Raw genomic sequence first — 72,089 nt, forward strand, 5'->3', positions numbered from 1 at the left:
CCATATAGATGGCAGCCCACCAGGCTCCCTCATCCCTGGGATTCTCTAGGCAAGAACACTGGAGTGGGTTGCCATTTCCCTCCCCAATGCATGAAAGTGAAAAGTGAAAGTGAAGTCGCTCAGTCGTGTCCGCCTCTTATCGACCCCATGGACTGCTGCCTACCAGGCTCCTCCGTCCATGGGATTTTCCAGGCAAGAGTACTGGAGTGGGGTGCCATTGCCTTCTCTGGGGTACATGTTAAGTAATAGCTAATGTTCACATTACCCACTCCAGTGTTCTTGCCTGGAGACTCCTAGGGATGGGGAAGCCTGGTGAGCTGCCGTCTATGGGGTCGCACAGTGTCAGACACAATTGTAGCGACTTAGCAGCAGCAGTAGCAACGTTCCTGTTATTCTACAGGTGAAGACAGATCAGATCAGATCAGATCAGATCAGTCGCTCAGTCATGTCCAACTCTTTGCAACCCCGTGAATCTCAGCATGCCAGGCCTCCCTGTCCATCACCAACTCCCGGAGTTCACTCAGATTCATGTCCATTGAGTCAGTGATGCCATCCAGCCATCTCATCCTGTCGTCCCCTTCTCCCCTTGCCCCCAATCCCTCCCAGCATCAGAGTCTTTTCCAGTGAGTCAACACTTCGCATGAGGTGGCCAAAGTACTGGAGTTTCAGCTTTAGCATCATTCCTTCCAAAGAAATCCCAGGGCTGATCTCCTTCAGAATGGACTGGTTGGATCTCCTTGCAGTCCAAGGGACTCCCAAGAATCTTCTCCAACACCACAGTTCAAAAGCATCAATTCTTCGGCACTCAGCCTTCTTCACAGTCCAACTCTCACATCCATACATGACCACAGGAAAAACCATAGCCTTGACTAGACGAACCTTTGTTGGCAAAGTAAGGTCTCTACTTTTGAATGTGCTATCTAGGTTGGTCATAACTTTCCTTCCAAGGAGTAAGCGTCTTTTAATTTCATGGCTGCACTCACCATCTGCCATGATTTTGGAGCCCAGAAAAATAAAGTCTGACACTGTTCCCACTGTTTCCCCATCTATTTCCCATGAAGTGATGGACCAGATGCCATGATCTTCTCAAAATGAAAGTGGGTCAAAAATATTTATTATGCAGAACATAATGTTTTTGTCTCCAGTTTTGGGAAATATTTAATTCATTTTTTTTATGTTAAATTTTGTGGGGTTTTATCTACAGCTATTGGTGTTATCTGCCTCATTAGCAACAAATTTTCCAATGTTCAAATTCCCTCATCTTCAAATTCGATGCAATCTGAAAGTTTAAATGGCTTGGTACTATGATTATTTTTCTATCAAAGAAATCCATTTTTGTATTTATAAATTTGCTTTTTAGTGAATATAGTACAAGTATTTGATGGTAAATAAAGCCAAATGAAATATAGTTTGCCTATTATAAGATTTACTCTATAATTTGGCATTGTATGAGGGAGAATATTTGTTGAAAACTAAATGGTAGTGTATTTATCCATTTTATCATTATTTAATGATTGTTCAAATCTAGATTTCTCAAATTACAAAGTAACTAAATGGCGAAATATTAAGACATTTAAAAAACCCAAGTATCAATCCTAACCTACTCACTTTCTGCCGTAAGGGTGGTATCATCTGCATATCTGAGGTTATTGATATTTCTCTCGGCACTCTTCATTCCAGCATGTGCTTCTTCCAGCCCAGCGTTTCTCATGATGTACTCTGCATATAAGTTAAATAAGCTGGGTGACAATATACAGCCTTGACATACTCCTTTTCCTGTTTGGAACCAGTCTGTTGTTCCATGTCCAGTTCTAACTGTTGCTTCCTGACCTGCATACAGGTTTCTCAAGAGACAGGTCAGGTGGCCTGGTATGACCATCTCTTGAAGAATTTTCCACAGTTTACTGTGATCCACACAGTCAAAGGCTTTGGCATAGTTAATAAAACAGAAATAGATGTTTTTTCTGGAACTTTCTTGCCTTTTTTCATGATCCATCAGATGTTGGCAATTAGATCTCTGGTTCCTCTGTTTTTTCTAAAACCAGCTTGAACATCTGGAAGATCATGGTTCCTGTATTGCTGAAGCCTGGCTTGGAGAATTTTGAGCATTACTTCACTACCATGTGAGATGAGTGCAATTGTGCGGTAGTTTGAACATTCTTTGGCATTGCCTTTCTTTGGGATTGGAATGAAAACTGACCTTTTCCAGTCCCGTGGCCACTGCTGAGTTTTCCAAATTTGCTGGCATATTGAGTCAGCACTTTCACAGAATCACCTTCCAGAATTTGAAATAGCTCAACTGGAATTCCATCACCTCCACTAGCTTTGTTCATAGTGATGCTTTCTAAGGCCCACTTGACTTCACATTCCAGGATGTCTGGTTCTAGGTGAGTGATCATACCATCCTGATTATCTTGGTCATGAAGTTCTTTTTTGTACAGTTTTATGTGTATTCTTGCCACCTCTTATTAATATCTTCTGCTTCTGTTAGGTCCATACCATTTCTGTCCTTTATTGAGCCCATCTTTACATGATATGTTCCCTTGGTATCTCTAATTTTCTTGAAGCGATCTCTAGTCTTTCCCATTCTGTTGTTTTCCTCTATTTCTTTGCACTGATCACTGAGGAAGGCTTTCTTATCTCTTCTTGCTATTCTTTGGAACTCTGCATTCAGATGCTTATATCTTTCATTTTCTCCTTTGCTTTTCATTTCTCTTCTTTTCACAACTATTTGTAAGGCCTCCCCAGACAGCCATTTTGCTTTTTTGAATTTCTTTAAGAGCAGAGTGAAAAAGTTGGCTTAAAGCTCAACATTCAGAAAACGAAGACCATGGAATCTGGTCTCATCATTTCATGGGAAATAGAGGGGGAAACAGTAGAAACAGTGTCAGACTTTATTTTTTGGACTCCAAAATCACTGCAGATGGTGACTGCAGCCATGAAATTAAAAGACCCTTACTCCTGGAAGGAAAGTTATGACCAACCTAGATAGCATATTCAAAAGCAGAGACATTACTTTGCCAACAAAGGTCCGTCTAGTCAAGGCTCTGGTTTTTCCAGTGGTCATATATGGATGTGAGTTTGGACTGTGAAGAAAGCTGACTGCTGAAAAATTGATGCTTTTGAACTGTGATGTTGGAGAAGACTCTTGAGAGTCCCTTGGACTGCAAGGAGTTCCAACCAGTCCATTCTGAAGGAGATCAGTCCTGGGTGTTCTTTGGAAGGAATGATGCTAAAGCTGAAATTCCAATACTTTGACCACCTCAGGCGAAGATTGACTCACTGGAAAAGACTCCGATGCTGGGAAGGATTAGGGGCAGGAGGAGAAGGGGAAGACAGAGGATGAGATGGCTGCATGGCATCACCGACTTGATGGACATGAATTTGAGTGACCTCTGGGAGTTGGTGATGGACAGTGAGGCCTGGTGTGCTGCAATTCATGGGGTTGCAAAGAGTCGGACACGACCGAGCGACTGAAATGAACTGAACTGAACTGATGAGGAACAAAGTTCTGGCAATGTTTACAGGTCATAAAAATATTTTTCAGGAAAAAGATGTGTTTTTATTTCTTTATTTACTACTACTTTAAATTTTCTCGGTAATGTATTTTGTATTAGACATCTACAAACTCATCTAAAATTTATAAAATATTTCTGTGTTGAGACTATGTGGTTCACTGACATCAATTCGGTATTCATTTATTTAAAATATTTTCATAGGTCAGGAATTCATATACATTCATAGTATTACATGTGAAATATAGAGGAGTATCACTGACTCCAATTCTTCACTGAATATTGACTGTGCACTTTGAAGTCTACTATGTGATGAAAAGGCATTGAGAGGCAAACAGGCCCTTGCTTCATGAACGTATATGTGGAAAGACGTGTTTTGTTTTGTTTTAGCAGCAAAAGCAAATATTTAAGAAACACAAATGAATAAGGAAGACACATATATTTTTTTCTTTAAAAATTTTTATTGGATTCTAGCTGTTTTATAATGTGTGATAGTTTCAGGTGTACAGCAGAGTGATTCAGTTATACACATAGCTGTATCTACTCTGTTTTTAGATTCTTTTTCTATATAGGCCATTACAGAGTATTGAGTAGAGTTCCCTGTGCTGCACAGCAGGTTCTCTTTTATATACAGTAATGTGTAGATGTCAATGCTGATCTCCCAGTGTTTCCCTGCCCTCCCCATCACCTGTTGGTTTTCAGTTGTTCAGTCATGTCCGACTCTTTGCAATCCCATGGACTGAAGCATACCAGGCAACCCTGTCCATCACCATCTCCCAGAGCTTGCTCAAACTCATGTCCTTTGAATCAGTGATGCCATCCATCCATCTCATCCTCTGTCATCCTCTTCTCCTGCCTTAAATCTTTCCCAGCTTCAGGGTCTTTTCAAATGAGTCAGTTCTTTGCATCAGGTGGCCAAAATATTAGAGCCTCAGCTTCAGCATCAGTCCTTCCAATGAATATTAAGACTTGATTTTCCTTAGGACTGAATGGTTTGATCTCCTTGTAGTCCAAGGGAATCTCGGGAGTCTTACTCAGCACCACTGTTCAAAAGCATAAATTCTTCAATGCTCAGCCTTCTTTATAGTCCAGTTCTCACATCCATACACGACTACTGGAAAAGCCATAGCTTTAACTATAGGGACCTTTGTTGGCAATGTAATATCTCTGCTTTTTAATTTGCTGTCTAGTTGGTAACCATAAATTTATTTACTACATCTGTTGACTCTACTTCTCTATCATAAAATGTCATATAGATTGGAAAGAGAAACAGAACTGTTTATTTGTGAAATGACATAATTGTCTGCACAAATTCCAAAGTATCTCCAAAATCCTCCTAAAACTAACCAGTAAGTAGAGTCCCTGGACTGCAAGGATATCCAACCAGTCAATCCTAAAGGAAATCAATCCTGAATATTCATTGGAAGGACTGAGGCTGAAGCTGAAAGTCCAATACTTTGGCCACTTGATGCAAAGAACTGACTCATTGGAAAAGACCCTGATGCTGGGAAAGATTGAAGGCAGGTGGAGAAGGGGACGACAGAAGATGAGATGGTTGGATAGCATCACTGACTTGATGGACATGAGTTTGAGTGTTTCGTGAGTTGGTGATGGACAGGGAAGCCTGGCGTGCTGCAGACCATGGGGTCGTAGAGAGTCGGACACAACTGAGCGACTGAACTGAGCTGAACCGAAACATGGTTTCAGATAGAACAGAATATTAAAATCAGTTATGCTGCTGCTGCTGCTGCTTCAGGCGTGTCCAACTCTGTGCGACCCATAGAGGGCAGCCCAACCGGCTCTCCTGTCCCTGGGATTCTCCAGGCTAGAATACTGGAGTGGGTTGCCATTTCCTTCTCCAATGCATGAAAGTGAGAAGTGAAAGTGAAGGCACTCAGTCGTGTCCAACTCTTAGCGACCCCATGGACTGCAGCCTACCAGGCTCCTCCATCCATGGGATTTTCCAGGCAAGAGTACTGGAGTGGGGTGCCATTGTCTTCTCCCAAAATCAGTTATATTTCTATATAAATTGTTAGAAATTGAGAAAAACAAAAAGTATCATTTATAATGGACTTCCTTGGTAGCCTGGATGGTAAAGTGTCTGCCTACAATGTGGGAGACCCAGGTTCAATCCCTGGGTTTGGAAGATCTCCTGGAGAAGGAAATGGCAACCCATTCCAGTATTCTTGCCTGGAAAATCTCATGGATGGAGGAACCTGGTAGGCTACAATTCATGGGGTCAAAAGCTTTAAGTTGATAGTATAAATGTACCAAATATTTGCACCATTTGTAAGATGAATTATAAAATACTAGTGAGAAAGGCTGAAAAAGACAAATTGATAAATAAACTATAGTCTTAAACTGGAAGTCTAAACATTATGATGATTCCTTTTCTCCCTTAATTGCTCTATAAATTTCAGTCAGTCATAATCAGAAACACACAGTCTGGTTCTCTGTGACAACCTACAGGATCTGGATGGAGTGGAAGAAAGGTTCATGTGGGAGGGGATATATGTATACTTATGGCAGACTCACATTGTTGTGTAATAGAATTCAGCACAACATTGTAAAGCAATTTTCCTCCAATTAAAAAAAAAGGTTAAAAAATAAGAAACATTTTAAGCTTTTATTTTGTAGAAAGTTGCATATTAATTTTAATTTTTTAAAATGAATTTTGTTTTTTAGAACAATATACATTTACAGAAAAGGTTTGAAGATAGTATAGAATTCCATATATTCTGAAATCAGTTCCTCTTTAATTCATTTTATATTATATTGCACTTTTGTTGTAATTAATAAACCAACATCAGTGTATTTTTAGTAACTAAAATCCATAATTTATTCATGCTTCTTTAACTACTTTTACCTATGTCCTTTTTCTATTTCAGAATCCCATCCAGGTTACCACATGACATTTAGATGTCATGTCTCTTTAGGCTTCCCTTGGCTATTACAGACTTTCCTTGTGTTTGATGATCTTGATAGTTTTGAAAACTGCTACATAGGTATATTTTAGAATATCCTTCATTGAGATATGTCTGACATTTTTCTCATCAGGAGATTGGAGTTGTAAATTTGGGGAGGATGACAGAGTGTAAATTTTATTACATCATATCAAGGGAACAAACTGTGAACATGACCTCACTGTTGATGTTACCTTTGCTCACTGAGGTGGTGTTTGTCAGGTTTTCCACTCAAAGGTTACTCTTATTTTCCCTCTTCCATATGACTCTGTAATAATTTCTTTGGAAGGAAATCATTATGTGCAGTAAGTACTTAAGGAGTAAGGAGTCCCATCCCTTTTAGGCAAGAGCATCTACATTATTTATTTAGAATTTTTCTGCACAGGAGATTGTTTCATCTCCCTCATTTGCTAAAGTATTCAATCATTTTATACTACTCTGGACTCATGGATATTTTATATTGGGGTTATAATTAATACTATTTCTTTTCTGTGACTTTTGCTGTTTAAATTGTTCCAGCTTTGGCCATTGGTAATTCCTTTACCTAGATGACATACCTCTACAGTTTTAAGCACTTCTCCATTTTCTAGAACTACAAAAATCTCCAGGCTCTTCTTATGTATTTCCTACCCCTATTTTAGAATCAGCCATTTTTTTCAAGTAGCTAAGATTTTATTTACTAGTAATGGAATTATAATAAAAAATGGCTGCTAAGTAAGTTTTTTATTCTTTGCAAAAAAAAGTTAAAACAATTTTGAAAAAGACAATGCAGGAGAACTCACATCACTTCACAACTTCCTATAAATTCACAATAATCAAATTATTGGTGAAAGAAGGCAGATATTCAGATCAATGAAATAGGATAGAGTTTAGAAATAGATACAAGTATAAGTGGTGAATTGATTTTTGACAAAAGTGCCATGATAATTGAACAGAAGAGTACAATTTTCAAAAAATGGTGCTGAAATAACTAGACATCTTTTTGCAAAACATTAAAAAAAAATCAATCCATACATTGCACTATATACAAAATTAATGCAATGAAATATAGATATCAATGTAAACAGAGCTTCTAGAAGAAGGCATAGGAGAAAATTTTTTAAGTTCAGGTTAATTAAGATTTCTTAATTAAAAACTTCTTAAATATACAAACATATGTTTAAAAATTATTTATTTCACTTCTTAAAGTTAAACTTCTGCTCATCTAAACTTCTAAAAAGAATGTTAAGGGAATACAAGGTATACTGGAAGGCAGTATTTATGAAACAAATGTCTGAAAAAATATTAACATCCAAAACATATAAAGAGAGAACTCTCAGCTCAATAATAAGAAAATGAACAACCCAATAAAAATAGGCAAAATATTTAATCAATCTTTACCATAGGAGATCTATGAAAGGATGGTGCACATCATTTATTGGTTCAGTTCAGTCAGTCATTCAGTGGTGTCTGACTCTTTGCGATCCCATGAATTGCAGCACACCAGGCCTCCCTGACCATCACCAACTTCTGCAGTTTACTCAAACTCATGTCCATCAAGTCGGTGATGCCATCCAGCCATCTCATCCTCTGTCATCCCCTTCTTCTCCTGCCCCCAATCCCTCCCAGTATCAGAGTCTTTTCCAATGAGTCAACTGTTGGCATGAGGTGGCCAAAGTATTGGAGTTTCAGCTTTAGCATCAGTCCTTCCAATGAACACCCAGGACTGATCTCCTTTAGAATGGACTGGTTGGATCTCCTTGCAGTCCAAGGGACTAACAAGAGTCTTCTCCAACACAGTTCAAAAGCATCAATTCCTCAGTGCTCAGCTTTCTTCACAGTCCAACTCTCACATTCATACATGACTACTGGAAAAACCATAGCTTTGACTAGATGGACCTTTGTTGGCAAAGTAAGGTCTCTGCTTTTGAATGTGCTATCTAGGTTGGTCATAACTTTTCTTCCAAGGAGTAAGCGTCTTTGAATTTCATGGCTGCAGTCACCATCTGCAGTGATTTTGGAGCCCAGAAAAATAAAGTCTGACACTGTTTCCACTGTTTCCCCATCTATTTCCAATGATGTGATGGGACCAGAGGCCATGATCTTCGTTTTCTGAATGTTGAGCTTTAAACCAACTTTTTCAGTCTCCACTTTCACTTTCACAAGAGGCTTTTTAGTTCCTCTTCACTTTTTGCCATAAGGTGGTGTCATCTGCATATCTGAGGTTATTGATGTTTCTCCCGGCAACATTCATTAGAGATATACAAATATACCTTTATTATACCACACCTTTATTAAGAAATTTTTCATGTTTTCAATATAAAGTTAGTAGGACACTAGCAAATGGAATTCTCATACACTGCTAATAGAATGCAAAACGGTACAGCCACTTTGCAATATGGAATCATATACAGAAGTCTGGACTTGCCAGCGAGCATTCAGGCTATTAGTTGTGGTATAGGTCACAAACACAGATCTATTTGTTTTCTTCCTGTTACTATACTGTCTTTCTGCTAAAAAGTAAGAAATCAAACAAATGCATATACAATTGATACAGAATAATGACGTCGCTTACTCTTGGCATTAAATCCCAAGTAAAATATACATGGCTGTGACAACAGGTTGCAAGATTACTTACTAAATCTGTGTGAGTTGCAGAAATTGACTACACAGTCCTAAGGTTCATGAGAAGCACTGATAGTTTCTCACTCTGCCAAACTGTGCTCATAACTGGTGTGATCTGGGATTTATGTTTGAAAGAGGCAGAAGTGGAGGGTCCACAATGTATCTCTACCAAGCTAAAATATAGGTGCAGCCCATAACAAAGCATTCTGAAATGAGAGATATACAGACTGGACTTCCAAGGGTCTGAGTTTTTATAAGGCAATGTTGTTGCATGTGTCTTTGGTTGTTGTTTCATTAGGTAGCAAGACAAGCTACCTACTTCTCACAAATGAAGCGCCTGAATCTGGAACAGTCAGAAGCAGACATCTTTGTTGCTTTAATATATGCACAGTTTCCTTCGTTTGACTCTTTCCAATCACTTAAAATAAAATAAAGCATATAAATAATGTATCTGAATGCAAACAGAAGAAATATTGGTTCAAAGTTAAGGTATATATATTTTTTCTTTCCTTACAAGAAACTATCCCTTGGTGCCCTAGCCTTTCCTAAAGCATACTTTATAAGGATTATAGCAACAAGTTGCAAAGCCTCCCTCTCTATATATACTCATTTTCTGAACTTAAATTCTTTGTATGTGTGTGTCTGTATGTACATGCAATGCTCATGTGTGTGCTAGTCGCTAAGTTATGTCCTATTCTTTACAACCCCATGGACAGTAGCCTGCCAGCTTCCTCTGTTCATGGGATTTCCCAGGCAAGAATATTGCAGTGCGTTGCCATTCTCCAGGGGATCTTCCTGATCCAGGGATCAAACCTGTGTCTCCTGCATTACCAATGGATTCTTTACCACTGAGCCACATGTATATGCCCATATATGTATGTATATTTGTCTATATATTAAAGTGTGCATTTCCCTATATACTTTTCAAAATGTAAACTAGAATATGGAACTTTTTATTTACTATCTATTCTTGAGACTTACAATTTTAGAAAAGGCAATGACTTATCTTCCCATGTCCATTGATTTCTGGTTCCTTTACGAGATAATCCAATCCAATAGAAATAGGATAGTCTGCTTTGAATGAAGTTCTGCAATAAAAAGAGATATATTCTATGAGAAAAATGTCTTTTCATAGTTCTTAAATGAAATAATAATCTTTTTAATATTTTATTATTTTGAGCAACAGTTTCAAGATCAATTTCATCCTGATTCTGTTCAAATGATAAAATAATAGTCTTAGTTATATTTATTAAATATATTGACAAAAATGAGACATAAAATAACACTGTCTTAGCTTACCTATCTCTTTTTTTAAAGATTTTTTGAATGTAGATCATTTTTAAAGCTTTTATTGAATGTGTTGTAATATTGCTTCTGTTTTATGTTTTGGATTTTTAGCCGAGAGGCATGTGGGCTCTTAGCTGCATGACGAGGGATCACATCTGTACCTTGTGGGTTGAAAGGTAAAGTCTTAACCATTGGACCACTAGGGAAGTCCTGTACCTATCTTATTTAATCTTCAGACTAAAATATCTTAATTTACTTTCAAAACTGACACTTGTAGCTCAAGAAAAAATTCTGAGCAAAATTGGTTGGTATTTTGAGGTCCAGGTGTGACAGATATGAGGTTTTTACGAATGTCATTTAAATTATTTTTCAAAAGTACTGTGCTTATTTTTTGTGAAGTGAGCATCTTGAAGAAGTGGTCATTCTACCAGATGAGATGTTTACATGGGTATCTGGAAATTACTTGATAAGTACACATGTAACTGATGTTCATCTTGTAACTTAATTTTTACCACATTTATGCACATATATTGGGATTTCCTTGATGGCTCAGTGGTAAAGAACCTGCCTGCTAATGAAGGTGATACGGGTTTGATCTCTGGTTCTGGAGGATTCCCTGGAGAAGGAAATGGTCACCCACCCAAGTACTTTTGCCTAGGAAATCCCATGGACAGAGGAGACTGGCAGGCTACAGTCCATGGGGTCACAAAAGAGTCGACATGACTTAGCAACTAAACAACAACAAACAACAGCAATGTTCATATATTATCTCATGTGATCTTCCTAACATATGTTGGAAAGAAAATATAACCAGTTTTATTACAAGCAAAGTAATGTGTGAAAGGGAACTAAAGATAGAGTTCCTGACTATAAATTCTGTATTTCTTTATTCTGCTTTAGTTTTTACCCTTAGTTTGTTTTTATTTTCCTTTGCTTCTTTCACCATAGAGAATATGGCAAAAACTTAGTCTCTCTACCCAGAAAAAAATGACGTACATACCATCTACTCATAAGATTTGACATTCAATTTCATGGTTTTCATAGATGATCTTATTTCTTGATGAAGATATCCTACATAAAAGATTAGGGCTTCTAGACTCTAAAGCTAATTTTTGAGCCCACCAGGCTCTCCTGTCTATGGAATCCTCCAGGCAAGAATACTGGAGTGGGTTGACATTCCCTTCTTCAGGGGATCCAACCCAGATCTTCTGCATTGCAGGCAGATTCTTTATTGTCTGAGCCACCAGGGAAGCCCCTTGGAATAAAAAGGAAGTTAATTCAGATCTGCAAAGGTCTTCTTTTCGGGTTCAGATTTGCTCTGTTTTCTTGATGGTTTTCAAGTTCATATTTTTATAACTATTTATGAATTGTTAAAAGCCAAAGATATGGGTGATTGTACTCTTACAGATAATTGAGTTAGTCTCAGTGTCTGTGAAAGAATAATAAAGATTCTCCTTAACTTGGAATGTAAGAATATATTTCTTGAAAGAATAATAGTAAATTATTTCTCTATTCAAATCAAGGATATTGATAAGGATTATGAAATATTTAGTTCAATTTTCTTGGAAGTTAGTATGAGTTAAAATTTAATATGAGTTTGAATTAATTGATCTTCAATTTTAAATTCATACTAAGTCTTCCTTTTACCCTAAACTCAGTGGTATTGTACTTCTTGATTTGTTGGAGGTAAAATGACTTTTTTTTTCAGAGAGAAGCTACATTTCCATGAAATTATTAGTATGAAAATATAATTATCTCTGATAAAATGAAATACTTTAAGCATAATTTTTTCCTAATTGTTTCATGTTTCCCTTTACATTTGCTCTACTGGAAAAGTTCTAACTGTGGGTGAGTTAGATGAATTAAAGGAAATTCTAATTTCATTTCTACTTGTATTTCTGACCTTAAGATGAGAACTGTCTAGATCTGAATCAACTTACAACTGTAAACTATGGACACTCAAATATTATCAAGCATTCAGATTTAGCTAACAGGACTTCCCCGTGGTCAAGTTGTTAAGAATCTGTCAGGCAACGCAGGGGACACAGCTTGGATCCCCAGTCCAGTAAGATTCCACATGCAACAGACAGCTAAACCTGCGCACTACAACTACTGAGCCTGAGCTTTCGAGCCCATACTCCACAACAAGGGAAGTCACCTCCACAAGAAGCCCTGTCACCGCAGTTAGAGAAAGCCCACGGGTAGCGAGGAAGACCCAGCACAGCTTAAAAAAGAAAAAAATGATTTAGGCAACACCTAACGGGCCAGATGGCCAGATGAATAAGATGAACACAGGGTGAGATGGAAAAAGAAATACGTCACCAGTTCTTCCTTATCTTCTATCTTAAGAAGTGTGGAGTCCATTTCCTTGCAGCTTTTTTTACTTTCTTCAAAGTTCTTCAATTCATCCGAAATATAGTAACATTTCTGTCCACAACACGACCATTTACTTTTACATTCCTTTCCTTCAAAACAAAAGATATTCCCCGGAGACCATTCAGTGTGTATCTTGAAAGGAATGCTCTGGAACTTAGCTACTGAGGAATCCTTTCTACTCCTTGTAAAACCATTGATTTCGTGAGATGGATGGACTTCGTTTCTACATTCCTGGCCTTAGGGAGATGACTTACATCCCTCCAAATCTATGCATAAGACTATTAAAATTCTCTAGGATATATATCTTAGAAAATTGATGTTTTTTCTCACAATCTCTACAGATAGGAGTTCACAGGAGAAAACAACTTCTTTGTATTCTCTGAAAGAAAGAAAGTGAAAGTCACTCAGTCATGTCTGACTCTTTGTGACCTGTGAACTATACAGTCCATGGAATTCTCCAGGCCAGCATATTGGAGTGCGTAGCCTTTCCCTTCTCCAGGGGATTTCCTCAACCCAGGGATCTAACCCAGGTCTCCCGCATTGCAGGCGGATTCTTTACCAGGTGAGCCACAAGGGAAGCATTCTCTAGACTAAGTAAAATCTATAGGTACAGAGCCGATCTTAACTTAGCATTGATACATTGTACCTGTTTATGTATATCAGGTACATAAACCTAGTACTTGATCTACATATCCACAAGAGAGCATATAATAATGATTAGAGAATGTGCTAAAGGAGAGTTAAGACTATTTGTTAGAAAAAGTATTATTTTGTGAAACAGTGATTTAAAAGAATGTACCATGGATACAGAAGAATCTAACCACTGGGAAAGACTAAGTTTTTTTTTCCCAATGAAATGAAATGAAAGTTGGACTCCACAATTGTCTGATTCTAAAATAAAATCCAATTTGAGCAGGTTATCAAGTGATTGAGAGAAGCAGAGAAGAAACTTGTTGGTCTCAGTCTTTATGTCTACATACCTGTGTAAAGTGGTTTCTCTTTGAAAGTTATGTTTTTAGATGCGGAATTTTCTTGTGTTCCATTGTCCAGTGGAAGCTCTGGTAAGCGACCCTGGAAAACTTTACGTACATCATTAGTTCTAGGAAAGCATAACATGGGGCAGACTAATAGGCATAATTTAAATTTTAATATGTCAGTTAATGTTCAGGAGTTTTATTCCTGTGCTTTTTAGAGAGCTAAGACTATACAAGAAGACAAAAAATTACAGCATAAAAAAGCCTTTGGGAATGCTGCTGCTCAGTCGCGTCAGTCGTGTCCGACTCTGTGACCCCATAGATGGCAGCCTACCAGGCTCTGCCATCCCTGAGATTCTCCAGGTAAGAACACTGGAGTGGGTTGCCATTTCCTTCTCCAATGCATGAAAGTGAAAAGTGAAAGTGAAGTCGTTCAGTCATGTCCAACTCTTCGCGACCCCATGGACTGCAGCCTACCAGGCTCTCTGTCCATGGGATTTTCCAGGCAAGAGTACTGGAGTGGATTGCCATTGTCTTCAAGGTAAAGCTTGTGATCTCAACACTAGCAATGGCTAATCTGAAAACAACGTTAAGAAAAATGTTCTATTTATCATAGCATCAAAAATAATAAAATATTCAGGAATACATTTAACAAAGATGTGTAAAACATGTACTTTAAAAAGAAAATTGTTAAAAATTAAAGACCTAAATAAATGGAAAAAAATACCTCATATTCACCTTATATCACATGAAAATTAACTCAAAATGGATCAAACACACACATGAAGAAGTTAAAATTATGACATTAGATAACATAGGTGAAAGCTGTGATCCTGGATTAGGCAATGGTTTCTTAGATATGATATCCAAAACACAAGTGATCAAAGTAAGAGTATACTGGGCTTCATCAAAATTAAAAGCTTTTACACATGAAAAGTCACTACAAGAGAGTGAAAAGCAATACAAATAATGGGGAAAATATTTACAAATTATTTCTGATACAAGATTAATATATAGATTAATTATATCCATACAGTGGAATATTTTTTGGCTATTAGAGGGAATGCCATGTTGATATATCCTATCATGAATGACCCTTGGAAGCATCATGTTAAGTGAAAGAAGCCAGTCACAAAAGACCATGTATTATATGATTCCACGTTTAAGAAATGTCCAGAACAGGAAAATCTAGAGAGACATAAAATAGATAATTGGTTGCTTTAGGCTAGCAAATTTTCAGAGAAATGGGAAGCAATAGCTAATGAGTGTGAGATTTCTTTTTGGAGTAAGGAAAATGCTCTAATATTGATAAAAGTTAGGCTTCCCTGGTGGCTCAGATGGTAAAGAATTTGCCTGCAATGCAGGAGACCCAGGTTTGATCCTTGGGTCTGGAATATCCCCTGGAGAAGGAAACGGCACCCCTCTCCAGTATTCTTGTCTGGGGAATCCTATGGACAGAAGAGCCTGGTTGCCCACAGCTCATGGGGTCACAAAGCATTGGACACAATTGAATGATGAACAGTCTGTTTCATGGTTGTGCACCTCTGAATATACTTGAAGTCACTGAATTTTACTCAGTAAAAGTGAGAATATATGGCCAGAGAATTGTATGTTAATAAAAGTAATATATATCTGTTATATACATGATTATATGTATACACACAGGCATACAATTCAAAAAGTTTGGCTTATCAATAAATGCTGCAGAGGATGTGGAGAAACAGGAACCCTCTTGCACTATTGGTGGGAATGTAGATTGATACAGTCTCTATGGAGAACAGTATGGAGAGTCCTTAAAAAAACTAGGAATAAAACTATCATATGAAACGGCAATCCCACTACTGGGCATATACCTTGAGTAAACCATAATTCAAAAAGACACATGTACCCTAATGTTCATTGCAGCATTATTTGCAACATTCAGGACATGGAAGCAACGTAGATGTCCACTGACAGATGAGTGCATAAAGAAGTTGTGGTACATATAAACAAGAATATTACTTAGCCATAAAAAGGAATGAATTTGAGTCAATTAAACTGAGGTGGACAAACGTAGAGCCTGTTACGCAGAGTGAAGTAAGTCAAAAAGAGAAAAGCAAATATCGCATATTAATGCATATATATGGAATCTAAAAAAATGGTACTGATGAACCTATTTGTAGGAATAGAGACGCAGAGGTAGAGAACGGACATGTGGACATGGAGGGGAAGGAGAGAGAGGGACAAATTGGGAGATTAGAATTGACATATATACACTACCATGTATAAAATGAGCATAGCAAGCTTAGCCTGGTGCTCTGTGATGACCTAGATGGGTGGGATGGAGGTCCAAGAGGGAGGGGATATATCTATACATATAGCTGATTCACTTCATTGTATAGCAGAACCTAAAGCAACATTGTAAAGCAATTATACTCCAATAGAAAGTAATAATAAAAAGTCACAAAATGGGTTTTAGACAGAGAGAATTGACATCAAGTTAGGGAGTTAGAAAATACATCATGGATGATTTAGAAAAGTCATCCATGTCCTATGAAATGGGCCTTGAGAGATGTCTAAAATGTTCATAGGCAGAGGCAGGCTACATGAGGAAGGCTGTCCAGATGAAGAGAATAGCATAAACAAACGTACTGTGGCAGAGAGACTTAGAGAACCTTGCAGGGACCAGCAAATGATCTAAAATTATCTGAAGCCAATCTGTACATAGGGAGGAAAGCTAAAAATCATTTGGTTGAAATAAAACTGATTCACAAAGGCAAATACAAGTAGGGGAATTTTAACATAATAAATACAGGATGAGACAGTTTCTTGGCATTGTGATGACATGATCATAGATATACTCGGAGAAGTTTATCTGGCAATTGCAATAGGATTTTGAAAGTCTCTTGATTTTAGGAGGTGACTGTAATAATATAGGAGAAAAAGCATTGTTGGGTTGTATTAGGTGTTTGTGACAATAAACAATTTTAAAAAGTAAGTTTGAACTGCAGAATGGAGATTGCAGGAAGATTGGACCATTTATGAAAAGGCATCAGAGAATACAGAGAAATTAATGTTCACAAAGTATGATCAGTCATCAATAAAATCTGAAATATAGTCTTTCCTGGAAGTATCCGGAATATGATCCAGGCTGTGTCAGTAAAGAAGACATTAGAAACTTTTGAGGAACTTGATAACTGTCCAAGTGATTACATTAGTGGTGATGGTGGAAAGGTTTCTTGGGTAGCACTGGAGATCATAGTTTTGGAACTACTAGGAAAAGAAGACTGGTAAAAATAGTAATTCCCAAGGGAGGAGACATTTGGTTCAGGGCACTGGTCTTGTTTAACTTACCCATAAATCCTAAGATTCCTGTGGTTAAAAGGAGAAGGAAACAGAAGATTCCAAGAATCACTACGGTGAAAAACCAAGGAAATGGAACTGAAGACCCTATCCAGAGGGAAAAAAAAAAAAAAGAGGCTGAGATCAACAGAGTAAAGATTAAGTTACAGAGCAGGGTTTAGAGGCAGATTGTTCCATAAATTCAAAACCCTAACTCTTGAATGTCTTCAAACTTGGAATTATAAATTGAAATGGATAATGAACAATTTGAAAGAAATGAGAGTTATTCTGTTCTGTTAATATAGATCTCTTAGGAAAGTCACTTACTCTAACTTTATCAAAATAATCCTCTGATTCATCTCTATGATTTATGAATACAAAGTAAATATCAAATACAGGTATTTGGTTTTTGGAGTGCAAACATACTTCTAAATCATATCTGTATGAGTCAATTTTATTGACCCATGATCAGAGTATATTTATAATTTTGTAAATATTGTGTGCTTCCATGCATACAAAGTGTATATATATATATATATATATATATATATATAAATACCCATCATTTCCTTATTGGAACTTTGCTATAGTTTCAGCAGTAGAAGAAATTATAACTCCAAATATGTATCAAATAATATTAATCATGCATTATTTCTTGAAACTTCATAGAACAAGTGGATAATGACATCAGGAGAGTCACAATTATTTCCAAACAAGTTGAAAAGAATGAATTTTGCCACTTGATTGCTCAGTTACGAATTTATGTATATAGCACCCAGACTACAATAATTATCTGCAATATGATAAATATGGACATTTCATTTGCAATACTACATTTTTTGTTTAGGTTATAGGATATAGTTTAAGCAACCCCGTGAAACTGGGCAGGCTTAGTAATTTGGTACCATGGTAAACTGAGCAATTGGAGAAGATGTAAGTTAGGTCTGGCTCCCCTGGTGGGTCGGTGGTAAAGAATCAACCTGCCAAGCAGGAGATGCAGTTTTGATTCCTGGATTAGGACGGTTTCCTAGAGAAGGAAACGGCAGCCCACTCTACTACTCTTGCCTGGGAAATCCCATGGACAGGGGAACTTGGTGGGCTACAGTCCATGGGCTCGCAAAAGAGTCTTACATGACTTAGTCACTAAACAACAACAAGCTAGGCCTCTACATAAACTTTACCTTTTTCTTCAGGTGATTTAGTTCTTGTTATCTTTGTCTGGTTGGACTGTGAAGTGACTGTTTTCACTTCTGTGTAAATTAGCTGCTCTTTTGTCTCTGGAGATTAAAATAGAAACTTTTTAATAGTCACATTATTTCTCATAAAGCATGTAGGTTATAAATATGTTTGAACAGAGTTGACAAAGTTTTTTTTTTTTTTCCCCAAATAAAGGAGATTTACGTAATTTGTTTCTTCTTACTATGTAAAGTCCACTAGGTAAATCTTTTAAATGACAAAATCTTGAGAATGAGTTAGACATAATGTGTCATATGCTAAATTAAAATTAAATTCCTTATAAAAATTATTTACCAAGGGAACGAATAATATCACAATTCAGTAGAGATTGGGAGAAAAAAACACTCACTTTCTTTTCGCGCTGGCTTTTTGGAAGGAATGTGTTTCACCGTTGCATGTGTTGCATGTTTTCCACTCATCTCTAAAAAATTGTAATAGCAATTCTAAGACATATAAATCTAAGTTTTCAGGTTTTATCTTTCTGGGTTCTTTGTGTATTACTGACATCATTATTTCATGCCATTTAATTACTGATGCATGATTTTACTTTTGCAATTTTCTTTTAAGAAAGATTTTTGTCTCAGGTTATTTTCTTTCCCATTCTTAAAATTATCAGTTAACATCTCTTTAGATATCATTTCACCTTTTACCTGGAGTTCTCTAAATGTGATATATACTTTAAAAGGGTAACAGTGCTATGATAGATGAAATATTCATACTATACTTAAAAACTCTATCCAGAAAAATGCCAATATAATTTTTATGAGTCATTTTGTATTGTAAAGATAGTGTTACATAATGTATTCTAAAATTTCTCTGTCTTTAGTTCTTCTGATATTTTTCTATCTTTTTATCTTCATTCTTTTTTCATGATTAAAGATAGTTTACCTCCCATTATCTCTGAAAGATCCTCTTCCAACAAGTTGTTAAAAATGAAAGCCCTACAAAAGTGATCCAAATTGGTTTATTTGTAATTAAATAATACTGTAGGGTGTCTGGCATTATGTCCATAATATTTGAACATATAGGTTAAAAGCAATTTACTTCAAATAGTTTAAATATAATTTTGATAATAACAATATTCTATATAATAGAATTCTGATAAACAAATTGAAAATTCTTATGTTCACTAGTTTGCCAGCATGTCACCAAATAAAATACTTTTCATATATTTTCATTTCCTCAGAGAAGTACGCTCCATTGTTATTTTTTATAATATGATTAAAATATATAGACCTCTGTGTTCATAATATTCACTTATAGCATTTAAAGTTTCCTAAAGATAACTTCTCATAAGACAACACAATTGTACAGAAATAGATTTCTAATGCTTTTAAAAATTCTTTACCAGATTTGGAATATATGAGGAATATGGAAGCTATATCACATATATAAGAAAATTCTGGATGTAGGTATGAAATAGAGATACACAGTGTTATATAGACAAGAACAATTAATCACTGATTAAATAATTATTTTATTGCTCACATCCTGCCTTCATTGATGTGATCATTTGGTCTGTCCACTCAGTTAATCCAAGAGATATATTGAAATATTGACTAACAACACTATTGGTTGTATTCAATGGTAAACCATGAAAAAATATAAGGTAATTTACCTTGTAAAGTAATTTTAAAATCTGAATGATTTAGCTCTTTTTCTTACAATATTAAATTTACTTAATTACTTTTTAAAATCTCTATTCTTTGTGCTCCGTATATACAATCAAGTGGCACTGGTTATAATGATATATGCTGAGAGCAACAGCTATAGGTATAGTTGGTGATACCTGTGTTAGTTTGGCGATTTCTGCTGAAGACTAGTCCAAAGAGAAAAGGTAAACCCCAGTGGGCGAATGGCACAGATGCGTGAGCTGGACTCAGGATGGCTCTTCTGTCTGATTTACTTCACTCGGTATGAGTTTCTAGGTCCAATCAGCTGTACTCCAATATAAAATAAAAAGGTTTTAAAAAAAAAAAAAAAGATGGTTCTTCCTGGGATCTAAATATGACTGGTTCTTGCTCCAAAGGAGCTTCAGTATTTGCCAGCTCCTTGCAAAGATGTAAGAAAGCAGCTCATATTTGAACTTCAGGCTTTACCATTTGCTTTTTTTGTTTTACAGAGGAAGGTCGTATTTTAACAGCGCAGATGACTGAGAAAAATAATTTAAAGGGCCATACCCACTTTGCACAGAATCCAAACACTGCATGTTTAAAAAAAAAAGTGAGGCCGGGGCGGGGGGGTGGTCATCAACACCACTATGACCACCATCAAATGCTAGGATTCTAAATATAATCCCTATATCAAACACTAGTTTGGGCTTCAGACACTAGTTTGGGCTTTAAATAGCAACTGTACATAATGATATATTTAAATTCATCTTCTAAACTACAGTAGTGTTAACTCAGTGAAAATATATGAATGCTAATAGTCCATCTCTCTTCACATTATTCTGAAGGGGATTTTGAATAATACATTTTAAGATGTTAAGATTTATTAGCTGAAGAGCCAGTCAAACCCTGGTTCTCTTAAAATATACCTAAATTCAATTGCTTTATTTTTTGAAACATTTTTTTCCAGCACATGAATTTTTTACAGTCTACTTTTCAGTTCATTCCAATACAAGTATACTGTATAATCTCTAAATACACTTTCTACATATAAGCTTCAGGTTTTAAGATTTTTTATTTCATTCCCCTTCAGTCTGTACTCTAATAATGAATAGAAATATATTGGCTTACCCTCTTAAGTAAGTAGGTTATTCGATCAGTCCTGTCTGACTGTTTGCAAGTCCATGGACTGCAGCCTGCCAGGCTCCTCTGTCTATGGAATTCTCCAGGCAAGAATACTAGATTGGGTTGCCATTCCCTTCTCCAAGGGATCTTCCCAACCTGGAGATCAAACTCTGGTCTCCTGCATTGCAGGCAGATTCTTTACTGTCTGATAAACCTTACCCTCTTAGTGGTAAAGAATCCACTTGTGAATGCAGGAAGACACAAGAGATGTGGGTTTGATCTTCCCTGAATTGGGAAGATCCCCTGGAGAAGGAAATGGCAACCACTCCAGTATTCTTGCCTGTGAAATTCCATGGACAGAGGAGCCTGGCAGGCCACAGTCTATGGGGTTACAAAGAGTTGGATGTGACTGAGCACACACATACGCACACACACACACACATATACACCCTCTTAGTAGTCTAAAGTAGCAGTTCCAATAGTGTAATGAATAACAATGGTAATGCAGTTTATGTATATGGGTTTTAACTCAGTAGAAAAAGACAGTTTTATCTGTTTTCACCGTTCAATAATTATAAAAAGCACAATAAGAAATGTATTTCAATTGTGGATTTCATTCATAAAAAAAAAAACAAAAAACACATTTGGGAGTGGTGCATTTGTAAGAGTTTTCCATTAAGTTCTAGTATGGAGAATTGATGACAAAAGGAAAACCTATTTTGATATAAAAATAATTTGTTACCAAATTTTCAAACAGAATGAGTGTAATAAAAAAGTAACTCTATGTAGGCTGTAAAAGAGGAATGTTACTTATGTTCTGATTAAATGTCCTTTTGGGCCTTGTAGTAGTCCCTTCTTATTTTTGTCTTGCTCTCTTCAACTGCTCTGTGTGTGTTCGTTGCTCCATCCTGTCTGACTCTTTGCAACCCAATGAACTGTAGCTTGCCAGGCTCCTCTGTCCATAGGATTTCCCAGGCAATAATATTGGAGTGGGTTGCCATTTCCTACTTAACTGCAATGCTGCTGCTGCTAAGTCACTTCAGTCGTGTCTGACTCTGTGCGACCCCATAGATGGCAGCCCACCAGGCTCCCCTGTCCCTGGGATTCTCCAGGCAAGAACAATGGAGTGGGTTGCCATTTCCTTCTCCAATGTGTGAAAGTGAAAAGTGAAAGTGAAGTTGCTCAGTCGTATCCTACTCTTAGCGACCTCATGGACTGCGGCCCACCAGCCTCCTCCGTCAATGGGATTTTCCAGGCAAGAGTGCCGGAGTGGGGTGCCATTGCCTTCTCCGATAGACTTCATCTAAAACAACCACCTGGTAAGCTCAACACTCAACACCATGTAATTAGAACCTGAAAACATTTGCTTAGGCCTTAGCTTCTCAAATTAGCAAGTCCACTGAATATTTCCACTTCTTCCTGATCACTAGTTTCTCCACTTAATCAAAAACTCAATTCTCTCACCCACTTCTTGATAATTTTTCTTTACAATATTATACCTCTCTACAGAAATTTCTTTCTGCATGATATAATGTGCCCATTATTTCTAAATGTCACTAATTCTTTAATCTTCCACATTTAACATAGTTCTCATAACCTTTACTATGATTATGCTTCACCTTACAAATTGGTTTCTCCAAATTTAAAAATTAATTTACCTAGATTACTGAATATTTTACAGCACTGTGCTAAGCACTTTGCAGATATTACCTCATTTAATCCTGAAAGAATTTGAAATTTATTAAAAATAAATATCAAGTTTTTTTTACGAGGTGATAATACAACCTAACAGGTATTGTTAACTTTTTGTTGGCTTTTCTTTTGTCTTAATTTCAAGAACATACTCATGTAGATAAACACAAACACATCCATAGCTGATGAACACTGAACAGTCTGTTATTTCATATAAGCCTCAGTCTTTAGTTAGCACCAAAAGAAACAAACTCAAAGAACTCTAAATTTCAAAATACGGAAAAGAGGATGATATTAAAAAAATGTCAGCATTGGAAACCTAGTATTTGCTATTTACAAAGTATACTTCTTAAAAATAATCTTGGTGATATCAGATTTTTCAAAATATTATGTATGCTCTATTTCTCCTATTATAAAAATTAAAAATCAATATGTATTTTCTTTCTTTATACACAGAGCACATTGGAAGTTTATTTTGCTTTCTGTTGTGGTATTTTAATAATATGAGCTAACAGGTCACAGTTATTAGTATTCAGAAATACTTTTACCATGTAAGCACAGTTCAAGCCAAAATTTAACAAGACAATAATGCTCAAAAATATTTAAATATTAGTCAGAGCCCCTGTTTGAGTTTCATGAGCCTTACAGAAATTCCCATTGGCAATCTATTTTACATATGGTAATGTAAGTTTCCATGTTACTCTTTCCATACATCTCACCCTCTCCTCCCCTCTCCCCATATCCATAAGTCTATTCTCTATGTTTATTTCTCCATTGCTGCCCTGTAAATAATTCTTCAGGGAGATGGGAGGGAGGTTCAAAAGGGAGGGCATATATGTATACCTATGGCTGATTCATGTTGAGGTTTGACAGAAAACAACAAAATTCTGTAAAGTAATTATCGTTCAATAAAAAAATAAGTAAATAAATTAAAAAGCTAAAAAATACTTAAACATTAGTAAAAGAGAAACATTTGGGGGGATTTCATCACTTCTTCCATTAATGTGCTTTTCAAATTTTTTATTTTTGCTTTTTTCATTTTTCTCAAAAAATTTTATTCTGTATTGGAGTAAGCTAACAGTATTGTGATAGTTTCAGGTGATGGCAAAGGGACTCAGCCATAAACATACATGTATCCATTCTCCCCCAAACTCCTCTCCCATCCAGGATGCCACATAAGTTCCCTGTGCTATATGGTAGGTCCCTGTTAGTTATCCACTTTAAATAGAGCAGTGTGTACATGCCCATCTGAAACTCCCTATCTATCCTTTCCCCACATCTTTTCTCCTCCTCCTGAAAACATAGTTCTCTAAGTCTGAGAATCTGTTTCTGCTTTGTAAATAAGTTCATTGGTATCATTTCTTTTTAGCTTCAGCATATAAGGAGTGTTATATGATAATTCTCCTTCTCTGTCTGACTTACTTTACTCAGTATATCAACTGATTTTTAAGTTCATCCATGTTGCTGCAGGGACAAGAAGGCCTGACATGCTGCAGTCCATGAGGTCAGACACGACTGACTGATAGAACAATAGCACCATGTTGCTGCAAATGGCATTATTTCAATTTAGGATACAACACGACATTCAGTCATAATGTTCTGTTTGTTCTGTAACACTTCCAGTCTTTTCTTGCAGCCAGATTTCATGTCAAATGCCCCTTAAGTTTGCTCTTCTGATGTTTTTCTCTTGTTTAGACTGGAAATGTGGGATTTTCAGAAAAACTACCACAAAGGTGAACTAACCTAAATCATCAGGTCTTATCAGGTATAACATTTATCCACAAGGTATGGATAAGGTGATAAGATAAGGTGATCTTAACCTTATCACTTGGTTTAATTTGTGTTTGTCAGGTTTTCCCACTGTGAAGTTATCATTTTCTTCTTTCCAAGCTCTGTTCTATGGAAGAAAGCAAGTCACCAAAGCCAGTCTACCCTCAGTCAGAGTTAAACTACACCTCCTGGGCAGAAGAATGTCTGAAAATTTTCTGTAAAGATTTGTCTTTTCTCTCCCATTTATTTAATTATTCAATCACTTATTTTTAATAGCATGGGTTCACTGATATGAATTTTATTCTTGGGTTTATAATGCAATACTACTTTATTACTTTTGTTGCATAAATTGTTCCACTTTTGCCTCTTGGGAGATCTTTTAGGTAGCTCCTCTGTGCCTTTGACCTACCCTAATCTTTTTATTTTTGAGCACTTTCTACTTTCTGTCACTGTAAGATACTCTCAGCTTATATATTTTCTCTGTGCTAACTTTAGAATCAGTCATTTCTCCAAAGAGCTCTAGTTCCTTTTACTGATGAATAACATTTAAAAACCAAGATCTGGGTACTGGGTATGTTTGCTGCTTTGGGGGTTTCACTGCTTCTAACTTTTTAAGTGGACAGAGCTAGGCATTGTATTAACCCATGTATACACACGTATGTGCATCTGTTTGTATATGTCTTCATCTGTATGTACATTGGGTGAAACATGAGTTCAAACAGATGTTGCTGACTCTAATCTAGTGGCACAGTATTTAGTCTAACCTACCTTTTCTGCTTGGTCTGTAACTTGCTTTTCAGAAAGTGTGAAATCTGTCTCCTACCAACTTCCATCTGTACACATAAATCCGTTTCAGAAGTGTTAACCCATCTATCATGAGAAACAAATTGACCAACTAGATCACTATGTAGGCTCCTTTTGCTTCTAACTTTATCATTTCTGACCAAAATGCCATTTTCCAAACCCACTTAAGTCAGCTCCTATTTTTCCCAACACTTTCAGTGAGATTGTTTCATGTATTTGTATTATAGTTAGATTCATTTGTTGTGATTTGCATCTCATTCTGGGATCCCTTGATATCTTGACGAATTTCTGTTTATTTTAGTCTACATCAAAATTCACTCTGTGATATACAGTTCTATGGACTTTGACAAATGCATAGAGTCATGTATCTGCTTCCCCAGGAAGCAGTTGCTTTACAATGTTGTGTTAGTTTCTACTATACAGCAAAATGAATCAGCTATTCAGTTCAGTTCAGTTGCTCAGCTGTGTCCAACTCTTTGTGACCCCATGAACCACAGCACAGCAGGCCTCCCTATCAACAACTCCTAGAGTTTACCTAAACTCATGTCTATGGAGTCAGTGATGCCATCCAGCCATCTCATCCTCTGTCATTCCCTTCTCCTCCTGCTCCTAATCCCTCCCAGCATCAGGGTCTTTTCCAATGAGTCAACTCTTTGCATGAGGTGGCCAAAGTATTGGAGTTTCAGCTTCAGCATCAGTCCTTCCAATGAACACCCAGGACTGATCTGCTTTAGGATGGACTGGTTGGATCTCCTTGCAGTCCAAGGGACTCTCAAGAGTCTTCTTCAGCACCACAGTTCAAAGCATCAATTCTTCAGCGTTCAGCTTGCTTCACAGTCCAACTGTTACATCCATACAGGACCACTGGAAAAACCATAGCCTTGACTAGATGGACTTTTGTTGGCAAAGTAGTGTCTCTGCTTTTGAATATGCTATCTAGGTTGGTAATAACTTTCCTTCCAAGGAGTAAGGGTCTTTTAATTTCATGGCTGCAATCACCATCTGCAGTGATTTTGGAGCCCCCCAAAGTAAAATCTGACACTGTTTCCACTGTTTCCCCATCTATTTCCCATGAAGTGATGGGACCAGATGCCATGATCTTAGTTTTCTGAATTTGTACACAAATCCCCTCTTGTTTGAATTTCTTTCCCATTCAGGTCACCACAGAGCACTGAGCAGAGTTCTCTGTGCTATACAGTTGGTTCTCATTCGTTATCTATTTTATACATAGTATCAATAGTTTAAATATGTCAACCCCAATCTCCCAATTCCTCTCACTCCCCTTCCCCCCTTGATAATTATACATTTATTCTCTACATCTGTCTCTCTACTTTTGCTTTGCAAATAAGGTCACCTATACCTGAATCATTCTTTTCAATAACTACTTTCCCACTTTGAAAATTACCCTGCTGTACATGGGCTATAGTAATCACTCAATTTCAATTAAATTATCTTCTTATCAGCAGGGTTGAGAGTCTGGAAATTGTGATATTTTTTTTTCTCCTTAACCACCACTATAAAATTTTGCTTTCCTTCTCCAAGGGTATGTTTTTTTTATTAATTGACCCATAATCTGACCTATAATGTGACCTATAATCTTTTTTATCTTATGCTGCTGCTGCTGCTAAGTTGCTTCAATCATGTCCGACTCTGTGAGACCGCATAGATGGCAGCCTGCCAGGCTCTGCCATCTCTGGAATTCTCCAGGCAAGAACACTGGGGAAGGTTGCCATTTCGTTCTCCAATGCATGAAAGTGAAAAGCGAAAGTGAAGTCAGTCAGTCATGTCTGACTCTTTGAGACCCCATGGACTGCAGCCCACCAGGCTCCTCCGTCCATGGGATTTTCCAGGCAAGAGTACTGAAGTGGGGTGCCATTTGCCTTCTCCGTTTATCTTATGGGCCTCTGCCAATATCTGCATGACAATTGATTAGTTTATAAAGCAGAATCCATTTTTCATGGTACAATCAAGTGGTAGGTGACAATCTAAGACACACTGGTTGATCATCCGAGGGTGTTAATAGATAACCGTCTTAACTATATGAATATCTAAGACAGCAATTTTGAAGCTATTTCCCCATTGTCTTTTTTTGCAAAGTGGTGAAAATTGTAGGATTGTGTGGTACAGTTTTCAAATAAACTCTAAAACATCCTCAGCAATTTCTTTAAAAAGTTAGAATAATAGTAGCAACAAAAAATTAGAAAATAAAAAATTGTACTGTATGTGTGTGTGTGTTAGTCACTCAGTCACATCCGACTCTTATGACCCCTTGGAATGTAGTCCACTAGGCTCCTCTGTCCTTGGGATTCTCCAGGCAAGAATATTGGAGTAGGTTGCCATTCTCTTCTCCATTGTTCTGTATATTCAGGAAGAAATGTACCATTACTGTCTTACATGTTTATTAGTAATCCTTTTCATAATTTCAGATAAACTATCCTTGGATATTGACGTCTTTGAAACAAAACACTATGTGTATATATAGGAGAATTTCACTGTTTTCTAGGTTATTTCCTGGACTAACAATGGAAAATTATACCTCATTTTTTCTTAATAATGGCATTAAATTAAACCTAAAGAACAACTGTCCTTTGGATGCAATCAATATGTAAAGTACCTCTAATAATGTGTGTTGTGAAGTATATGAATTTGCTTTTTCTTCTTTCCCATATGCCTTTTTTTTCTTGAAAGCAACTTTTCTCTTTAGGAATTAACCCCCCTTTCAATTTCACAGGCAGATTCTTTACCATCTGAGCCACCAGGGAAGCTGAAGATTACTGAAGGTGTAGCCTCTCTCTTCTCCAAGGGATCTTATACAGTTATAAATATTTGTTATACAATATTTCATTACATGTTTATAATATATATCACTTGTACTGTTTTCCATATCTTGGCCATTAATGTTCATAAACAATGCTACAATGAACATAATAGTAAAGATATCTGTTCATATTCCTGTTTTCATTTCCTTTGGTTATATATCCAGAAGTGGAATTTCTGGATCATATGGCAGTTCTATTTTTAATATTTTGAGAAATCTCCATACTGTTTTCCATAGTGCCACATCCATTTTTATTCCCACCAACAGTGCAAAAGGTTTTCCTTTTCTCCTTTCTTCACTAATACCTCTTACTCTTGTCTTTTTGATGTTAGCCATTCCAACAGTGGTGAGATATTATCTTATTGTGGTTTTGATTTAAATTTCCCTGATTATTAGTGATACTGAGTACCTTTCCATGTTGGTCATCTGCATGTCTTCGGAAAAATGTCTGTTCGGTTTTTCTGACCATTTAAAAAAATTGGATTTTATTTTTGGTATTGAGTTGTATGAGTTCCTTATGTATTTTGGATATTGTGTATGTGTTTGTTCAGTCACTCAGTTGTATCTGACTCTCTGTGACTCCTCGGACTGTAGCTCACCAGGTTTCTCTGTCCATGAGATTTTCTAGGCAAGAATACTGGAGTGGGTTGCCATGTCCTCATCCAGGGGATTCTTTCTGACCCAAGGATCAAACCAAAGTGTCTTGTGTCTCCTGCATCAGCAGGCAGATTCTTAATCACTGCACCACCTGGGAAATCTATTTTGGATATTAACTTTTATCAGATATATGATTTGCAAGTGTTTTCTACTATTTTGAGGTTTTTCTTTTCATTTTGTTGGTATTTTCATTTGCCCTGATATGCAGAAACTCTTTTAGTTAGATGTAGTCTTTTTAATTCAGTAAATTTACCTATACTAACATACGCCTGTGTCATAAAGAAGATTTCAATAAGGTGATTATATTGGATGTATAATATTCATTATATTAATAGGGAATTGACCAATCCTTAGTTTATGGACATATATTTTTTAATATTTATGGTTCTCAAATATAATACTGTCATGAGTGTTGTTTAAGAAAATTTGTTCACAACATGAATTTTTTAATGTCAAATCACTCTTTGATTTTATTTCCCTATATCTATTAGAATTTCTTTTAAAACATGATAAATAAATATGCAATATAATATGAGGCCTAATAATTATCCACAGTCCATTTGCCTGTGATCACCAGTGTCAATAATTTTCTATATTCATTGAATTAAACATATTTGCATATATTGTTTCTTCTTGTTTTTTATTCTTCTTTTTATATTGTTCCCCCTCATTTTCCTTCCTTTTTCCCTTTTTTATATGCCATTATAAGTGCCCACTACTGTTCTATTTGGTTTTTGCTCCTAAACATAACAAAACTTATTAGAACCTTCCTTCTAACTATTCTGTAAAGTGTTCTGTCTTTGAAACACATGGATATATAACCACCCAAGTGGAGAGGTGGTTAATCATATCACAGGGCTATAGTACAATAAAATTTACTTCATGCTAATATAATAGAACTACCCAAGAATAGGATACTGTGTATGTCCATATAATATTTTCATATTGGCTTATAAGTGATATTCACACATTAATGATTAATACTTTTTATTTTTTCCAACTTATCTGAATCCTGACCCAAAGCAACATAATCATATTTTTAAATTTAGAGTTAGAAAGTAAACAAAATAAAATTGAATTACAATATAGGCAGAAAGTCAGTGTAGAATATTTTTTATGAAGTCTCTGCTTTCTCCATCCCTGGCTTTACTGAGATCTTTGAAGAGTAAGGTTATAATATTCTTTTTAGTCAACCAATCTTGTGTTTTCATACATTAAATGATAAAATGTGGTCTATTTTAGGATTACTTGTAAAACCATTTGATCTGAACTGGACACAGGAGGATGGGAAACATGACCACTGCCTGTATCTGAGGTATCTTGTGTGGTTTCAACCAGACTTGAACATACATTGGTTTCTATGAGGTTATAAACCCAATGAGAAAAATCTTATGTCTATTTTTGTTTGTGTACATTATCTATTTATTCCCACTGCAAATATTGAACTTTTTTTCAGTTGAGCAGTGAAGAGTAAAAGGTTGATTTTGGTGGTTAACCCAACCATATTTATATGAATAGAATTTGCTTTTCCTTTGAAACAAAGTTGGGTGGGGGTAGTATCAAAAAACTTTAAGCCAATCTGTCACTATGTGGACGTGCAGATTTTATTTTGTGATTTCCATCTTCAAGTGCCATGTTATATAGGCAGTCGTTTAAATCTACCTTTAACGAACAGATGTTATTTCCAGTGTTACTCCTTTTTCTAATTAGTTTCCTTATATTTGTATCTTCCCTTACTTCATACTCAAGTTTCATGAAACATTTCACTCTAGAATACTCAGTTGTGTTATTTATGATAATGGCTTTTCCTAGTTAATTTCTGGAGCAATGGACTATTACCTAAACAAACCAGATGATACTTAAAGGCTTGTTGTATATAGTTTGGAGAAGGCAATGGCACCCCACTCTAGTTCTCTTGCCTGGAAAATCCCATGGACGGAGGAGCCTGGTAGGCTGCAGTCCATGGGGTCGATAAGAGTCGGACGCGACTGAGCGACTTCACTTTCACTTTTCACTTTCATGCATTGGAGAAGGAAATGGCAACCTACTCCAGTGTTCTTGTCTGGAGAATCCCAGGGACGGGGGAGCCTGGTGGGCTGCCGTCTCTGGGGTCGCACAGAGTTGGACACGACTGAAGCGACTTAGCAGTAGCAGCAGCAGTATATAGTTTAGTTAAGTAGGGATGACTTTATTTCTGTATATCTATTAGAAAATATCCAGTTATAGATTCACATTTCCTCTGTGGTTTTTTTGCCAAATTTAGTTAGTTTCATACAACTGTAAGTAGCTGCCCCACCTGAGACTATGTCTGATCTTCTCATCAACTCTAGGAAGAAAGTGGAAGAGATAACTCTTCATTCACCTGCCAACATCTTTGTAAGCTCTTCTTCACACTTGGGATAAATAAATAATCCAAAAGGCTCTAGAATGTCAGATGCTTCAGACTGTGAACAACCTCCAGGTATTTTTTCTTTTTAAACCTAAATGACTTATGCCGTTTTAATGAAAATACAATTTTGGTGGTTTTTATTTGATATAATGCTAGTTATAATTATTCTAGGAGCATTATATTTTTAACATTTCCCAGATTACCTGAAAGATTGCTTTTAAACATATTTTAAAAAATAATTATCTTATTTCTTGACTCGGTCCAAAGTGTAAGCAACCAGCTTAAATACTTTTAGGAAAGCTGGGCCGTTGAGTGGAAATGTGGTTTGAGTATCTTTGATTTTATTTCTATAATATTTGTATTTCTAGGGATCTTTGGAAATAGTAATTGTTCTCAAATTCTAATCTCATTTGTTTTACAAAGTTGTAAAGTTATGATATATTTTCTGTGTTAAAAGAAAATACAGAGCAGACAGAGACCATCCCTATTGTGGACTTGGAACCATCTCTTGCCCTTCCTCCTCCTCCTCCTGAGGATGAATGGGGCCCAATTCCTGAGCACACCAACGTGAACGGTAAAGTAGACACACTAGAGTTTATTCATTTATGGTCTCTCTTTGTTATCTTTAGGTACACCTTCCATTTTATGTTTCTCTAATTGTTACTATCTAGAAATTTTAAAATTTAGAAAAAATATAGAGATGAGAATGTTTAGAACATGTATTTAGGAGTAAAACAAATGCGTATTTTCTGACAGCGGTTTGACGTTTTCATATATGAAGGAGCATAGTTAAACATGGAAGAAGCCATGGTCCACATTTAGAATTGTTTTCTTACATAAAACAGAGAACTTGATCAAGGTTTAAAACTCAGAAAATGTGTAAAAAAGACAAAGATAAAACCCTATTACATGATACCTCTTTTTGATCATAATTAACCAACATAATTTAATAGAGGAGGGTTTCTCAACCTCAGGTTTAAGAACATTTTGGACTAGATGACTCTTGGTTAGTGATTGTAGAATGTTTAGCATCTTTTTGACATCTATGCACTAGATGTCAGTACTACCTGACCCTCAATAATCACATCAAGAGTGTCTCCAAATATTTAATATTGTCCTCTGGGGATTAAACTTTCCTCTGGTTGATAACCACCAGGTTATATTATACAGAAAGTTAAATAAATGATTTGGATATTAGTTATAAAAATAACTATTCTCTAATATGGCAGCTTTTCATTTTGTTTCAAAAGTACAATTCTTTATTTTTGAAATACAAAAAAAAATACTTTTTTTTTTACACTAGAGTTTATACATTTGTTTTGGAGGGAAATAAACTTACCAACAAAAAACTATTAACAATGATCTCTGAAAGTTTAATTTCTAGAATGTGGGGATGAAGCATATACTTTTGTGAAATTGAATAAATTATAGATATTGTTTCATCTAAAACCAACTATTGTCCTTTTAAAACAGTCACTAAGATTTACTGTAATTCTTTATGAATGAGGCTTCCCAGGTGGTGCTAGTGGTAAAGAACCTGCTTGCCAATGCAGGAGATGTAAGAGATTCAGGTACCCTGGGTCAGGAAGACTCCTTGGAGGAGGGATGATAACCCACTCCAGTATCTTCCCTGGAGAATCTCATGGACAGAGGAGCCTGATGGGCTACAGTCCATAGGGTCTCAAAGAGTCCAACACGACTGAAGTGACTTAGCATGCACACATCAAGGGAATCTACTACAAGTCATCAAGTGAAAAAAAAAGAGTTCTATCTTAATAATAGCACAGATTTAATATTGATAAGCATTTCTGTATCTGATTGTATGAATGAGGGTAATGTAGTCTGAACTGAAAGTTTGTACCTAATATTTAAGGTTAATTTTAATAATACCTGTATGTAAATTTTTTACCTGCACTGTAAGTCCCCAAAGATATGCCTAGGTTTAATGATTCACTAGGAGAACTCACAGGACCCTATAGAGTTGTACTTGTAGCTGAGATTTATGACAATGGAAGGATAACAAACATAATCAGCAAAGGGAAAAGGTGCATGAAGTGAAGTGTGGGGGAGACCAGGCTCAACCTTCCTAGAGTCCTCTCCCAGTAGAGTCACACAGGTCACAGGAATTCCCCCAGCAATACATCATGACAATGTGTCAAATGTTGACAACCAGGGAAACTCATTAGAGAATCAATGTTCAGAGTATTTATTAGGGGGTTAATCCCATAGGTAGCATCTGGTTGGCATGTAACAAAATTCCAGACTTCCCAAAGGGAAGCAAAAGCTACATTGTTTGTACAAACAGAGAAGACAAGGTGAGCCATTACTATCAATTAGTGGTTGTGGAAACTCTACTGAAATGTAGGTTTCCAGATCCCAGCCATGGCCAGCCTTGTAAGCGGGCCTTTCAGGATAGAAATCAGGTCTGCTACATCAATTATTTTCTGTAAATCCTCTAAAATACTTTTTCCTCTCTTATTCAGCCTAATAGTTTATAGTAATTCACACTTTGGGTATTATTTTTCATAAAATATATAGCACTTAAACAATAATATTAAAATAATGATATTAATCTTTCAAATAACAGGAGCTTACTTTATCTCTGATTTTTCACTCACTCTGTTTCTTAGCTTCTCGTTTTTCCTTCTCTCTCTATGGAATAATTCCTGTGATCCTGGGAATCTTCAGCCTGCTGCTTTTGATGCTGTGTGGATTCTTTGGTTACCAGTGTAAGTCCAATTAATTGGAGAAAAAGAAATAATAGACTCTTTGTCCGATTATCATGTTTCTTTAAATCATTTCCAGATAATAGTTTTTGGTAAATGTTTTATTGCCATACTGAATGAAGAACAGGAAAAAAATGATATAAAAATATTACATTTTTTATTTTATGAATGAATTTAACCTTGTGAGCTCTCAATAATCATTTTTTCCCAAGGAGATTATATGATTGAAATTACTGCAGAAGATATTAATAGTAGTGATTATACTACTATAATCACAGAATCATTATTTTGAAGATTATTTTGAAGATTACAACCTACTAAGATATCAAGCTCAGTGAATATGTAACGTCTTTACTCTGAAAATAAAAAGTAACTTCTTTTACAATTTCTTCATACTGCCCATTTCTCCAGCATCATAAATTAGATGAACAGAATATTTTAATTAGTATTAAAGTTGTTCACAACTAGTTATTTAAGTATAGTGTTTTCACATTGATAACGTTAGTTTGAAATTCAGAACTTTAAGATTTGATTAGAAAGTGAAATTCTACACATTACATCAAGTCATGATGCCAAAAGATTTATTTGAGACTTGGCTTTGTCAAGTCTCATTGTCATCTGTTTTAATTCAGCTGAAGCATTGTTCTGTTAATATAAGCATACGTTCAATCTTACAAGGAATTAGGATGATATTTTAGATTTAGGTATAGACTTTAAAAGTAACAGTGGATAAATGGAAACATATTTAGCTAAATATCTTATTATAGTTGTTAAAACATTTTTTGGGAACTTTATTAAGGATATGCTACAAAAATTAAGCTTCAAAAAAAAATTAAGCTTCACAGTCTCTCTACCATTTCATAACTGAGCATGTGTTTTATATTTATCTGGAATTCTTGTTCTAGACTTTCAAAGTGTTCAGGAATCAGAGAGCAAGATGAAGAGCTTTAACCAATGGAATGAGTCTTTCCAAAACAAAGAGAAAAAATTTATTCAGGTTCAAAAACTTCTTGACCAAAATAAAGGTAATTTTAGAACTAGAACAAATTATCTTTACAGAATGCTAGATTGTTTTTCTTGTTGCAGCCATAAAATGATTGGTTATATAATAAAAAAAGGAGTTTATACAGCAGCATAGTGGTGTTGATGGCTTCTTGTTTTTTTTTTTTTTTAATTCTTCATTGATCTTCTGAAACTGCAGGAGTCTCATATTTACCAAATGTATCCTCTTGTATTAGTTAACTAACTTGTTCACTCAGTTAAGCATGCACATTTATTCAATGCACACCAGGTGCCAGCCACTTGGCTGGTGATCAATGATAAATACAATATGAACCCTGCCCTCGGGAAGCTTAGAGAAAACATATAAACCAAACATAAACAAAAGTTTCAAAGTGTGCAGGAGAAGTATGTGCAAAATGTTCAGGGAGCATGAAAATGGAAGAATACAAATATCTGGAAATCAATGGCATTGTCATAGTTTGTAAGTGCCTCCTAAGGAGGGGGTGTTTATAATAATTATCATAAGGCTTCTTTTATGCTAATTAAATTTTAATACAAAAATAGTGTAGATAAGTATTTTACAAAGGCCTTGCATTAAAATGTTAGTTTTTTCCTTTGAGATATTGAACCTATATTGAATAATTAAATGAACAACCTGAGAATCCCTTAGTGATTCATCATGCTAAAAACCTGGTTTCTTTTTTTTTTTTTTATTGAAATGTAATTAACACATAACTTTGTGTAATTTTGAGCTGTACAATGTGTGGTTTTGAAACATTTGTATATCGCAATATGGTTACTATAATAGCATTAGCTTATGCCTTTATTATGACACAAGTTGTCATTTCATTTTTTGTGTTGACAATAACTGAGATCTATTCCTTTAGCAATTTTGAGCTTATAATACAGTACTGCTGACTATAATCACTAAATTGCGCATTTTAAAACGCTAATTTCTAAGCACCTGATTATTTCAGGCAGAGATGAAGCTAATTAAGTAGGGAAGGGAACTGGACTAAAACTATTTGTACACTGTGCCTGTTGACCATTGTTATTATTATGACTCTTCAAATAGTACAAAATCGGATGAAATGTGTGGTCATCTCTAATGTTAAGTCTCGTTGTCTTATATAGAAATCCTAGAGAAGCTCCAAAACCAGAATAAGAATATGACTGAGGCTCTACAAGAACTAAAGGCAAAAGGAGGTAATTTGGAAGTGAGACAATTCTGAGTTGACAATAATTTGTAATAATGACCTCATTCTTTTAAGCAGGGGAGTGTGAGGACATAAGGCCTTGTTTGGGAAGTTCTGTGGGCTCTGAGTTATATTTTCTTTCCTAGGAGACGGGTGTGGATCTCCTCTGAGTCACTGGGTACAACACAGAGACCACTGCTACTACCAGACCATGAAAACAGTTTCTTGGTCAGAGTGTTCAGATCTTTGTGTCTTTTGGAATGCTACATTTTTAAACACAGAAAGGAGTAGATTGATGGTGAGATTCTATTTCATTCTTTACTTCTGGGATATAAATGTGTAGTAGCCACCAGTGGAAGGAAGAGCTCACCCGCAGCTCTGAAATCAGGGTAAGGGGAGCTCTCCTGTTTCATTTCCATTCATCTTTCCGTTGAGTGCTCCACCTTTCTTTCCTAACATACATGCACACATTCATTGCGGAAACATTGCATTTGCTGTTCCCTCTTCCCTTGTGGCTCAGAGGGTAAAGAATCTGCCTGCAGTGTAAGAGACCTAGGTTCTATCCCTGGGTTGGGAAGATCCCCTGGAGAAGGGAATTGCAACCTACTCCAGTATTCTTGCTTGGAGAATTCCATGGACAGAGGAGCCTTGTGGGCTATATATAGTCCTTGGGGTTGCAAAGAGTTCCACACGACTGAGCAACTAACACTTTCACTTCACTGCATGTAATAGTCTTCTCTCTGATACAACCATGGTGAACTACTTCATCTCCTTCAGCTGTTTATACACTTGTCAGCCTCTTAATGAGACCTGCCCTGACACCTACTTAAAATTGCAACCTGTGTATCAGCGCCCACCCCACCCCTCAGCCTCTCCTCTTCACTTGCAGGCATTCTTACCCTGCTTTAATTTTTATAGCTCTTGTCACCTTCTTATATATCATATTATTTATATGTATGTTGTTGACTTCTGTCTGGCCCACAACCCTCCAAAGCAGGGATTTTTCACATTTTTGTTCCATGATATATCTCAAGCTCTAAAAACAGGCACAGAGTTGAACAAATGGTCAAATAATAAAGTGATTCATATATTGGTGTGGTGTCCTCTTAAATGGAAATTTTTCTGTTATATCATCACTTACTATTTGGCTCAGAAAAAAATAATATTAACCTGGTAAAAGTATTAAAACACAAGCTAAAAATTGTGAAGTAACTATATCAAAAAGAGACAGGAGGTGAGAAAATAGAGCATGAGACTAAAAATTCTGCCTTTGTAAAATAGGAAGTCATAGGACAAACAGGAGAAGATAATTGCCTCTGGAGAAAGGCATTTAGTGAGGGAGGGATGACTATACACACACACACACACACACACACACACACACACACACACATATATATATATATATAGCATCACTTGACTTCTAAAACCAAGTGCATGTATTTGTGTAATAAATTTTTAAAAATATCTGTAAGTTTAAAAAAGTGTATGAATTAAAAAACAGTTAACACTGTGCCCTTTCTTTTTGCAACTTAAATATTTCTAAAATACACTGGGAAAATAATACCCTTTTCATTACTGGGACTAAGCTAAAAAACAAACAAAAAAAATGATTAGCTTTGTTTATTTTATTTTTGGGGTTGAAGAAGAACTCAAATATTTTTTCAATGTTTCACTTATCAGTGGGCATATATATACTGCATTATTTTTATGATTCTTTAGACACCAGTTTTTTAGATTCTTTTTTTATGATTCTTTAGACACAGGACAGGGAAGCCTGGAATGCTGCAGAGTCGGACACAACTGAGTGATTGAACTGAACTGAACTGAGACACAAGTTCTGTATTTTTGTGTCTAATGGACTTCTGGTGTTAATAGCTTTGTGCATTCTGTTTCCATGCAGTGTATTCTGAAGTTACTTGCAGTAAACCAAACTTGGCTTGGCCTGTCTTATAAGGAAAAGGACAATGAATGGAAGTGGGAGGATGGTTCTCTTCCTTCTGGCCTGTAAGTTTCTACTAAATAATCCAATGCCTTACTCTTTTTGCAATGTCTAGCCTAAAGAGTTTTGAGGAAATAGAGATTATTAGGGACAAAATTTAGTCCTCTTTACTTCTCGCTTTTGTTATTTCATATTATATTGTCAGCAATTTTATAAATAATTAAGTCATTTAGATATTTTAAAATTAGTGTAAGTATATCCTTATTATTAGATGACCTGAATGATTACAATTTCAGGTAAGAAATATGATTATGGGAAAGAATATCATAAGTATGAATCTGAGTACCTCTCTGGTATTTTTATTGGGAACAAGCATAGAACTGTCATTTCTCATACAAATAATTTAGGTCTATTTTTTGGTTTTAAAGGCATATTTTTCAGTTGTTATTCAGAAACACTGCATTAGACAACTATGTCAGGAAAAAATATTTCAAGCTCTTTCATCACCATGTGCCAATCTTAGAGAATAAGATTGATAATCTTGATAGCCAATTATTTTTACTTTGTTCCATTAGGTTATATTATTCTGATGTTTAGTAAGGCTGTTTTTCTTCTAACTTATAATGTCAATACTTTTGACAGTTTTATCCTATTTATCTTTTTATTTCTTTTAAGATTTCTTGTATATAGTTTGTAACTTCTCTTGCAGGCACAGCTTTCCAGTTTTTTCCTTTAATAATTTGCTCTTTAAGTTTATTTGCTTCTATCACATAAACAGATGATTAACATTTAAATAAAATTAGATTTTTTTAACTCATTTGAAATTTATCTTAACACATAAAGGTGTGAAGGAGAAAGCTGAGGCATGTACATGAGTATTCAAATGTAGATGTAATTATATCTGTCTCTCTATGTATATTTCAATTAGGCAATCACTTTTCAGAGCACTGCTTAAACGACTCATTTTTTATCACTGGTTTTAATATCATTCATCATATACTAGAATTTAATATTTAAATAATTTTAGTCATCATATATGTCCCTTAAATATTTCATAGTTTTTACGAATATTTTGTGTGTAAACATATATGAATATTTTCCTGAAATTGCTGTACTAATGCATCAAATTTTTAATCTATTTTGACTTTTATGGTCAATCATTTTAATTACAGGAATTTTATGAGTTGAAAGGTTTCCTCTACTTCAAACCTTGTACAATGTTTGGAACATAGAACATTCAATAGATATGTTGAATTAATAAATGAAATAATGTATGAACTATTTTGGCAATTTAATTTTCCCAACACAGTTCAGAATTTCTTTCTAGTTCCTTTGGTATTTAAAAAAAATGTACTATGCCTTTAGCAATTCAGTAAATAAGCTTTGTCTTTTTTTTCAGATAGTATTAAACAACCAGTTTTGCTCTAGAGTGGATGAAAAGTCATTTTATTGACATTGAACTAAAATATTCCTTATATTCTAGATCTTTAGTAAAGGATTAAATTCAACCAGAATGTTTGGTAGCATCTGCCTACTAGCATTTCTACCAATGGTGATTTTCTAAATTGAAGTAAGATGAATGTATCAGAACAGAGGCAACTGTCCCAGCATAGTACATATACACTTGATCTTTGAACAATGTAGAGCAGGGGTGGGGGTTAGGGGCACCAACTCCTCCATGTAGAAGAAAATCTGCTTGGAAGTTTTAATTGGCCCTTTAAAACTACATGTTAAACTAGCCATGGATCCTGTAATACTGTAGGATTTACTATTGAAAAAAATCTTCATCTAGTTAGAACTGAGTAGTTGAAATCCATGTTGTTCAAGGATCCGTACACACATACATTCACACGCTCTCTCACACACACAAATATACGTATATGTGTGTATATATATACACACACAAAATTTAGAATATATATATATATATACAGGAGAAGGAAACTGCAACCCACTCCAGTATTCTTGCCTACAGAATCCTGTGGACAGAGGAGCCTGGTGGGCTGCCATCTATGGGGTCACACAGAGTCGGACACGACTGAAGTAACAACATACATGCATGCATATATATATATATATATATATATTCTAAATTTTGTTAGTAATTCTGGCTAGCTTTTATATCTAACATATTTACAAGTAAAGTATTCCCATTCCAGCTGCAACTGTACATGCATGTGTTTTCTTTTTAAAATTAATTTATTTTAATTGGAGGCTAATTACTTTACAATATTGTAGTTGTGCTGATCTATACTTAAACTTAATTCTGTATCCCAGATCATATGTCCTGTCTTTCCTGCTATTGTCATAATTTTCACAACTGGACCAGTCTCTTCTTCTTTATACAGGTGTACCTTTTCCCACATGTAAAATATTGGGTTGGCCAAAAGTTTGTTCTGATTTTTCCATAAACTGTTACAGAAAAAAAAATGAACAAACATTTTGGACAATAAAGTAAAAGTGAAAGTCTCTCAGTCCTGTCTGACTCTTTGCAACCCCATGGACTGTCCATGGAATTCTCCTGGCCACAATACTGGAGTGGGTAGGCTTTCCCTTCTTCAAGGGATCTTCCCAAGCCAGGAATCGAACCTGGGTCTCCCGCATTGCAGGCGGATTCTTTACCAACTGAGCTATCAGGGAAGCCAGTACTTAGAAATAATTAACACATTTTGTGAAACTTACTTATCATATGTCTATCTCTTTGTGTATATAGCATCGTGTGAGTTCTTTGAAAAGAGGGAGAGTGAGTGCCTTTACTCCCCCAAATTCCCTACAGTGCCAGGTATAATAAATTTCACACATCATGTTCTAAAGTAATGTTACTTTATTTGAACACAGCAAGTGGAGTCTACCAAAGCCAAGTATGGATTTCCAGGGGAAGTGTGTGTATGCAGGCGTGCACACTGTCGGCATAGATAACTGCACCATGTCTTCCTCGTGCCTGTGTGAGAAGCCTGTCTGTGCTTAAAACTCAGAAGAAGAAGGTTAAAAGAAAACTGATGAGGTTTGCACATCTCAGTAACATTCAGATTCACAATCTGCCTGTCTTTATTCTACTGTCACTTTACGTTATTCATAACTTTTTTGTTTTTGGCAGAAACTGATAAATGACTTCATGAAAGAAGAATCCAGAGTCTAGAGTTAAAGCCAAAATATCAGAGTGTCACACAAAGCATAGACACTCAGAACCTTTTGATTTTTTGAGAATTATACAAATGAATTAATAAACATATTTGTCATAAATACTTAGTCTCTAGGAGTCTTTTTATATTTAAAAATCTACTTATTTATTTTCAATTGTGACCTATGAAAATAATCCTGTAAAACAAATATAGTGGGGAATATAAGTGATAAACGGTTTACAACATAGCATACAAAAATGTAAAAAATACAAAGAAATATGAATAATAATAATAAAAGGCAGAAAACTTTTTTAAATTAATTAAAACAAATTGCTAAAGTTATCTGTTTCTCAAAACTGCTTGCAAAAGTCTTCCTAGCAGATTTTCAATATATCAGTTTCATTTAACATCTTTAATTTCTTGTTTCTCACCTTAGTGGAAAAGTTAAACTTCCTGCCGAAGGCTATTTTTAAATAGAAGCTGGGTCGGTTCTCCCCTAAATCCCACAGTTTCAAGTTGTTACGTCATTAATTCCTCCATTGCCTACATGCAACCACTTCCACTTAAAGAGCATTACTTTCAATCCATAAATACACCCATACATCTCTACCTATTTGTTATATTCATGTCTTCTAATCACTCCTTTTATGGGTTTCTTTTCACAGTAACTGTACTTGAGCAAAACTTCTACACTGATTATGTACTTTCTCACTTCTCAATCATCTTAGAATGTCATTATTCATCTTCTCTTTTCTCCTCTTTATTGGTACTGCTTTTGTTTGACACTAATTATCTGTTATTCACTCATTCACCCACTTTGAATCTTTTTATCTGTCTCTTTTAAGCAGTAAGTTTAATTCATAAATTCAATTTATTTCAAAATGTTATTTCTGAGATCAAATATTTTATTTCATGCTATTTGATCTATCAATAGAATTTTACTGAGTACTTATTTCATTCTTTTTGACACATTATCAGCAGCAGCAGCATTGTCACCTTTGGACACAATATTATTTTACTTTTAACAGCTTTTGTTCTTTCTTAGTTTTCTTCTTACTACTCTGGTCCCGTGCACTTAGTTTTCTTTATGGATTTTTCAATTGCTTCCTAATGTTGAAGCTTGAAGTTTATATCAAGGAATATTCATTTCATTTAGGATAACATATGATTTATTGTCACAGGTAACGGTAGAGAGACTTTTGCTGTAAGAGATAATAGACCAGAAAAGAAAGTGAAGTCGCTCAGTCGTGTCTGACTCTTCGCGATCCCATGGACTGTAGGCTACTAGCTCCTCCATCCATGGGATTTTCCAGGCAAGGGTACTGGAGTGGGTTGCCATTTCCTTCTCCAGGGGATCTTCCCAACCCAGGGATTGAACCCAGATCTCCCACATTGCAGGCAGACGCTTTACCGTCTGAGCTACCTGGACTCAAATACTTCTACTGCACTATCAGTATACCTAAGATTCTGCCAGTTATTCTATGAGTCTCAGTTTCCTAATTTACAAGATGGGGATAATAGCTGAAGCTCATAGTTGTTTGAGGATTAGGCAGGATCATCTGTTTGAGGCATTTAGGAGAAAGACAAGAGTGTGTCCAGTAGATGTTAGCTACTATTTAAGATGAGAAGGAAAATTTGAAGTTTCTTATAAACTGTGAAACATTGTATGATTTAAAGGTATTTTTATTATAAATAATAATGGCAAATGTAGAAATTATGATGGTTGAATGCACACTCTTCATAAATATCACATTAACTTTTTAACCTTTTTTAATCTACCTCCCTTTTTTCTATCTTGCACTCCTTCCTCTCCCCTTATTTCTTCATTCAATTACCTACACTCTTTTCTTTGTTTACTATCTTCCTTTCCTTTTACTTGTTATATTTCAGGTAGAGTTTATTAATTACAAGTGACAGAAACAGAATTTAACCTAGTGTGGGCAAAAAGGGAGAACTTTTGGAAATATACTTGCTTAGCCCCTAACATTGAAAGAAAGTTTGAATAAACAAACCATAAGAAAGGAGATGGAGTAGTTTAGCCACAGGGGAAACTGGAGCTGGAACTTGAACTCTACCAGGGTGATCCATTCCTTTTCTCTGCCTGTCTCAGGGTGGGGTTTTAAAAAAGATTTTTCATGAATATAGGTTTCTTCCATATAATAGAAAACATGGACAATATCTATTCTCAGGCCCCCTATTTTATGGCTTCTATTATGAGTATTATGAGAGAGATTCTTCTCATTTAATTTCAGTAGAAAAAAAATAGTAAATAATGGCACATTAAGGAAAAGCTAAGCCCAGAAAACACATCACCTTGGCCATAGCTCTATGTATTGGAGAGTGGGAGGTTCTCAGAAGAAGAGGTGTATGCTGGCTGATAGTTGCAAGAAAGCTCCTATAAATATGCACTAATTTTGCCTGTACAAACAAAAATTACCCCAAATTAAATATATTCCTTGACAGTCTAGAGATTTTAAGATAAAGTAATAATACTGACTCATTGGAAAAGACTCTGATGCTGGGAGGGATTGGGGGCAGGCGGAGAAGGGGATGACAGAGGATGAGATGGCTGGATGGCATCACTGACTCGATGGACGTGAGTCTGAGTGAACTCCGGGAGTTGGTGATGGACAGGGAGGCCTGGCGTGCTGCGATTCATGGGGTTGCAAAGAGTCAGACACAACTGAGCGACTGAACTGAACTGAATAATACTGAGCATATATTTAAAATTTACTATGTGTCAAGTGCTAAGTATTTACATGCATTAGTCAAGATAACCCTATGAAGTAGATGGCAATATTTTATAGAAAAGAGAAGTGGTTAACTTTCCAAGGTTGTAGAACAAGTTAGTAACAGACCTAGAATTTGATGCAGATATGTTTTTTCTAATTTATTTTTTAATTTTATTATTGGAGTATAACTGCTTTACAGTGTTGTGTTTCTGCTATACAGGAAAGTGAATCAGCTATAGGTATAAATATACACACATTAAAGATTGAAGGCAGGAGGAGAAGGGGACGACAGAATATGAGACAGTTGGACGGCATCACTGACTCTATGGACGTGATTTTGAGTAAGCTCTGGGAATTGGTGATGGACAGGGAGGTCTGGTGTACTGCAGTCCACGGGGTCTCAAAGAGTCAGACACGACTGAGTGACTAAAATGACACACTTTGCCCCTAATCCCACCTCTCTAGGTCACCACAGAGCACCGAGCTGAGCTCCCAAATGCACACGTCTTAATGCCACAACTCATGCCCTGAAACACATAGCTACATATATCTTCTCATATACCGATTCAAAGAAGCATTGGTAGAAGCATAGTATACTGATTAATGGCAGGTGACATTATGCTGGTAACCTTAGAAAATCATAAATAATGGTTCTGTGTTCAATAAAAATAGTGGGGAACTCAAAAGACTATATGGCCTTTGCAGTTTTGCAGTAGAATAGCAGTGTTAGAATAAGAACAAGTTCTCTGGAAAGTACACATAAGGGTGCCACTCAAATTTAAGAATAAAGCAGGAGAGGAATCCTAGTGGATTTTATATCTAGAAAAATATATCGATAAATTCCCCAAATCTCAATTTTTTTTTAGTATGTCAGGCTTCCAAGGAAATTGTATCTGAGACAGAGATTATTGTGTCAAAGGGGCTCTTAATGGAAGAGAAAGAAAATAGTATTGAACAGAAAAAGATGTGATAAACCTATAACTGAGATGGGGTTCAGTTCAGTTCAGTTCAGTGGCTCAATTGTGTCTGATTCTTTGAGACCCCATGGACTGCAGCACACCAGGCCTCCCTGTCCAGGAAGGGTTAATTTGTTGCTCACTCAACATCCCTTTTAGTCAGTGGACTTCTAAACCAATATGGTCACAGAAATGTCTTTATTTTTCTATGGTGTAGGTAGCTCAAGATTTAAATAGTTTTAAGGTTTGGTGTTGGTTAACACAAGCCATAAGACCAGTTCAAGCAGAAGGGAAATAAACTACATGCTTTGATGAAGGTAAACCATAGATACATAGCAGAGAACATGAGAAAAGGAGAGATTTTTGTGGCTAACTTTGGAAACACAATGTGGGAAAGATGTAAACACAACTCACATCTTTTCCACATTCAAAATCTGCTCATCTTGAAGTTTAGGATTTCCTCATTTCAATAAAGTCAAGTTGTAAATAAGGATCACTGAGTTATGTTCACTGGGATCAGATTCACGGGCAGGTCCTTTCAGTCCAGTGATCTGTATATTAAAAGCAAGTTTTCTGTTCCCCAAAACTCAAGAAAAAAAGTAGTGAAAAATTGTCTTCCACAAAACTCTTCCGCAAAACTCGTCCCTGGTGCCAAAAAAGGTTGGGGCCTGCTGCTTTATTTTCTAGAATGGGTACTGTATACCAATAAAGTTCAGAGCATTCTTTACATATAACAAACAGTTCAGTTCAGTTCAGTCGCTCAGTCGTGTCCGACTCTGCGACCCCATGAAGCGCAGCACGCCAGGCCTCCTGTCCATCACCAATTCCCGGAGTTCACTCAAACTCATGCCCATCAAGTTGGTGATGCCATCCAGCCATTTCATCCTCCGTCATCCCCTTCTCCTCCTGCTCCCAATCCCTCCCATCATCAGAGTCTTTTCCAATGAGTCAACTCCTTGCATCAGGTGGCCAAAGTACTGGAGTTTCAGCTTCATTATCATTCCCTCCAAAGAAATCCCAGGGCTGATCTCCTTCAGAATGGACTGGTTGGATCTCCTTTCAGTCCAAGGGACTCTCAAGAATCTTCTCCAACACCACAGTTCAAAAGCATCAATTCTTCAGCGCTCAGCCTTCTTCACAGTCCAACTTTCACATCCATACATGACAACTGGAAAAACCACAGCCTTGATTAGACGGAACTTTGTTGGCAAAGTAATGTCTCTGCTTTTCTATATGCTATCTAGGTTGGACATAACTTCCCTTCCAAGGAGTAAGTGTCTTTTAATTTCATGGCTGCAATCACCATCTGCAGTGATTTTGGAGCCCCCAAAAATAAAGTCTGACACTGTTTCCACTGTTTCCCCATCTATTTCCCATGAAGTGATGGGACCAGATGCCATGATCTTCGTTTTCTGAATGTTGAGCTTTAAGCCAACTTTTTCACTCTCCACTTTCACTTTCATCAAGAGGCTTTTTAGTTCCTCTTCACTTTCTGCCATAAGGGTGGTGTCATCTGCATATCTCAGGTTACTGATATTTCTCCCAGCAATCTTGATTCCAACTTGTGCTTCTTCCAGCCCAGCATTTCTCATGATGTTCTCTGCATATAAGTTAAATAAGCAGGGTGACAATATACAGCCTTGATGTACTCCTTTACCTATTTGGAACCAGTCTGTTGTTCCATGTCCAGTTCTAACTGTTGCTTCCTGACCTGCATATAGGTTTCTCAAGAGGCCAGTGAGGTGGTCTGGTATTCCCATCTCTTTAAGAATTTTCCACAGTTTATTGTGATCCACACAGTCAAAGGCTTTGGCATAGTCAATAAAGTAGAAGTAGATGTTTTTCTGGAACTCTCTTGCTTTTTTGATGATCCAGCGGATATTGGCCATTTGATCTCTGGTTCCTCTGCCTTTTCTAAAACCAACTTGAACATCAGGAAGTTTACAGTTCACGTATTGCTAAAGCCTGGCTTCGAGAATTTTGAGCATTACTTTACTAGCATGTGAGAGTAGTGCAATTGTGTGGTAGTTTGAACATTCTTTGGCATTGTCTTTCTTTGGGATTGGAATGAAAACTGACCTTTTCTAGTCCTGTGGCCACTGCTGAGTTTTCCAAATTTGCTGGCATATTGAGTGCAGCACTTTCACAGCATCATCTTTCAGGATTTGAAATAGCTCAACTTGAATTCCATCACCTCCACTAGCTTTGTTAATAGTGATGCTTTCTAAGGCCCACTTGACTTCACATTCCAGGATGTCTGGCTCTAGGTCAGTGATCATACCATCGTGATTATCTTGGTCATGAAGATCTTTTTTGTACAGTTCTTCTGTGTATTCCTGCCACCTCTTCTTAATATCTTCTGCTTCTGTTAGGTCCATGCCATTTCTGTCCTTTATTGAGCCCATCTTTGCATGAAATGTTCCCTTGGTATCTCTAATTTTCTTGAAGAGATCTCTAGTCTTTCCCATTCTGTTGTTTTCCTCTATTTCTTTGCATTGATCACTGAGGAAGACTTTCTTATCTCTTCTTGCTATTCTTTGGAACTCTGCATTCAGATTCTTATAATTTTCCTTTTCTCCTTTTCTTTTCATTTCTCTTCTTTTCACAGCTATTTGTAAGGCCTCCTCAGACAGCCATTTTGCTTTTTTGCATTTCTTTTCCATGGGGATGGTCTTGATCCCTGTCTCCTGTACAGTGTCACAAACCTCATTCCATAGTTCATCAGGCACTCTATCTATCAGATCTAGGCCCTTAAATCTATTTCTCATTTCCACTGTACAATCATAAGGGAATTGATTTAGGTCATACCTGAATGGTCTAGTGGTTTTCCCTACTTTCTTCAATTTCAGTCTGAATTTGGCAATAAGGAGTTCATGATCTGAGCCACAGTCAGCTCCTGGTCTTGTTTTTGTTGACTGTATAGAGCTTCTCCATCTTTGGCTGCAAAGAATATAATCAATCTGACTTCAATGTTGACCATCTGGTGATGTCCATGTGTAGAGTCTCCTCTTGTGTTGTTGGAAGAGGGTGTTTGCTATGACCAGTGCATTTTCTTGGCAAAATTCTATTAATCTTTGCCCTGCTTCATTCCATATTCCAAGGCCAAAATGCCTGTTACCCCAGGTGTTTCTTGACTTCCTACTTTTGCATTCCAGCCCCCTATAATGAAAAGGACATCTTTTTTGGGTGTTAGTTCTAAAAGGTCTTGTAAGTCTTCATAGAACCATTCAACTTCGGCTTCTTCAGCATTACTGGTTGGGGCATAGACTTGGATTACTATGATATTGAATGGTTTGCCTTGGAAACGAACAGAGATCATTCTATCGTTTTAGAGATTGCATCCAAGTACTGCATTTCGGACTCGTTTGTTGACCATGATGGCTACTCCATTTCCTCTGAGGGATTCCTGCCTGTAGTAGTAGATATAATGGTCATCTGAGTTAAATTCACCCATTCCAGTCCATTTTAGTTCGCTGATTCCTAGAATGTCCACGTTCACTCTTGCCATCTCCTGTTTGACCACTTGCAATTAGCCTTGATTCATGTACCTGACATTCCAGATTCCTATGCAATATTGCTCTTTACAGCATCAGACCTTGCTTCTATCACCAGTCACATCCACAGCTGGGTATTCTTTTTGCTTTGGCTCCATCCCTTCATTCTTTCTGGAGTTATTTCTCCACTGATCTCCAGTAGCATATTGGGCACCTACTGACTTGGGGAGTTCCTTTTTCAGTATCCTATCATTTTGCCTTTTCATACTGTTCATGGGGTTCTCAAGGCACGAATACTGAAGTGGTTTGCCATTCCCTTCTCCAGTGGACCACATTCTGTCAGCCTTCTTCACCATGACCCGCCTGTTTTGGCTGGCCCCACAAGGCATGGCTTAGTTTCATTGAGTTAGACAAGGCTGACTAACTAGGCTTATCAAGGGACTTTACAAATCTTGAAAAAATTTTAAATACCTTAATCCACTCAGGAATGGTTCTTTAAAGCTATTTAATTATTTAAGTAAATAGCTAGTGGAGGTGATCAAATTCCAGCTGAGCTATTTTAAATCCTAAAAGATGATGCTGTGACAGTGCTGCACTGAATATGCCAGCAAATTTGGAAAACTCAGCAGTGGAAACAGGACTGGAAAAGGTCAATTTTCATTACACAAAGAAGGGCAATGTCAAAGAATGTTTAAACTACCCCACCATTCACTCATTGCACATGCTGACAAAGTAATACTGCAAATCTTTCAAGCTAAGCTTCAACAATATGTGAACCAATAATTTCCATATGTATAAGCTGGATTTAGAAAAGGCAGAGGAATCAGGGGTCAAATTGCCAACATCTGCTGTATCATAGAAAAAGCAAGAGAATTCCAGAAAAACATATATTTCTGCTTCACTGACTATGCTAAAGCCTTTGACTGTGTGGATTGCAACAAACTTTGGAAAATTTTTGAAGAGATGGGAATACCAGACAACCTTATCTGTCTTCTGAAAAACTTGTATGCAGATGAAGAAGCAACAGTTAGAACTGGACCTGGAACAATGGACTGGTTCCAAATTGGGAAAGGAGTATGTCAAGGCTGTATATTGTCACCCTACTTATTTCACTTTTAAGCAGAATACATCATGCAAAATGCCAGAATCAAGGAAATTCAAGTTGGAATCAAAATTGCGGGAGAAATATAAATAACCTCAGATATGCAGATGATACCACCCTTATGGTAGAAAGTGAAGAGGAACCAAAGGGCTTCTTGATGAAGGTAAAAGAGAAGAGAGAAAGCTGGTTTAAAACTCAACATTCAAAAAATGAAGATCATGCTTTCCAGTCCCATCACTTCATAGCAAGTAGATGGGGAGACAATGGAATCACTGAAAGAGTTTATTTTCTTGGGCTCCAAAATCACTGCAGATTGTGACTACAGCCATGAAATTAAAAGACGGTTGCTCCTTGGAAAAAAGCTATGACAAACCTAGACAGCATACTAAAAAGCAGAGACATCACTTTGCCTACAAAAGTCCGTATAGTCACAGCTATGGTTTTTCCAGTAGTCATGTACGGATGTGAGAGTTGGACTGTAAAGAAGGCTGTGCTGAAGAATTTATGCTTTCCAACTCTGGTGCAGGAGAAGACTCTTGAGAGTCCCTTGGACTTCAAGGAGATCAAACCAGTCAATCCTAAAGGAAGTCAACCCTGAATATTCATTGGAAGGACTGTTGCTGCAGTTCCAATTCTTTGGCTTCCTAATGGGAAGAGCCAACTCTTTGGAAAAGACCCTGATACTGGGAAAGATTGAGAACAAAAGGTGAAGCGGGTGACAGAAGATGAAATGGTTGGATGGCATCATCAACTCCATGGACATGAGTTTGAGCAAAAACCGGGAGATTGTGAAGGCCAGGGAAGAACAGCCCCCTGGTATGCTGTGGTCCATGGGGTTGCAAAGAGTCAAACAGGACTGAGTAACTGAACATAAACACAAAATAATATGTATATAATAAGGTCTATTTGTACACACATTATAGATTTTACACCCCCCCCACCACCATTTCTTGTTTTTTTCTGGTTGAAAGTGATGTGTTTTAAAAATAACTTGTCAAACTGAGATAGTCGCATTGACATATACACTACCATGTATAAAATAGTTAGTTAGTGGGAAGTTGCTATATAGCACAGGTAGCTCAGCTTGGTGCTCTGTGATGACTAAAGGGGTGGAATGGGGTTGGATGTAAGGGAGTCTCAAGAGGGTGGGAATGTATGTATACATATAGCTGATTCACTTCACTGTTTAAGAGAAACTAACACAACATTCTAAAGCAATTATACTTCAACAAAAAAGCAAAAACATAAAAAGTAAAAGCAATTTGTCTTCTTGATTAAGATTTCAATTACAGAACCAAAGAATTATATTTTACAGACTTGAAATTTACACACAAAGGTAAGATTTATGGGAGATTCATATATAAAAAAGCTACTCACTCTACAAATATTTTGAATATTTGTATTTAATTCTGTTTTAAATGTTAAACTCTTTGTTTTGATTCCTATTTTTAGAAAAATAGATTTATAAAAATGTCTGTAACCTTAGGTAAGTGAAGGTCTTTGAGGTACAAAATCAACTACAGATTCACTGAGAAAGAAAGAGGAAATACAAGATTATATTCCTAAATATTCTGGCTGGCAAAGTTTATAGAAATACATATTTAAATTCTAGCTAAATTCTAGAAAAATCCCCCGATCTAAGGTTGTAGAGATAGGCATTTCAGTCTTGGGAGTGTGTGAAATTAGAAAGTTTGAGAAAAGTTTAGAATTTTAAAAGGGTTAATAAATAATACAGTACAAAAATATAAAAGAATGGATATATGCCATTTTAAGTTTGGAATAAAATTGGAAAATGTCCTTTCTCTCATAAACAAAGAGAAAACTTTTGCATATCTTAGAATTAGTCTGTTAGAACTGAGTAAAGTGGAAGATTTAATTAATGAAATATGTCCACTTGAGCTATATTGTTATTTCAATTGAAGATAGTCTTATTACTGGGAAATTTATTACTTAGTGATTCTTACTGAAAAAGAAAATGTTAATTATTAAAATGCATTTTGTTACAGGACTGATAGATAAATAAATATTATAAATGTTATATTAATCTAAATACTCAGATTGCACATAGTTTTTGTTGGAATTTTCTTTTTGCTATTTTCCCTCAAGAAATATTCCAAGGATTTTAGCAAGGTTAAAGTTGGGAGTATACAATTGTCCCTTAGCATCCCTAGAAGATTGGTTTCAGGATGCCCCATGGATACCAAAATCTTTAGAATTTGCATATAATCTCAGCACATCCTCCATATACTTTAAATTATTTCTAGATTACTTATGATACCTGATTCAAAGCAAACCTTGTACAAATAGCTTAAGTACAATATAAAAACTATGTAAATTGTTGCCAGTGTGCAGCACATTCAAGGTTTGCCTTTTGGAACTTTCTGAAATTTTGTTTTTCAATACTTTCTACCAGTGGTTGGTTGAATTTATGGATGTGGAACTCATGGATGCAGAAGGCCACTTGAATATGAAAATTAATGTGAACATTGATTTATTTAGTCACTTTAATTTATACTGATATATTTAGCAATGATTCTAAATTACAACCTAAGTTTCTGTTCTGAGGCAGACATGAGTAACAAGAAAAAACAGAGGTTTGTCTTTTATTTTTAAAAGCAGAGATTTGGAACAGAAAAGATGCTGTTAAAGTGCTGCACTCAATATGTCAGCAAATTTGGAAAACTCAGCAGTGGCCACGACTGGAAAAGGTCAGTTTTCATTCCAATCCCAAAGAAAGGAAATGCCAAAAAATACTCAAACTGCCGCATAATTGCACTCATCTCACATACTAGTAAAGTAATGCTCAAAATTCTCCAAGCCAGGCTTCAGCAATAAATGAACCATTAACTTCCAGATGTTCAAGCTGGTTTTAGAAAAGACAGAGGAACCAGAGAACAAATTGCCAACATCTGCTGGATCATCAAAAAAGCAAGAGAGTTCTAAGAAAACATCTATTTCTGCTTTGTTGGCTATGCCAAAGCCTTTGACTGTGTGGATCACAATAAACTGTTTAAAATTCTGAAAGAGATGGGAATACCAGACCACCTGACCTGTCTCTTGAGAAACCTGTATTCAGGTCAGGGAGCAACAGTTAGAGCCAGACATGGAACAACAGGCTGGTTCCAAATAGGAAAAGGAGTATGTCAAGGCTGTATATTGTCACCCTGCTTATTTAGCTTATATGCAGAGTACATCATGAGAAATGCTGGGCTGGAAGAAGCACAAGTTGGAATCAAGATTGCTGGGAGAAATATCAGTAACCTCAGATATGCTGATGATACCACCCTTATGGTAGAAAGTGAAGAAGAACTAAAGAGCCTCTTGATGAAAGTGAAAGAGGAGAGTGAAAAAGTTAGCTTAAAGCTCAACATTCAGAAAACTAAGATCATGGCATCCAATCCCATTACTTCATGGCAAATAGATGGGGAAACAGTGGAAACAGTGACAGACTTTATTTTGGGGGGCTCCAAAATCACTGAAGATGGTGATTGCAGCCATGAAATTAAAAGATGCTTACTCCTTGAAAGGAAAGTTATGAGCAACCTAGATAGCATATTAAAAAGCAGAGACATTACTTTGCCAACAAAGGTCCCTCTAGTCAAGGCTATGGTTTTTCCAGTAGTTATGTATGGATGTGAGAGTTGGACTGTGAAGAAAGCTGAGCACTGAGGAATTGATGCTTTTGAACTGTGGTGTTGGAGAAGACTCTTGAGAGTCCCTTGGACTGCAAGAAGGTTCAACCAGTCCATCCTAAAGGAGATCAGTCCTGAGCGTTCATTGGAAGGTGTGATGTTGAAGTTGAAACTCCAATACTTTGGCCACCTGATTGAAAGAGCTGACTCATTTGAAAAGACCCTGATGCTGGGAAAGATTGAGGGCAGGAGGAGAAGGGGACGACAGAGGATGAGATGGAAGGATGACATCACTGACTCAATGGACATGAGTTTGGGTAGGATCTGGGAGTTGGTGTTGGACAGGGAGGCCTGGCATGCTGCAGCTCATGGGGTCGCAGAGTCAGACACGACTGAGCAACTGAACTGAACTGAAAAGACAATTCCAATTCTGCACAGCTGTCAGTTATATATTCAAAAGGCATATCAGTCAATCTCATATTATTATATAACCCAGTAAGCTTCTATTGTCTATGAAGTGACAATAAGATTCCTTACATAAACACAAAACTCTTCCTCACTCCTGCCACCCTTTCAGTTTTATTTCCTCTCACTGCCCTCCTAATGCAATGCTTTCTGTTGCCACAAGGACTGCTTGTTCTGTCCATAACTTTGTTACCTTCTTAGTAATTCTTTAGGACTCCAATCAATTACTACCTCTAAAAATCTGTTTTTCCCATCCACCCTACTTCAACCTGTACCAGGATTTGATTTTGTGTTTTTCTTTTCAAGCTGCACACTCGTATCACTGCCCGCTATGCAGATATCTATAATCATTTCTATACTTTTCTCAAATAGACTAAACACCTGGGCTTCAGTGGCTGTCCATCTTCACTGTGTAGCAGAGACCTAGTTACATTATACACTCAATAATTATTACTTTAATGAATGAAATTAGTGGGTATCAAGCAATATACAGAGGACAAGAAAGTTGGATGGCATCACCAATTCAATGCACATGAGTTTGAGCAAGCTCTGGGAGATGATGAAGGACAGGGAACCTGGCGTGCTACAGTCCATGGGGTCGCAAAGAGTCAGACACGACTGAATGAACAAGTACAAACAATATACATTCAATTAAGTCTGAGTATTTTTACTTCTTGTACAAAACAGCCTGAAAATGTCAGGATAGACAGTCTGTAAGTCAGGAAGAAAACTTTGGTGTAAATGATAATATGTGCACTAATACATAATACACATAAACTAAAATGTGTACCATATGTGTCACAAGCCATGGGCACCATTAAAGATTCACTGTCAGAACTTAAATAAAAGGAGAGATAAAGGTTGCTATTGAACTCAGACGAATTAGGATAGGATGGAAATTTAAATGAAGATGATTTCTGATATGTATTCAAAGTGTATATCACAAAGCCACCTTTTCAAATTTTCAAGTCCTAATTTAGGATCAAGAATTTCTTACCCATCTGATTTTATGGACATGCTTCACAAAGGATTCACTTCACTGATTAAATAATTTATAAAGCAGCATGATTGAATTTGTACTTATGGCATTAATCCAACAACTGAAGTTAAAGAAATGGGAAGACCCAGGAAATAATATCTCAGGTAGGAAAAAAATATAAGGATGGAGAAGAGAGAAATTGAAAAAAATTTATCGGAAAAGTCTCCTAAAAAGTTATCACCTGATTGTATTGAATCTAAATCAGCACCTGGTCCATGCTCTGCCTTCTGTTCTCCGATTTAGTGCTGTCTTTAAAGTCTCTTTTTTTGTTTTTCTTAGATTTGTTTTGATGCAGCCTTTTTAAAAGTCTTTATTCAGTTGGTTACAATATTACTTCTGCTTTATGATTTTTCATTTTTTGGCCGCAAAGCAAAGCATGTGGGATCTTAGCTCGCTGACCAGGGATCAAATTTACATCCTCTTCAGTGGAAGGTGTGTGTGTGTGTGTGTGTGAAAGTCACTCAGTCTTTTCTGACTCTTTGCGATCCCATCAACTGCAGCCCACCAGGCTTCTCTGTCCATGGAATTCTCCAGGCAAGAATACTAGAGTGGGTTGCCATGTCTTCCTCCAGGGGATCTTCCCAACCCAGGGATTAAACCTAGGTCTCCTGCATTGTAGGTGGATTCTTTACCAACTGATCCACCAGGGAAGCAGTGCAAGGTGAAGTCTTACAAATTATCTTTTTTGACAATCAAATAAACTTGCTTTTTTTTTTTTAATTTTATTTAATTTTTAAACCTAACATAATTGTATTAGTTTTGCCAAATATCAAAATGAATCCACCACAGGTATACATGTGTTCCCCATCCTGAACCCTCCTCCCTCCTCCCTCCCCATACCATCCCTCTGGGTGGTCCCAGTGCACTAGCCCCAAGCATCCAGTATCGTGCATCGAACCTGGACTGGCATCTCGTTTCGTACATGATATTTTACATGTTTCAATGCCATTCTCCCAAATCTTCCCACCCTCTCCCTCTCCCACAGAGTCCATAAGACTGTTCTATACATCAGTGTCTCTTTTGCTGTCTTGTACACAGGGTTATTGTTACTATCTTTCTAAATTCCATATATATGCATTAGTATACTGTATTGGTGTTTTTCCTCCTGGCTTACTTCACTCTGTATAATAGGCTCCAGTTTCATCCACCTCATTAGAACTGATTCAAATGTATTCTTTTTAATGGCTAAGTAATACTCCATTGTGTATATGTACCACAGCTTTCTTATCCATTCATCTGCTGATGGGCATCTAGGTTGCTTCCATGTCCTGGCTATTATAAACTTGCTTTTAAAGGTCTGCAATCTCTTCTACTTTCTGAACCTAAACTAAATTTCAATATTTATTATCTACTTAAAACTTTTGCATGGACTGAACTCCCCTTCTTATTTAAATTTTACTAATGCCTTTCTATTTTGGGTTTTCTCTTAAGATCTCTGACCACTGGCTTCTACCTGACTCAGCCCCCATTGATCCACTGAGGAAGAAAAGTGGAAGAGGTAAGTGTAGCCTCTGCTACAGGAGAAAACGGTGCCATCAAGCTCCTAGTCTTAGGCTCGGGCTCCTATGGTCTCCCGCTCCCTCTGCCACCACCTCTGCCCCCTTACCCCACCTTCTCACTTCTCACTCCACCCCAGTCCAAGCTCTTGCTTTCTTTCCTCATGGCTAGGGCTCATCATTTTAGATTGCTATTTCATATCTTTTGGCTCTATTTCTGAAAACTGGAAATAAAAAATAGCAAGTATATGTTTTGTGTGCTCAGCTGTGTCCAACTGTTTGCCATCCCATGGACTGTAGCCCTCCAGGCTCCTCTGTTCATGGAATTTTCCAGGCAGGAATAGTGGAGCTGATGGCCATTTCCTTCTCCAGGGGATCTTCCCACCTCAGGGATCTCTTTATCTCTTGCATTGGCAGGGGCATTCTTCACCACTGCCTCACTGGGGAAGCCCCACCCTCCACCACATAATTGGAAATTTATAGTTTAAAAACTGAACTCGTATTGTCTGTGGTGGGAGAAATTTTGATTAGCCATTTTATGAAGAAACTGATTATATCTTTATCAGACTTCACCACATGCTATATTTAAATTTGTGTGTGTTATATAATATGGGTTTCCCAGGTGACTGAGAGGTAAAGAATTAGCCTGCAATGAATGCAGGAAACATGGGCTTGATCACTGGGTTAGGAAGATACCCTATGGGAGGAAATGGCAACCCACTGCAGTATCCTTGCCTGAAAATCCTATGGATAGGGGATCTTGGTGAGCTACAGTCGATGGGGTTGCAAAAAGAGTCAGACATGACTTAGCAACACAACAACAATAACAATGTCATATACATAGGTTATTTTTCATATTTTAATAAAATGTTACATATTTAAAATATTTTGTTTTTCCTTTTATTCAGGCAAATACATTATCTAAAAAAATTTGTCTTCAGTTTATTTTTTCTTGACCTTTCTCAGATTAAAAATATGTTTTATGTGTTTTATTCCCTTATGTGTGTGCATGCTAATTCTTTCAGTCATGTCTGACTCTTTGAGACCCTATGGACTGTAGCTGCCAAGCTCTTCTGTCCATGGGATTTTGTAGGCAAGAATACTGGAGTGGGTTACTATTTCCTCCTCCAGGGGATTTTACAGACCCAGGGATCAAGCCCACATCTCTAAGGTCTTCTGCATTGACTGGCAGGTTCTTTACCATTAGTGACACCTGGGAAGCCCTTTATTCCCTTATACATATTACCTATGCTTAGCACTTCATTTGCCTGATATAGGGAGCTAAGTTTAATTTTACCAAAAGTATATCTAGTTGTTCAAGCACAATTTGTTGAGTATTCTATAATTTATTTTCTGATTCACCCGTTTAAGTAACATGTCTGGGTGTCTACTATATGTCAAGGCCTAAAATGATAAATAATAATGGACATATCCCTGTGGAAATTAGAATTGTTGGAGAAAATATATATCAGTCAAATAACTATAGAAATTATTATAAGCTTCAGTGTTGATTATTGCCTCAAAAATGTAAACTATCAAGCTATGAGAAATATTATAGAGGTAACTGACCTAGTGTCAGAGTTCCCTGAAGAGCTCTAAAGGAGTATAGATTGAAACAGGTATTTTACAATCTGAATTATTTCAGTTAATTAGGTAAAGAAAAGGACAAAGAACGACTTAGGCAAGAATATTAGGATGTGTGAAGACCCAGTGATGTTAGGAAAAATGGTTCATTTAATTAAAGCGGAATGATGTAACAAGAGCAAAAAGACAGAAGTGTATGAAGCTTTCAAAGGCAAGGCCATAGCAGAGGCAGACAATTTGAGGATAATTTCTTATTTAAAATAGGCCAAATCTTGTAACTGACATAGATATACAGAGAATAAGTAGGGGGACTCCAGATTCCTTACTCTTTCAACAAGTTGAAAAATGGTGACCTTTAGAACATCTGTGGAATGATGATATGTTTACTTTGTTTTCATTTTTAAGGTGTGGAGTTCTAGTGTTTAATATTAGGGGCATTTGGAGAGGCGCTAACTGGCAAGGGAATAAGTGAGCTGAAACCTAAAGAAGAAATCTTCTCAGCATGTGCACATGTGTAAACACATGATACGTAGTAATTGAGACAAGGATGGTGGATGAAGAGACCAGGAGACTACAGATTAAAGAAGAAATGGTTAAGAAGAAAAGAGTGGTGAATGGTGTTGAATTCTATGGAAAGTTCAACTAAAAGAGAAATAAAGGATCCATTTAGTGAAGCAGAGATCACTTATGATCTAAAGGTGTACTGATGCCAAGCAGTCATTAGTAAGGAGTCAGAATGCAATGGCTTGAGTAGTGAGAATAAAATATAATAAATAGTAATGAAATGCAATGGCACTTTGAGAATTTTTCTAAGAGGATAGAGAGCAAAAATAGTATTTTTATTGAGCTTGAGGTCTAATGATGTTAAAAATTACATGTAATTTTAAACTGATGTGAAGGATAATATTAAGAAAATATTGAATATTCAAAAAGAAAGTGGAGTGATAAATAGTGTGTGATTCTTGGGTGGTGGAGTAGATAGACTCAAATATAGTTAAAATTGGCTTTATTGAAGAGGAAGAAAAACACCTCTGTTGAACAGGAGAGAAGATAAAATGCATGCGTATATAGAGAGAAAGATGAGGTAATCTGTTAGCTTTTCTTTTTCTGTGATATAGGTCATCTTCTGAGAACAAAGAGAGGGTGTGGAAGAGAGATTTGTTAAGAATGAAGAATATGTGATAAAATCAGTTGCAGAGAATGTGAAAGAATAATGACCTGAAGAAAGCAATAGGACACCTAGCAGCATTAAAGCGATTTGGTGCTGGTGACAAAGAATTTGTATTGTGGTAAATCTTACCTCTTCCAAAAGCACTTGGCTTCTCAGGTGTTGACAGACAGAAACATAATTTATCTCAAACATAGGATAATGATTTTATTGAACAAGTGGGACCAAAATATGTTCAAGAAAGCTAGTGATTGGCAGAAGAGAATCAAGGTTGACCTGAAAGGAGGTGAAGAAAGAAATATACTGATGGAGTGGAACAAGGTCAAGTTGGAGACAGGGCTGGAGATGTCAATGAGACCAGAGCATTTTCATGTTGGAGAAAGATGAATAAGCAATCTTGAAAGGTAAGAGTGTTTGTAGAGGGGGGGAGGTTTTAATAAGACATTTTTTGATATGAAACACTTAAAGGTACGACAAGGACCGAGATGTTCCCATGGGAGGGCTTGGCTGAGGCAGAGTGGGGAAGTCACTTGGGGATGGGGAGAAAGAAAAACTGAGTGGCCAGGGTGTAAGTGGATGGTTCACAGAGACATTGATGAATCAGAAGACTGTGATCCATTATTACAAGTCAATATCGATAATGCCTGGGAGCACATAAACCATGATGAGAGGAGGGAAAAGGAATGTTAGAGTCATAAGTAAATGGGGGTGACTTAAGGAAGATGGGATCAGTATGTGATTCTCAGTCGTCTGGTACAAACTAACAACAGAGACACATTTGGAAATTTATCATAATATGTTGTCTTTTTAACCCGCAAGTAGGTGACTATGGAAGTCTTTCAAATTACACAGTTATTAATTATAACATGCCAAACTCTACTACACTGTATTACATGTTATAATACACACAACGTAAACTTCGTTCTGGGTGGTGATAGCAACTACCACTAAATACTACTAAGAATTATATATTTTAATTTAGCCAGTAAAGCCTAAAATATACTTTCTATTCTGACACATCTGCAGACTTTTCTACATATCCCATGGTATTCTTGTTCTGTGTAACATCTAATAAAATATGTAATTTGGCTCATTTTTCTTTTCCATTAAGCTTCAGCTTTGATAAAGGGATATTCTTATTAAGCCGCCATTAAATTAATATTTTTTCAGACCTTTTTAACTAAAAAGTCTGTAATTTATGATACAGTTTTCAGAGTACCAAAAGTCATGAGGTATTGAAGCAACATTTTCACTTCTTGGTCAGTATTTTGTGGAAGAGTTAAAACTACAAATTGGCAGTTACGTGAAAACTTCCTGTGTAGTTTTTCACATATGTTTTGAACAACAAAAGTTTATGTCAGTATCAGAGTGCTTTCTAACCTAGAGTCTTCTCTAGAGGTTCTTATACCAGATTATCTACCTCATAACTAATTCCAACCTACAATAATTTTACATTATTTTAAGTCTCTGATTTTCCTACAAATTTATCTTCAAGTCAGTGAGTATGATTGCTTCCATTTATTTCCTTCTCTTAAGAAGTTAAAAATGTATGTAATGATTAGCATTAATTTGAACTAGTAACTCAGAATGTATTAAATGATAGTTTAGGAAAAAATAGCTTTTGTAAAATTATGTTGCATGCTTATTTCATAAACAATGGCATGGAGTATGAATCCAGGTATGTCTTTAATTTATTAATTTTTTTGTTTCTTTGTCTTGAAATTTTACTGTTTTTTTTTCTTTTTTTCATTTTTTTCCAACTACCTAGGCTCTTTCCTCCAGTAAATTTATTTAAAAAGCTATAATTTTCTCATTATTTTGAATTATTGGATCAGTAGATGTTTTTATTATTTGGTTTGGTACATAACAACAAATTAATTTCCAAAGGGAAAGATTTAGATTAACCTGAAGTCCGTGTAAATAAATGTGTTTTCTTGCACATTGTGCAACTCTATGTAACTGCATTTGACTTAAATTTACTGATTTTATTGGTAAAAATGTGTATCATTAGTATGTTAGTTCATATTTCTTTGGTTAGTGGTGAAATAAAAATCTTTTAGTGTGATTATTGGTGACAAAAAAATTTTAGTAATAAAAATGACATTTCTATAATTCAACTTAATTATTTTCCTAGTCTGTATGAGATTAGAAAGTTGTAACTATTTACTTATACTTTCTTTTAATCCTTTATTAGCTTTATTGTCTCATGTCTTACATTTAACATTTTGACTTATCTGAAATTTGTTTCAGTATTGTAGTGAAATTAGTGATCTAAGTCTATGTAATGCTTCGCTGTGAACCAATAGTCCATCCTTCCAGTGATTATACCACTTTTAAACTTTTCTTAGACCATGCTTATTTAATTACTTTTTCTTAATAACAATAGTCATTTTTCTTCCTCCTTTGGTACAAAAATGTAGTTTAATTGCACCAAATATTTTAACAGCTCATTCTTACAATACCAATATATTCTTCAATTAAATATCATTTTTCTATCATTGAGCAAAGTTTTCAGTAAACAATTTAAGGAAGTATAAAAATTTTTAATTAAAAAATTGTATCCAATTTTTTTCCTGAAATTTACTCTTAAAATAGCCATGGATGTAGAAAATATCCTATGTATAAAATTATTTGATTTTCAACATTTTAAAATTCTCAAAATTTCACCTTTAAGTTACTTTTATCACGTTCTTTAATTTTCAGTAAAATGAAAAGCAGTGCAAACTTGCCAAAACTGTACCTAAAAGTAATCACTGCAAATCTATTACTTTGCTTTATGTATCAATATTTGTTACATTAAATAGTTAAAGGTGTACTAGAGTATCAATTGGAGAAGGCATTGGCACCGGACTCCAGTACTCTTGCTTGGAAAATCCCATGGACGGAGGAGCCTGGTAGGCTGCAGTCCATGAGGGCGCTAAGAGTCGGATACGACTGAACGACTTCACTTTCACTTTTCACTTTCATGCATTGGAGAAGGAAATGGCAACCCACTCCAGTGTTCTTGCCTGGAGAATCCCAGGGACGGAGGAGCCTGGTGGGCTGCTGTCTATGGGGTTGCACAGAGTCGGACACGACTGAAGCGACTTAACAGCAGCAGCAGTAGAGTATCAATATATCAATGTGAAATATTAACTTATCTCACAACTCACTTTATTACAAACACATCTGCTAATAACTTTGTTTTTTGTTTTCTGTTTTCCAGCTTAACTCTTAGTAAAGCATAATGGAAAAAAAAAATCTATGCTGTATAACTTTGGATGTTTAAAAATTGTAAGATAAATTGCTAAAAGTAGAATTGTTTCAGAGCTTGCATACTTTATGTTTTGTAAATATTGGTAAATATTTTTGTACTCACAATCATTTGCTAATACAAGAATATCTGTTATCTAGTGTTTTCACAGGTAAAAGTTATTTTATTCTTTCAATTAGGCTTTTTTATTTATTAATGAATTTGAAGACAATAATTTTTTTTTTCAAATTTTATATTTTACCTTTTTATTTCTTTTGTTCATTTTTGGTGGTTCATTGGCATTGTCTCATTAATTTAGGTGGTCCATGTGCTTGCTTCTGCTTGTGTGTGTATGTGGATAGGTAAATATGACTTGATTAAGTGGGAAAAAGATGGTAGGCAGGCAGACTGAGAGACAAATTGTTATTTTACAATTGTAAGATTTACCTAGTTCCTGAGAGAGTTTTTTCTATATTAAGAATCTTCTGAATAATGGATTATTTCAGTGATACAACAACCTTTATGTCAACTTGATTTGAGATTAAAAAGCTTTAATATTAAATTTAAATAATAAGTTCTTTGTTAATGTCTTTAATCATAGTCTACACATGATTAACATTATTCATTACATAAAAACTATTGAGAGAAAAAAACTATTGAGAAGCAAATATATATATACTTTACTCCTTTCAAAAAATGATTAAAAGAGGAAATGAAATGTATAATCATATTAAAGGAAAATAAAATCATTCTTCTAAATAAGGATTGCAATGTTGGGAGAGAGATTTAGTCTCTCATTTGGTCCCTTTTTTACTCTTCTCATGTTATACCTAAATGTTTACTTATACATCAGAATGAAATAATTTTTCACTGTTTGATCTGATGCAATGACCACTTAACTCTTTTCCTCACATTTGTCTATTGCATAGATACTAAAGAGAAAGATATCAAGATTGAGCTAAAGGAATCCAAGTCTTTTCAGAAAAAAAAAAAAAAGCTTAAGAATATGCAAAATAAAGGTATTGTAAACAAGCAAGAGGTAACCCACACAGAACTGAAATTTCCCAGATCTCAACAGAAGCAAAAAAGACCCAAAACAAATGAGAGAAATGTCGTATCAAGTGAACAGCAAGCAAGACACAAGGAACTGAAATCACCCAGATTTTCTCTTTCAGTACAGAAAATGGTTGTTTAGGAAAAAAAGAAAAAGTATAATATTACATTTTGCAATTCACTAGATCTCAGTTCTTGCATTTAGATTACTTCTCTCAAAATCTTTATTAAATTGCCACATTACACTATTTACTTATCGTCAGGACTGTCCTTGATTATTTTAGGATATTACTGTGGAATTGTTTGTCTCTTAAATAGTCCTTCACTATGTTCATTTCTTCTAAAATTGTACTGATCCAAATCCCAACAGAACTGCATTATTTGTAAGAACTGTTATATGAATTCTATTGCTTCTTTCATGTATTATTTTAAAAATAATTCTTGGTGCAAGTCTTCCATTCAGTTCAGTCTAACTCAGTTCCAACAATTATTTTTTGAATTTGTACTGTGGGCCTGCTCTGGACAAAATGGTACCTATAAAGGTAAAGAAGCAATAATCACTTGACTTCAAAAAACTAACAAGAGTCTATTAGCAGAGAGACAGACTACAGAAAGAAAAAGAATATTTTGGAGGTAAAGTTTTTTAAGACTCTACAATCATTTGGATATTGGAGGTAAAGGTGAGAAATTAGTAGAATAAGATAGCAAGATTCCTAACTTAAGTGACTGAGTAGTTAATCATCTTAACCACCATTAAGAAAAATATTTAATCCAGTAAAAGTCAGATCATGTATGACATTTGAATCATCTCTTAATCAGTTCAGAGGACAACATACATAATGAAATGGGATTTGAAAGGTTGAATCTCTAGAAAGAAGATGGAAATGGGCAAGAAAGACTGATGTGAGTAGATAGGACTACAAATAGAGATGATGTGAATGAAAAGTCTACCATAGAAAAAGGCAACATGTAAGAATTAGCAGAGGAAGACTCAAGAAAGGTACATATGAAATGCATATCCAGATAGGAGAAACTAAACTATGTCTAATAAAGTGTAAGTGGAAAATTATTTCCTTGGATTTTGCAGTTGGGGTTTTTGTTTGATGATGGAGAAAAGCTTACAAGCTACAACTGAAAGTTAAGGGATCGAAAGAAGTTTAGTATAGGAATAAAAAGAGTCCGGAAAGTATTTTTACAATTTTCACTGATAATAGCAACATAATAGAAATGACAATGAAAAGTGGAAGACCTGAGCCAAGACAAGGAATCCCTTATCTCAAAATATTAGATTTTGAGAGATTTGAGCCCATGTATAGACTAATCAGATAAAGTTTATAAAAAAGAGATGATGAAGAAAAGGGCACAAAAAGATAATTTTCTCTTAGATAATAAATGCTCTAAGGGAGACGGGTGGCATGGAATAAATAGGATATGTAAAAGGTTTTGACTTGAATCATAGAGAAATTGCTCATCTTCTGAAATAAAAAGACAATGACAACAGGGTGTGAATATATGAATATATATACACACACATACATACAGATATCGGAGTGGGCAAGTTAAAGACATTCATAGCCTCAACTATTTTGGTAAAATAAGAGAAATATCTTGGTGTTTGGATAGAGCTTCTCCAAGGCTTGATTTTGTTTTGTTTTGTTTTTTAACTATCTGGAGGACTTGGGGCAGAAGTTGACCAAAACTGCTGCTGCTGCTGCTAAGTCACTTCAGTCGTGTCCAACTCTGTGCGACCCCATAGACGGCAGCCCACCAGACTCCCCCATCCCCGGGATTCTCCAGGCAAGAACACTGGAGTGGGTTGCCATTTCCTTCTCCAATGCATGAAAGTGAAAAGTGAAAGTCAAGTTGCTCAGTTGTGTCTGACTCTTCACGACCCCATGGACTGCAGCCTACCAGGCTCCTCCGTCCATGGGATTTTCCAGCCAAGAGTACTGGAGTGGGGTGCCATCACCTTCTCCGTGACCAAACTAAGAGGATTGAATTTAGTATTTTGCTCCCTCATTGCTTAATCTCAAAACCTGAAAGTAAAGTTTGACTCCTCACACTCAAGTAGTGTGTTCAAGCTGACCTGCTTCTCTCTTGGACTGAGATTCATATATTTTCACGGAGATTACTGAGACAGACTCTCAAAAGTCTCACATCTTCCACTTTTCACCTTTCCTTATATTTCAAGCAAAATGATCATGACTTTTTAAACAAAGTTCCTACACAATTTTCTATTGTTCTTAAAGTTAAAAAAAAAAAAAATAGTCCTCTCGTCCTACAGACTATCTCTCCATTTCCATCCCCTCCTTTACTGAGCTCCACTAGATTGTATTTCAGTTCCAAGCTCCCTGTCCTTTAAAAGTGTTTACAGAGATTGCCTCTCCAAGTTGAAGACACCCTCTCTCCATCCCCCATGCTTCTCCTACTTTAAGGAATAATGAATTTTTATTTTCCTCAAATTTTAAGTACAATGCCACTTTTTGACAGAAACATTTTCTAACATTATGCTGAAACTTGGTGCGTGCTTAATTGCTCAGTTGTGGCTGACTTTTTGCGACCCCATGGACTGTAGCCCGCCAGGCTCCTCTGTCCACGGGATTCTCCAAGCAAGTATTGCCGTGGAGTGGGTTTCCATACCCATCTCCAGGAGATCTTCCCAACGAGGGAATTGAACCCAGGTCTCTCACATTGCAGGGGGATTCTTTACTGTCTGAGCCACAAGGGAAGCCAAAACTTGATGAACATGCTCATATATCTTTATAAAATGTATGACAGCTATTTCTTTCTTGACAAAAGATAATAATGTATTTTGTTACTTCCCTTTTGACTGATATACTGAATGATTGATTGGCTAATAAAATGGATAAGAAAGCTGTGGTATATATACAAAATGGAGTATTACTCAGCCATTAAAGAGAATACATTTGAATCAGTTTTAATGAGGTGGATGAAACTGGAGCCTATTGTACAGAGTGAAGTAAGCTAGAAAGAAAAACACCAATACAGTATACTAATGCATATATATGGAATTTAGAAAGATGGTAACAATAACCCTGTATATGAGACAGCAAAAGAGACACTGATGTATGAACAGTCGTTTGGACTCTGTGGGAGAGGGAGAGGGTGGGATGATTTGGGAGAATGGCATTGAAACATGTATAATATCATATATGAAACGAGTCACCAGTCCATGTTCGATGCATGATACTGGATGCTTAGGGCTGTTGCACTGGGATGACCCAGAGGGATGGTACATGGAGGGAAAAGGGAGGAGGGTTCAGGATGCGGAACACTTGTATACCTGTGGCAGATTCATGTTGATATATGGCAAAACCAATACAATATTGTAAAGTTAAAAAATAAAATTAAAAAAAAATGTTAATGTTCAATGGAATTTATAATTAAGATTTTTATTTGCATGACACTATGCTTCCTGGTGGGGCTTCCCTGGTGGCTCAGAGGTTAAAGCGTCTGCCTCCAATGCTGGAAACCTGGGTTTGATTCCTGGGTCGGGAAGATCTCCTGGAGAAGGAAATGGCAACCCACTCCAGTATTCTTGCCTGGAAAATCCCATGGATGGAAGAGCCTGGTAGGCTGCAGTCCACCAGGTAACAAAGAGTTGGACACTACTGAGCGACTTCACTTCACTTCATGCTCCCTGGTAGCTCAGCCGGTAAAGAATCCACCTGCAATGCAGGATACCCAAGTTCAATGTCTGGCTTGGGAAGTTCTCCTGGAGAAGGGATAGTCTACCCACTTCAGTATTCTTGGGCTTCCCTGGTGGCTCAGATGGTAAAGAATCTGCCTGCAATGCGGGAGACCTGGGTTTGATCCCTGGGATTGGAAGACCCCTTGGAGAAGGAAATGGCAACCCACTCCAATATTCTTGCCGGGAGAATCCCTGTGGACAGAGAAGCCTGGCAGGCTACAGTCCATGGGGTCCCAAAGAGGTGGACACAACTGACCGACTAAGCACAGGATATTATTTTCTCTATCTAGATGTATTTCATTTCTGAGTTTACTAGAAGAAAGTATATTTGCGGAGTGCTCAGAGTTGATAATTTATAAAATCATAGGCAAAGGAGGCTCAAAGATGATGGTGAAGGTGGTTCAGGTGACATACCTGGAGCCTCAAGCAGGATAAAAAGTGAGATCAGGAAGAACCTATTAGGGAGGATATTTGAGTATGGAAAAATTAGAGTTCTGAATGTGGCTAAGAAATGGTTTTATTCAGGATGAACACATTCAAGAATTTAAAAAACGAATGATTTCCCTCTGAGAGTGAAACATTTTGGTGTTCAGTTTTATATTTGATGTTTTCTGGGAAATGATGAAGCTTCATCATTGTTTCTGTTTCCTTTAGTGCCACACCACCGATCTACAAAGTGGCAAGTGTTAGCTTGGAGTCTAGGGATCTTGTGTGTGGTCCTCATGATAACACTGCGTGTCTTGCTTGCAAAGTGTAAGTAAGTAATTGAGAAAATATCTGTTCTTATTACAATCAGTATGTCAGCAACATGTTTCAATGATTTGAAATCAGGACTGAATTTTACATTGTCTTAATATTTTATCCTAAGGAGAACTAATTACTATCATGATTTTTGCCATAGTATTTTCTAGCAGAGAAGACCAAAACCAAAAAATATCAACTGTTCCCACTCTATCTTCTAAAACTGGTGGTAAGTATTCTCTCTGTTCAGTCTAATTCTAATATTGATTACTGGTCTAAAGAGTTTATTTTCCTGACATCCACAAAACTTTAGTCAATCATGATAGAAAAATATAATTTTATAGTATGTTCAGTTTTTCATTAAGGAAAAATTAATATTGGGCAAAAGAAGAAAGATAATATAGGAGAATGTGAAAATACTCAAAGTGTCATGTGTGTAAGTATTGTCTGTGATTTGATTCTTATTAGGACAAAAAAGCGATTTAAATTATATTGAGGTGAAGGTGTGAGAAATGGGTGAAGGATGTCTAAAAGATAGAAAGAAAACAAGTGAAAAGCCAGGGAGTTGTGTCTCTTTGGCAATTTTTCTTTCTCGCTTTCTCTGATGGAGATGATTAGCATTTTTGAAATCACAAGAATTTATATTTTACATTAATATTTATTGTACATCCAGATTCAGTGGCCATAGTATAGAAAGTTGTTTTTAGTTTTCTCTCTTTTTCACATATTGCAAGTTTACTCAAATCCTTATCAGTAAATTCAGCACTTATAAAGAAAAAGATATATCTATTCCTAAATGAGCCTGTCTTTCCAGGAAGATGGGATTTTTCCCCTCTGTTATCCTTTTGGGGAAATAATTGCATTTTCATGAACAGGGTTGGATTTTCAGGAAGGATGCATTTGCCAAGAAACAAAGTATCTTTACCCACACACACACAAAAAAAAACAGAAGGGTAGGGCTCCTATATCAACCAAAAGCATTGCCCATGAGTATTACCCATGAACTATCTTCTAAGCAGTTAAAAAGGAAAGAAAAATTATGACAATAATCGAGTAATTCAGGCATGGCATGAAAATAATTTGGCTTAGCATTCTCCAAGAATTTAGAGACAAACATTTATGAAAGGAGAAAAGTCAAAGTATAAAAAAGATGGAAGAAAGAACTAATTTCAAGTTTTATTAAAAATAAATTGCCTGAATAAAAAGGGAATGTCCCAATAGATTCAAGAAACAGGAGACTAGACAACACAGCTACTAGTTTTTATTATAATCAGTTATTGTTTTAGAACTTGTTTGATGGCTCTTAGAAAAAATAAAATCTATAAATGCCAAATATTAGCCATTTATATGGCTTGTGTTTTTGTTTTTCTTTCATTCACCTGGTTTGAAAATTCAGTTCAGTTCAGTTGCTCAGTCATGTCCAACTCTTTGTGACCCCATGGACAGCAGCACGCCAGGCCTCCCTGTCCATCACTAACTCCCAGAGTTCACTCAAACTCATGTCCACTGAGTCGGTGATGCCATCCAACCATCTCATCCTCTGTCATCCCCTTCTCCTCCTGCCTTCAATCTTTCCCAGCATCTGAGTCTTTTCAAATGAGTCAGTTATTTGCATCACGTGGCCAAAGTATTGGAGTTTCAGCCTCAACATCAGTCCTTTCAATGAATATTCAGGACTGATTTCCCTGAGGATGGACTGGTTGGATCTCCTTGCAGTCCAAGGGACTCTCAAGAGTCTTCTCCAACACCATAGTTCAAAAGCATCAATTCTTCAGCACTCAGCTTTCATTATAGTCCAGCTCTCACATCCATACAAGACTACTGGAAAAACCATAGTTTTGATTAGACAAACCTTTGTTGGCAAAGTAATGTCTCTGCTTTTTAATATGCTGTCTAGGTTGGTCATAACTTTTCTTCTAAGGAGCAAGTGTCTTTTAATTTCATGGCTGCAGTCACCATCTGCAGTGATTTTGGAGCCCAAAAAGATTAAAGTCTCTCACTGTTTTCACTGTTTCCACATCTGTTTGCTATCAAGTGATGGGACCAGATGCCATGATTTTAGTTTTCTGAATGTTGAGTTTTAAGCCAACTTTATCGCGCTTCTCTTCCACATTCATCAACAGACTCTTTAGTTCTTCACATTCTGCCATAAGGGTGGTGTCATCTGCATATCTGTGATTACTGACATTTTTCCCAGAAATCTTGATTCCAGCCTGTGTTTCATCCAGCCCAGCTTTTCTCATGATGTACTCTGCATATAAGTTAAATAAGCAGAGTGACAATATACAGCCTTCCAATACTCCTTTCCCTATTTGGAACCAGTCTGTTGTTCCATGTCCCATTCTAACTGTGGCTTCATGACCTTCATGCAGATTTCTCAGGAGGCAGGTCAGGTGGTCTGGTATTCCCATCTCTTGAAGAATTTTCCACAGCTTGTTGTGATCCACACAGTCAAAGGCTTTGGCATAGTCAATAAAGTAGAAGTAGATATTTTTCTGGATCTCCCTTGCTTTTTCAATGATCGAACAGATGTTGGCAATTTGAAATCTCTGGTTCCTCTGACTTTTCTAAATCCTGCTTGAACATCTGGAAGTTCATGGTTCACATATTGCTGAAGCCTGGCTTAGAGAATTTTGAGCATTACTTTGCTAGCGTGTGAGATGAGTGCAATTGTGCAGTAGTTTGAGCATTTGGTGTTGCCTTTCTTTGGGATTGGAATGAAAACTGACCTTTTCCAGTCCTGTGGCCACTGCTGAGTTTTCCAAATTTGCTGGCATATTGAGTGCAGCATGTCACAGCATCAATTTTCGGGATTTGAAATAGCTCAACTGGAATTCCATCAACTCCAGTAGCTTTGTTTGTAGTGATGTTTCCTAAGTCCCACTTGACTTCACATTCCAGGATGTCTGGAACTAGGTGAGTGATCACACCATTGTGGTTATCTGGATTGTGAAGATTTTTTTTATAGTTCTTCTGTGTATTCTTGCCACCTCTTCTTAATATCTTCTTCTTCTGTTAGGCTCATACCATTTTTGTGCTTTATTATGCCCATCTTGCATGAAATGTTCCTTTGGTATCTCTAATTTTCTTGAAAAGATCTCTAGTCTTTCCCATTTTGCTGTTTTCCTCTATTTCTTTGCATTGATCGCTGAAGAAGGCTTTCTTATCTCTCCTTGCTATTCTTTGGAACTCTGCATTCAAGTGGGTATATATTTCCTTTTCTCCTTTTCTCTTCATTGTCTCAAAAATGACAGAATCATCTCCATTCATTTCCAAGGCAAACCATTCAATATCACAGTAATCCAAGTCTATGCCCCGACCAGTAATGCTGAAGAAGCTGAATTTGAACGTCTCTATGAAGACCTACAAGACCTTTTAGAACTAACACCCCCCAAAGATGTCCTTTTCATTATAGGGGACTGGAATGCAAAAGTAGGAAGTCAAGAAATACCTGGAGTAGCAGGCAAATTTGGTCTTAGAGTACAGAATGAAACAGGGCAAAGGCTAATAGAGTTTTGCCAAGAGAACCCACTGGTCATAGCTAACACCCGCTTCCAAGAACACAAGAAATGACTCTACATATAGACATCACAAGATGGTCAACTCCGAAATCAGAATGACTATGTTCTTTGCAACCAGAGTTGGAGAAGCTCTATACAGTCTGTTAAAACAAGACCAGGAGCTGACTGTGGCTCAGATCATGAACTCCTTATTGCCAAATTCAGACTTAATTTGACGAAAGTAGGGAAAACCACTAGACTATTCAGGTATGACCTAAATCAAATCCCTTACGATTATACAGTGGAATTGAGAAATAGATTCAGGGGATTAAATCTGATAGTGTGCCTGAAGAACTATGGTTAAAGGTTTATGACATTGTACAGGAAGACCATTCCCAAGAAAAAGAAATGCAAAAATGTTATTTGAGGAGGCCTTACAAATAGTTGTGAAAAGAAGAGAAGCAAAAGGCAAAGGAGAAAAGGAAAGATATCCCCATTTGAATGCAGAGTTTGAAAATTAAAAGCAATCAAATAAAAATAATTAAGGACATGCAAATTATGACCCCAGTGGGTTACCATTACACAACCACCCAAATGGATAGAACTTGAAAAGACTGACATTAACAAGCTTTAGAAAGGATGTGGAGTTAACTGTACAGGCACAAATCCCCAATAAGTCTACTCTTAGACACTTAGAAAAGAGAAATGAAGACACATGTCCACATAAGACATGTGAAAAAAATATTTCTAGACACTTTTCTTGTAATTCTTATAAGAATTATCAGCAATCCAAATGTAAATCACCAGATAAATAAACTGCCAAAATGTGGGTTAGTCATAGAATGGACTGTTCAGTAATGAAAAGGAATGAAATCCCTATACTCACAACCTGAGTAAAACCCAGAAACACTATGCTGAGTAAGCTAAGAATTGATCAAAAGAATTGATACTGAGTGATTCTGCTTATATGAATTGTTAAAAATATAATCTGTAAAAAATAATTTACAGTTATGCATATCAGATCCCAGGTTGCTTGGGTGAAGTAGCAGTGTGG

General features: G+C 36.3%; 3 protein-coding genes across 14 annotated transcripts in view; 2 read left to right on the forward strand and 1 right to left on the reverse strand.

Moving 5' to 3' along the window:
- Positions 1-8,731: 8,731 nt before the first annotated feature.
- Positions 8,732-20,337, reverse strand: LOC109558716 (natural killer cells antigen CD94-like). Its single transcript, XM_070790106.1, has 8 exons — positions 20,066-20,337; positions 18,626-18,697; positions 18,222-18,317; positions 17,053-17,148; positions 13,726-13,824; positions 12,692-12,834; positions 10,064-10,170; positions 8,732-9,500 (listed from the first exon to the last, which is right to left on the reverse strand). The coding sequence occupies exons 2-8, from the start codon at positions 18,693-18,695 to the stop codon at positions 9,398-9,400; spliced, it is 714 nt and encodes a 237-aa protein (XP_070646207.1). The 5' UTR covers positions 18,696-18,697; positions 20,066-20,337; the 3' UTR covers positions 8,732-9,397.
- Positions 20,338-31,077: 10,740 nt separating this feature from the next.
- LOC109558821 (killer cell lectin-like receptor 5) lies at positions 31,078-41,241 on the forward strand. Its single transcript, XM_019960139.2, has 9 exons — positions 31,078-31,213; positions 31,599-31,715; positions 33,772-33,870; positions 34,773-34,892; positions 36,004-36,075; positions 36,212-36,363; positions 37,969-38,072; positions 40,846-41,011; positions 41,105-41,241. The coding sequence occupies exons 1-8, from the start codon at positions 31,180-31,182 to the stop codon at positions 40,973-40,975; spliced, it is 828 nt and encodes a 275-aa protein (XP_019815698.2). The 5' UTR covers positions 31,078-31,179; the 3' UTR covers positions 40,976-41,011; positions 41,105-41,241.
- A 17,537-nt stretch (positions 41,242-58,778) lies between these two features.
- Positions 58,779-72,089, forward strand: part of LOC109559664 (killer cell lectin-like receptor subfamily I member 1) — a 24,237-nt gene continuing 10,926 nt past the window's right edge. The window contains exons 1-4 of one of the 12 annotated variants that reach the window (XM_070790113.1): positions 58,779-59,201; positions 64,757-64,879; positions 67,449-67,547; positions 67,696-67,764. In XM_070790113.1, the coding sequence (XP_070646214.1) occupies positions 67,517-67,547; positions 67,696-67,764 (100 nt within the window). In that variant the 5' untranslated portion in view covers positions 58,779-59,201; positions 64,757-64,879; positions 67,449-67,516. Of the gene's footprint in view, positions 59,202-59,222; positions 67,552-67,695; positions 67,765-72,089 lie in introns of those variants that run through there. The other 11 variants (XM_070790112.1, XM_070790114.1, XM_070790110.1 and 8 more) reach the window with 11 other exon arrangements.

The sequence above is a fragment of the Bos indicus genome, chromosome 5, assembly GCF_029378745.1.
Source record: "Bos indicus isolate NIAB-ARS_2022 breed Sahiwal x Tharparkar chromosome 5, NIAB-ARS_B.indTharparkar_mat_pri_1.0, whole genome shotgun sequence".
Taxonomy (NCBI): Eukaryota; Metazoa; Chordata; class Mammalia; order Artiodactyla; family Bovidae; genus Bos; species Bos indicus.

Coding starts and splice junctions, on each gene's coding strand:
- LOC109558821 (XM_019960139.2), top strand. CDS start 31,180: ATGTCAGATGCTTCAGACTGTGAACAACCTCCAG. Junction 31,716..33,771: donor TGAGCACACCAACGTGAACG/GTAAAGTAGACA, acceptor TCTGTTTCTTAG/CTTCTCGTTTTTCCTTCTCT. Junction 36,364..37,968: donor CAGAAAGGAGTAGATTGATG/GTGAGATTCTAT, acceptor GTTTCCATGCAG/TGTATTCTGAAGTTACTTGC.
- LOC109558716 (XM_070790106.1), bottom strand. CDS start 18,695: ATGAGTGGAAAACATGCAACACATGCAACGGTGAAACACATTCCTTCC. Junction 17,149..18,221: donor TAAATCACCTGAAGAAAAAG/GTAAAGTTTATG, acceptor CCCTCTGGATAG/GGTCTTCAGTTCCATTTCCT. Junction 13,825..17,052: donor AGGAATCTTAGGATTTATGG/GTAAGTTAAACA, acceptor ATGTACGTAAAG/TTTTCCAGGGTCGCTTACCA.